This window comes from Euleptes europaea, chromosome 9 (assembly GCF_029931775.1).
Source record: "Euleptes europaea isolate rEulEur1 chromosome 9, rEulEur1.hap1, whole genome shotgun sequence".
Classification (NCBI taxonomy): Eukaryota; Metazoa; Chordata; class Lepidosauria; order Squamata; family Sphaerodactylidae; genus Euleptes; species Euleptes europaea.
In genome coordinates, this window is record NC_079320.1 from 22,006,973 (window position 1) to 22,078,656 (window position 71,684).

Below are 71,684 nucleotides of genomic sequence, written 5' to 3' on the forward strand. Positions count from 1 at the left end.
GAACAATCTAGTCCAGCTCCTGTATCTCACAGTGGCCCACATCTATAATAAGGATGTAGCACATACCCATCAGGGCTAGTAACCCGTAATGGACTTTTCCTCCAAAAATTAGTCCAATCCCCTCCTGTCAGGCAAACTTCAACCACCACACTACTATGTAGCATTAAAAAACAACAAGGCTGAAGAAGCCATCATTGGTGAAAGCATCTATTACCTGGAAGACGTTTCCATTCTACTATAAGTGCCAGCTTGGTCTCCTTTTGAAACTCCTGCAGCACATAGCCAGTGGATATAAAAGTCTTTAAGACTCAATGAGAAACATTAGACATAGATTTGTTGTATATATTGTTCTTTGACTTGTCTTTTGATATTTTTGTATAATGTTCTCTTGTTTGACTGTCGCTCACCTATAGATATTGCTTGCACTACGTTTTGTATTGACTATCTCCTTTTGAACATATGTATAGAACTGAGCCTTGTGTGGATTGTTTTTGCATAACCATCTGGAGGCTGGCAACCCTAATTCACAGCTTCTCTTTACTCAGTTTCTTATGCCGTAACTTCCATTTCCCCATGAGGTTGGAGCCATGACCACAGCACTAAGCAAAGGGTACAGTTTAGTTCTTCAGTTAGTTTAACAGTGCAGAAGTGAACATACCAAACACAAGACATTGTGGCTTTCATCTGACCACTTTGCTCAACAAAGCTTGCAACCTTCCACCCACCTAAGGAGACTTCCTCTGATAGAAGCCTCCTTAGGCCTTGCAGAAGGCTCCAAGCTTTGCTGAGCAGAGTGGTAGAATAACAGGCACTATAATTACGGTTGCCAGGTCTCTCTTTGCCACCAGCAAGAGGATTTTGGGGCGGAACCTGAGAAGGGCGGGGTTTGGGGAGAGGAGGGACTTCAGTGCCATACAGTCCAATTGCCAAAGCAGCCATTTTCTCCAGGTGAACTGATCTCTCTCGGCTGGAGATCAGTTACCGTATAATAGCAGGAGATCTCCAGCTAGTACCTGGAGGTTGGCAACCCTAATTAGAATCTTATGTGGACAGGAAAAAATTCTATTCTGCTGGTAGTAGACAACATTCAGTGTTCCTGTATGAGGAAGGACTGGTTCTGTTTGAAATAGCCAGATGGTAACATTGCTTTCAGGCTTTCCTACGCTTCCTTTTTCTCTTCTATCTAGAGTTGCCACTGGAAGAGCACCAAAATAACGAACATATTGTGAAACTGCAAGAAAACAATCAATGTGTCAGAATATTCCCAGTATTTTTTTAGAACATACCATACTTGTATTAATTTTCTTTTTTTACAATTACAGTAGATCTCTTTATCATGTATTTCTGAAATGACTAAATAAGGGATCATTCCTTGAAATAAAGGACAGCCCGTATCAACCAGCATTTTTCAAATTCAGATAAATCATCGGTTCTTGTAGGTTATCCAGGCTGTGTGACCGTGGTCTTGGTATTTTCTTTCCTGACTTTTCGCCAGCAGCTGTGGTAGGCATCTTCAGAGGAGTAACACTGAAGTAAGTTACTTACTTCACAGCCTGCCACAGCTGCTGGCGAAACGTCAGGAAAGAAAATACCAAGACCACGGTCACACAGTGACCTACAAGAACCTATGAACTCTGACCGTGAAAGCCTTCAACAATATTCAGATAAATCAATTTCAGAACTATAGCTAGACTTTCACACTAGGAGGATCTGCCAAATTTTCAACTGGGCTTCCAAAACAAACAAACAAACAAACAAACAAAAACCAGCAGATATTTTGACAATAATATCATCCAGCCCAAGGATCTGTGACAGCTTCCACACGAAGGTGGTTCTCTGTTGTTGGCTCATTGCCACATTGGAGCATTAGAGTCTCCATGCCTTGCAGTCCTCTATTCTTTCTCTCCATTCTCTTTGTACCTGCCACAGCTTCCAAGGACTTTAAAAAATCAGATATCTGAAGAAGTGAGCTGTGGTTCATGAAAGCTAATACCGTGCCAGAAATTGTGTTAGTCTTTAAGGAGAAATCTGCAGCAGTACCTTTCCACTTATAACTCATTTCCCCACACCCCAAATTCCTGCCAGTATCCTTCTGCTGGCTCTCAACCCTACTGGGAGCTCTCAGTTAAACTTACCATCTGCTATATTTTCACTTGCAGTCCCTGTTCATCTGCCTGTTTGCTTATGCTGAGGTTGTAGTTTTTAGATATACGAATTAGTTTTCATTGGGCAAAAACACATGGTCGCTTTAGCCTCCTTTATTCCCTGTTTCAGCCAGGATTCAGCCAGGATCAAACACATGCGTTTTGTCCGAACATGCGTTCGATCCTGGCTGAATCCTGGCTGAAACATGGAATAAAGGAGGCTAAAGTGACTGTGCGTTTTCGCCCAATTGCCAGGAGATGCTTTAATTGGGTTTGTTAACTACACTGTGGACTGCGCCATTCAAAAAGATATCCAGCGTGATAGCAAGCCACATGCAGGTTTATTGTTGTGCCTTCACTGAAGATGTAAGGTAGCTTTAAAGTGGAGTGAAGCATAATGGCTTTAAAAGAAAGCGGTTTGGAGTTATGTGAATAAATCCTCTCTTGCTAATGTGGATAAGTATATTGCTCTCTAGTGTTCACTGGTTGTCATGATGAACGCTTTTGCCAGCTTCACTTTTTTCTTTCCAGGGAATAATCCTCCAGATAAACTGTGGCTTTGGGATGGAGGTCAACAACTCTCCTGCTGCGTGTGAATACATTTTACATTTGGGCTGGCATCAGGTGTATGCATACTTTAAAGTGAGGGAACCTCAAGCCAGGCCTGTGAATGGTTTACTCTTAATCAAATTCAAAAGGTGGCACATTATTAAAATCTGGTGGTTACAGAATCTGGTTTTACGTTGTGTTCCCCCGAAATACTCCTCATATAATCAGATGTATCAGATCTTGGAACTCCATGCTGAGGAATCAGTTCTCAGGAGCGTGTGGTCTTGATTCCTAATCAGGAATGCAACACATGGGGAGGGGGTGCTTATGCGCCCGCCACCATTTATTTTCCTGACCTGATATGGCCCCAGAGAAGTGCTATTTGCCCCCATTGTAAGCCTTTGTATACTCCATCAACACCCATGGAGTCCCCAATGCGGAAAATGGCACCTCTGAGCAGTTTCAGGTTGAGAGAACAGTAGGGTTGCCAGGTCCCTCTTTGCCACAGGCGGGAGATTTTTGGGGCAGAGCCTGAGGAGGGTGGGGTTTGGGGAAAGGAGGGACTTCAATGCCATAGTCCAATTGCCAAGAGGCCATTTTTTCCAGGTGAACTGATCTCTATCGGCTGGAGATCAGTTGTAATAGCAGGATATCTCCAGCTAATACCTGGAGGCTGGTAACCCTAGAGAACAGCTTGGGGGTCAGGGATGCATAGGCTTGTCATTTGCCCAGACGTGCTATCTGCCTACCCATGGTGGGTAAACCCTCACCCTGCCCTTGAGAAATTGAGGAGTAGGACAAAAAAGTGGCTGGAAAAGGGTCTCCATAGTGACGCTGTAGGAATTTCGCCATGCCTCTATGGTCTTTACCATAGAAGTTAGGGGAAATTCCTAAGGCATCACTGAGAAGGGATGTCACATCCTACCCAATCTCCACCCTCCTGAGGCACTGCCCTCAAAATGTCCCAGCATTTGCCCAGGCAGCACTGGCAACCCTGCTGATCTCCCTTTCCCTTATGTGCTATTGTCCCAATCTGAAACAGGTTCCCAAGGGAAACTTGCAATCACATGTGGGGCATACATAACTGGAGAGGACCCAGAGAAAATATAATGTGTATTTAGGCCCCAAGATTGTCGCAAATTCAGATTGTTGTAATATGCTGTATTTGGGGTTGTTTTTGAAGGTCTCCAGAAAATATGTACTGATCCAAAGGGTGACAAGATACATCAGAGTTATAAGATCTGCATTGGGCACAATTTAAGTGCTAGTTTGGACCTATTTAAGTGCTGGTCAGGAGCCCCGTGGCGCAGAGTGGTAAGCTGCAGTACTGCAGTCCAAGCTCTGCTCACGACCTGAGTTCGATCCCAATGGAAGTTGGTTTCAGGTAGCCGGCTCAAGGTTGACTCAGCCTTCCATCCTTCCGAGGTCAGTAAAATGAGTACCCAGCTTGCTGGGGGTAAAGGGAAGATGACTGGGGAAGGCACTGGCAAACCACCCCGTAAAACAAAGTCTGCCTAGTAAACGTCGGGATGTGATGTCACCCCATGGGTCAGGCATGACCCGGTGCTTGCACAGGGGACTACCTTTACCTTGGACCTATAATGCCCTATAACAGGACCTCCCTCCCTCCCACCCTCCCTCTCTCAGAAGAGAACATAATAACACTCACACACATTGCAAAGACCATAGATAGAGAATCAGTGATGAAGCAGATCACAGAAGGATAATATGTAAGGTTAAAACCTGAAACAAAAGCCAAGGCAGGAGGCGAAGTAAGGAATCCCCAGATCAGGAGACAGGCTGTGCTCAGATGACACTGTCCAAACAGTGCCAGCCCAGGTCAGCCTTCTGACAGATAAGGAAAAGAATGCTAATGAGAACTGTGTGAGCACAGAGACACATGAAAGCCTTTTGGCTTGTTTTGTTCCCCATGGCTGGATAAGAAAACAAAACTGCTAACTGGAAGTGGAGGGGGAAGTTACTTCAAGGAAGAGGTACAAATCTGTGTGGAAGGTTTGTGTTGCAGTCATTCTTTGAGCCACACAGATTGCTGCTCAATAAGTCCTCTCCATGTAGCTTTTGGCTATCAGCCATGCTCAATCAATATGTTTCCTAGCATCCAGAAAGCTGCTTCACCTAAAAGCAACTGTGCTCGTCTTGTTGGCCCTACAAGAAAAACACAGATCCTCACAAAAACAGTTGCTTCATAATACATTTGCATCCCACCTTTTTCCTAAAGTGCTCAGGGTGTTATGCACTTAGAGTATCTCTTTTTCTTCTCACAACAATCCTGTGAGGTAGATTAGGCATGGAGATCGCAACTGTCCCAATGCTACCCCATGAGTATCATGGCTGTGCAGGGATTTAAACTATGGGTTTCCCATAGCATTAAAAAATCCATGACGTGGTTTATTCCTGGTCCTCCAACGACTGTCCAGTTCACACAACCTTAAAAAAAAGGCTGATGTGTGCATTGAAGGGACAATGGGAAAGCTCATGGGTACATGGTGATGCAGGCAGGCAATTACTTTAATGTATGTCCAAATCCTGGTGGTGGTTGTTTTTTAAAATATGGGTTGACACTTTTATCACGCTACCTCATAAGGTACCAGGAATTTTCAGGTTGCTTCTCTGTTGCAAAATTGTTGATATCTGGAAGAGCAAATGTATACGGCACAGATATAAATGTCCTCTTTCACACATTTAAACAGGAGTCCAGTAGCACCTTAAAGACCAACAACATTTATTTCAGCATGAGCGTTTATGAATTAGAGCTTGCTTCATTAGATGCATGAGCTGTTCATCCAGCATGCCTATTTATATTCACAACAGAAAAGTGGGGAGGGGAATGTAACATGGAGAGGCTGGTTAAAAACAATACCCATCCAAGGGGAAACCAATTAACTCAGCGAAGCTGTGAGACCCTTCCAACTGGTGTTCGATAGTCCAAATACAAAATCTAGTCCTGTCTTTCTTTGTAACATCCCCCCTTTCTGTTATGTAAATAGGTCCTGATGGATTTACACTCCTGTGCATCTGAAGAAGCAAGCTCTGACTCACAAAAGTTTTATACTGTAATAAACGTTGCTAGGCTTTAAGGTGGCATTGGACTCCTGTTTTGTTTTGCAGTAACACTGAGCATCTTTCATACGTGTAAGCCCACCAACAAACACAAGCACTGTAACAAACAATGCCCGTTCCTTGTGCTCACAACAGTGCATTGTAGCGCACGACAGCCAGAGAGGTGGAACAGCCCAGACTGCATTCTCCAGAGGGCCTCCCCTTTCTGTCCGCCTGAACTGGAGAGACAAGGCAGGGAGGGTAGTTCGGTGCAGGCAGGGAGGGACTCACTTTCACTTCCTCCTTCACTTTGAACGGCAGCAACTGGCAGCTTGCTGGTGTGGTGGAGTCTCCCCCCCCCCCTGCTGTGAACAGAAGAAGCCAAAGCAAAGGATTGTTAGTCTGTCTCCCAGCTCTTTCTTCCTGGAGCTAGTGGTACCCTGAAAAGGAGCAGCAGGTGTTGCGGATGGGCATAGCCGAGCTGGAAGGAAAAGGGAGGATGAGCTACCGGGAGGACCACCACTTGGGGCACGGTGATGTAGAAGAGGAGCTCCAGAGCCTCGGGTAAGAGAAGTAGCTGCAACTGCACGTAGACGGAGGGGTTCCTCTCCTGTCCCCCCCAGAGTTCTGGGAGGCTCGAAACGTCGCTTATGTGATCGAGCTGCGGACAGCAACAGCAGGGGCAACCCTGATTATGAACTTTTTTCCAGTCCCAAGATTTTATTTTCTTGGGGCTAGTTCAGACCCAGCACTAGATAATATTGTGGGATAAGCGGAGGGGGGAGGTAGATGTCTGCAACATTTGGATGAAACCTGTTTTCTGCTCCATCTGCTTTTAACCTATAGGACTGTGTATGACGGTGCTGGAAATGAGGACTCCCAAAGCCCGCAATAGAAAGAGGGTCAAATTTAGCGTGTTGAGAGGTTGTTGCAGGGGAGAGGCTAGACTTTCTGATGTTTGCTGAGGAGGGTGCAATTGAGGGTTGCCAACCTCCAGATTGGGCCTGGAGATCTCCTGGAATTACAACTGATCTCCAAACGACACAGATCAGTTCGCCTGGTTCCCTGCTTTGGAGGGTGGATACTATGGCACTATACCCCACTAAGGTCCCTCCCCAAACCCACCCTCCCCAGACTCCATCCTCAAACAACCAGGAATTTCCCAGCCAGGAGGCGTAAACCCTTGGTAAACCCCCTTCATAAAAAGCCATCATGAATTCTCCTGTGCTGGAGATACAGTGGACAGTGCTCAGTTTGTAAAGAAAATACATTTTAACACCTCCCTCCCTGGCCCAAGAATAATTTTTAAAAGTTTACAAAACAGAATGGACTTGGGAGAAGGGGGAGAGTATCTTGGCACCAGTAATTTGGTGATATTACTTATGCAGCCACAAAACTCCTGGCACCACCGATCACTTTTCCCGCCAGTGACAAAAAATGGCAATATATTGCTGGAAGAATGCCAGTCGCCTACAGTAGGTGCTTTAGATAGTGAACAAGATCATTTGATCCCCTGCAGTACTGATTGTTATTAAAGACTTAGTGTCATCTTGTCACTGGCTGTATTTAAGGCATCGCATTTCCCAGTCTCCTAACCATGGCATGTTCCCTATCACTAAACCAAGGCCTGGTAATTAAGCATGTGCCGTCATGGGCTCTCACCCTCCACTTCCCCCTTGACCATCCTCTTTAATGCTAAAGTGTGCTTACAGAAAACTACAGAAAGGAAGGGAGGATTTGAGCACAAGAGGAGATGAGGAGAGGAAGGGATGGAATATTCAAGGCAGCCTAGAACACATTCCTCATCCACAGGCCATGGTTTGGAGATCTGTGAAGTGACATTTGAATCAAGCCATTTTCTTGTAATTCTGTATTGATTCTCCAGAGTCCTTCTCTGTAGCCCTTTCTGTGATTTCCTGTGGCTCTTTAGACTTGCCTGGCTTCTATTGTGTCCAAAGATCCTTAGCACTAAGTTGCAATTGTAGGCACCAGTACTCCCAAAGATGCAGTTGGAGGAAGTAGGGTTGCCAGCACAAGCCTGGCAATCTGCAGGAACGAGGGACCTCACTGGCGATGTAGTGGTGTTGCTGTCATTGTGCTGACGTCACATCCTGTGCAACTGAGAATGACATCAATGTGCCACTGGTGATGCTGTAGCAATTCATTGCTAGAGCATCACCAGCAGAATGCTGACATCACTTCCAGTTGCCCAGGAAGGTCTGTGCACTGGGTCACTGGCAATGACCCCTCCACCATTACAACACCATTTCCCACCCCCCAATGCCCAGGTGAGCCATGGTGGGAAGGGCCTGCTGGGGACAAGAGATCCCTTGCCATCAGTGGGGAAACCCTAGGCGGAAAGGAGTTGGTCATCATCAGCATTATTTCTTTTATGTGAATTCTACCACATGTCCAGAACCTGGGATAACCCAGGTCTTCTGTATGGCCAGGTGGAAAATCTGTATGGATAGGTGCCCCATAGGCTATGGAATGGTGCCTTAAGGCCTACATTAAAAAGTGGCAAACCTGGCCTGGACTTCAGATGTCAAGTAGGAGTTCAGATGTTTTAATGTGCCTCCATTCAAAAAAGTGTTCTCTACACATCAAAAACTAGCATGAAACAGCATGGTATAATGGTTAGAGTGTCAGACTAAGATCTTCGACATCCAGGTTCGAACCCCCACTCTGACACGGAAGATTGCTGGGTGACCTTGGGCCCGTCACACACTTTCAGCCTAACCTACTTGATGAAGTTGTGACAATAAAACAGAGTAGGGGAGAACTATGTTGTAAGCCACTTTGGGTTCTCACTGAGGGGGGGGGGAAGAGGGCTATTAAATCAATCATATTGTTGAGGCAGCAGCGGTTAAATAGATCAGCTGGCCTCCCTTCTTTCCCTTCCCATCCCTTTTCTCCTGCCTTCCCCCTATTTTTCTTCCCTCCCTGTCTCCACTCTTTGGAGGTTTTTGTTGCCTGAGTGGTGGTTGGCCAACATTTACCATCCCTGCGAACCAACTCACCACTGAGATTATTATTATATAGTAGGTAAGAAAGTTGAATGCCATCCGCTGGAGTGAAATTTGGATTTGTGGTTTTAATTTATATATTATATATTTTATATTGTAATGTATGTTGTCGGAAGCCACCCTGAGCCCGGCATAGCTGGGGGAGGACAGGGTATAAATTGAATCAAATCAAATCAATCAAGGAACCGATAAATCATTCAATCAATCATGTGTCTTCGAGTGAAAATGCCTTCATGCCAAAGTCTGTGCCTACCATTCAGCAGTTCTGTTTTTAAATCACACTCTTGGTTTTGGTTGGCCAGAAAACTATTCAAAGCAAAATTATTTCTGCGTTTGACTTTTGTAGGGACTTTCCGCATAGAAATCTACTTCGTGGTCTTCCACTTTGTTTTCAGTTGTGTAAACTGAAGGGTGCAGCATTTGAAAATGTCGAACGATCTTGACTCTCAGCGTGACCATCTAGCGACAAGCTGACTTGATTATACATCGAGCGGTCTCTACCCCCCATATGTAGACCTTGTTCAATTTCCTGAGAAGAAAAACTAGCACAGAGATATTATGAAAGTGCTGTTATGAAAGAAGGTGGGGGGGGGAGAGAGAGAGAGACAAAGACAGAGGCTGCACTTTGTTAATAGGCATGTATTAAGAGTAAATAAAGAGTTCGCATATGATGTGAGTATGTGTGAGGAAGATCTGGATAGGAGCTGAGAAAGTATTTGCTGAAACAACTGGGCGTGATTCTGTGTGGAAAACTGAGGAGGTAAATGCAGGGACGCTTTCATTAAAAAAAAAAGGTAGTTCATGTACGCAACCAAATAACAGTGATGTAATTGTACAGCACTGATGTTTGGTTGTGTAAATATTCCAGTCATACATATTGTCTTGGTCTGCCAGAAAACATGGTGAGGTGGTTCTGACTTTCAACCTTGTCTCTCAAATGAAAGTTTAATTTAGACCCTCCTTGGAGAAATGGAAACCACGTCTGGCGTTGGTGCTCTCCAGTGTCACCCTGACTAGCCAATATTTTGTGAAACTTTAAACTTTTTTAAAAAAGTGCTAGTATATCCCCATAGACAATAAACCGCGGTGACTAACTTATGTTTTAAAACAACAGCTTCTATGGACAGTGGGCTAGCGTAGGAAATGAGGAAACTTTAAGAAACATATTAGAAACCTCAATGACATCATCATCTTTGACTCAACGACTTTCTTGCGAAGCTGTAAGAACCCTCCAATTACAAAACAGCGTGACTCCAAATTGATTCACACAACTGCTTTTGGTCTTAATTTTCCATCTGAAATACGTATTTGACCGTCAGACTGAAAATAGTACAGAGGAAATCTTTCAAATCGTCTTCGAAACCTCAACTTTTTATTGGCTGTAAGAAGTTGCTGCGAAATAGCAAATTCCTCCAACAATGACAAAATGGCATTAAGGAGGGCTTAATTTGCCTTCCCCCCAACTAGATGGAAAGTAACGTGGCAGAAAGGTCATTGACCACAGGCCAAGATTTTGGAGCACCACTGCGCTCATAATGGAAAACTCAGGTGATACCTTTCCCACCACAACATTCATGTTATTATTTATAAAATGTTTCGACTCTTCCATGATAAAATATGTTTCAAACTAGTTATCCAACTGAAATAAGCAAAAAGACATGCAAAACAACATTCAAGACAGCTAAAAGAGCCCAAACCTAAATCAGCAGCGTTAAAAAGAAGATAAAGCAACCGAACAAAGACACCACACACAATGTGTCAATACAGAGAACTTAAAAACTTGAGCAAAAAAAAAAAATTCCAACTAGCCATACAGAGAAACTGCTTGGTAGAATTCCCTGGGGACTGGAGTTCAAAGTTGTGGTGCCACTTTAGAAAAGGCCCTCATAATTGTAGATTTTACCTCACCAAAAACTGCTACACGAGCAAGGCATCATTAAGGCTTTCTTACGGTGTTATTCTGATGACGGAGTGCTCATACTGAACAAGATCTGGGCTATCCTCCCTCTTCCATACCTATGACCTTCTATTTTGTGGAACTTTTAACTTTTAACAAAGTTCTTGAGATGGTGTTCTCAGATTTCCCTGAAGACTGAAATATAGAAACGGTCATGACACACCTGTAGTGAACAGGGAGATTGTGAACCTGGAGAAAGGGAGATGCCATGATTATAGTAAGCCAATACTTGAGCCAATACTTACCCATCCCTTCAAGAGATTTGCATTGGACCGCTCTTTGTAGGAATTTTCCAGCCTGGAGCTGGCAACCCGACTTCAGACTGAATTACCAGAAGGAATTGCTTCTCTCATATTGTTTTTTCTGCCAACCGATGACAATTTACTGTCTGAAAACTTCAAATAGTGGTTTATAATGCTCCAGGGGGCTCTGATGCTGGAAGGAAAAAGGGGTCATCACTGTTTGACCAGCAGTAACAATGGCCAGGGTGGCTGATAGTCACTCAGAAATGTGGCTGACTGTACTCCTTGTTTCCCCCATTTGCACGTGGGGTTACACTGGCAAGGTATCAAGGTGATGTTCTGCTATAGTATCCCTTTCTACACTGGGTGCACTTACCCTGTGCCCCCGGTTTGGTAGACTCTGCTAGCAGCTGTTGAGGTGGGGCATATAGCCCTTGCACCCCTGACTGGTGTTTTTGTCCTGAAGCACCTGTTCTGACAGATGGATGTTAGTAGGTAAGCCAGGTCCCTCTTCGTAACCGGTGGGAGGTTTTTGGGGCGGAGCCTGAGGAGGGCGGGGTTTGGGGAGGGGAGGGACTTCAGTGCCATAGAGTCCAATTGCCAAAGTGGCCATTTTCTCCAGGGGAACTGATCTCTATCGGCTGGAGATCAGTTGTAATAGCAGGAGATCTTCAGCTTGTACCTGGTGGTTGGTAACCCCAGATGTTAGCCATATGCTGTAAACAATGCTTCTTCTCCTCCTTGGCTATTTGTGCAAAGTCTCTCTTTGAATCTTGGCCCGCACTTTAGCCTTTTATCTGCTGCACCCCTGATATCCCAGCTATGGCTGTTCCTTGGAAACCATGCCTTGGGCCACAGTGATCTTGGTTCGATAACTGTATGGCACTCTGGCATTGCTTTTGAAGAAAGTCCAGAAACTTCAACTGGTCCATAGTGCTGCAGCCAAGTTACTGTCGGAGGGATGGAACAGGGATCTTGTCATCCCTGTGCTGAAAGATTTCCACTGTCTCCCTATCTCTAACCATGCCTAAACTGTAAGGGTTGTCACCCTCCAAGTGAAGCCTGCAGATCCTCTGGTATTGCAACTGATCTCCATACTACAGGGATCACTTCCTCTGGAGAAAATGGCTTAGGAGGGTAGACTGTGTGGTGTTATACCTCACTGAGGTCCCTCCCCTCTCTTCCCAGGCTCTACCCCCAAATCTCTAGGAATTTTCCAGCCTGGAGCTGGCAACCCGACTTCAGACTGAATTACCAGAAGGAATTGCTTCTCTCATATTGTCCTTTCTGCCAACCGATGACAATTTACTGTCTGAAAACTTCAAATAGTGGCTTATAATGATTCTGCTCCTGCCCAGAGGAACGGCTTCCTAAAGCATTTTGTATGGTTCTGCGTGTTCTTTTCTTAGAAACTTGTGACTGCATAAATCTTTATTGTGCTGTCCTTATCAACATGTGTTAGGAACTGATATGCAGCCTTTTGAGAGAGAGAGAGAGAGAGAGAGAGAGAGAGAGAGAGAGAGAGAGAGAGAGAGAGAGAGAGAGAGAGAGAAGACTTCCCCTTTAATTGGGCTGTGATTGGCAGTGATCTTAGCTGGTCTCTGTCAGGCTGTGTGTAATTAAAAACTATGTTGTTGAACACATTTCATGGCTGATTTGTACTGGCTGGCCCTTGGAATGGGGCCTGGGAGAACTGGTCAGGTCTGGCCCTGTTTCCTTTTAGGATGTTGCATTTTATTTTGGATAACATGTTTGTTTAATATGTACATACATCGTTTCAGAGAAAGCTGTTGATATTTGTTGCCTGGATCGCTTGCCATTTGCACCCATCTCTGAATCAGTTGGATGTATTCAAATGAATAAACCAAACAGGGAAAAAATAGGCGATCCTATGCACGTTTACTTGGAAATAAGTTCCCTTGAATACAGTAGGGTTACTTCTTAAGCATACATAGGCTTGAGTACCCATTCATCCAATTGTTATGGATGTTCAGCATATTTTTTCATTCCTTATCTTTTGACCTACTGCATTTTCCTTATTGCTGGTCACCATGGTATCAGGTTATTGCTGCTTTGGCCTTTCATTTTGGCACTTACTTAACCAGCTCATTTGGAACAACAGGTAGGGTTGCCAGGTCCCTCTTTGCCACCAGCTGGAGGTTTTTGGGGCAGAGCCTGAGGAGGGTGGGGTTTGGGGAGGGGCTTCACTGCCATAGAGTCCAATTGCCATAGCGCCTGTTTTCTCCAGGTGAACTGATCTCTATCAGCTGGAGATCAGTTGTAATAGCAGGAGATCTCCAGCTAGTACCTGGAGGTTGGCAACCCTAACAACAGGTGTTTCAAAGGACAACACTGATCTTCTCCTGTGTGCTATGTAGATGATTCTTGGAGCAGTTCCTACTCTTACTATTATTAGGGTTGCCAGGTCCCTCTTTGCAACTGGTGGGAAGTTTTTGGAGTGGAGCTTAAGAAGGGTGGGGTTTGGGGAGGGGAGGGAATTCAATGCAATAGAGTCCAATTGCCAAAGCGGCCATTTTCTCTAGGTGAACTGATCTTTATCAGCTGGAGATCAGTTGTAATAGCAGGAGATCTCCATCTAGTACCTGGTGGTTGGCAACCCTATTATCCATATTAACAGCATTAGGTTCCACATATATCTTCTATTTAGGGCTCTGTGATGGTACCCTGGGCTCTGCAAAATGTCTGCTTCTGCACCAAGTAACTCACATTTCAGAAAAAGGGTACATTCTGATGAAACTGTGTGTGTGTGCAAAGTGCCATCAAGTCGTTTCCGTGGAATTGCAAAATACTCAGAGCCATGGATGAGACAGACCTCATTGTACTAAAGAAATGTACTATTCGTGTTCTTTATTGTTGATTGACTTACAAAAAGGCAACCTGAATTGGTAGCCCAAGTTTTACTACACTGCGATCTATATGCGCTCCAGCAGGAAAAATTCCTGTTACCATTACTTAAGGATAGTCCAGCCCAAACAGATGTGGGTCTAGCGTGCTACCTATTAAGAGACAGTAATGCGCACACAATATTGATGGTAGCAAGATTCTTGGAAACCTCCCTAGGAGCACTGCGCCAAGCTCCTCCACAGAGTTAAACTCTATCAAACTGATTATTTAGCACTTTAAGACTTCGAGGTTTTAACTAGTTTATTGATATCTTATCGTTCAAAAGTTGTATTTTAATCATTGAATATGTAGCACTTTTTTCAGGTGGCTGGCTCAAGGTTGACTCAGCCGTCTATCCTTCTGAGGTCGGTAAAATGAGTACCCAGCTTGCTGGGGTAAAGGGAAGATGACTGGGGAAGGCAATGGCAAACCACCCCGTAAACATAGTCTGCCTAGGAAACTTCGGGATGTGACGTCACCCCACGGCTCAGGAATGACCCAGTGCTTGCACAGGAGACCTTTACCTTTTATATAGCACTTTAAGACTTTGAGGTTTTAACTAGTTTATTGATATCTTATTGTTCAAAGATTGTATTTTAATCATTGAATGCAGTATTTAAAAGATCTATGCCAATAAAGGTTTGATTTGATTTGTAGATTGACTTATTCTACATCTATGGATTTTCCATAAGTGAAGAATTATTTTTGCGCTATAGTTTACTATGGCCAATATGGCACTTAACAGATCTTGAACTTTACTATTTTGTTAGGTGGTATCATGACAATCTTACTCGGCACGCAGCGGAGGCTCTTCTTCTTTCCAATGGCAGCGATGGGAGTTACCTCTTACGGAAGAGCCATGGCAAGGCCCATTTGTTTTCTCTTTCAGTAAGGTAAAGTGTGTTGAGGCAGAATCCAGGGGTCAGCTGTGTTAAGTCAAGGCAGCAAACAGACTTGTGGCATCTTGAAGACAGAGGCGTAAGAAAGCCAGTGTGGTATAGTGGTTAAGAGCAGTGAACTCTAATCTGGAGAACCGGGTTTGATTCCCCGTTCCTGCGCATGAAGCCTGCTGGGTGACCTTGGGCTAGTCAGTTTTCTTCAAGCTCTCTCAGTCTCACCTATCTCACCAGGTGTCTGTTGTGGGGAGAGGAAGGAGATTGTAAGCTGGTTTGATTCTCATTAAAAGGTAGAGAAAATCAGCATATAAAAACCAGCTCCTCCTCCTCCTCCTCCTCCTTTTGATCAGAGGAAGTATGCTCTAGTCCTCGAAAGATTATGTTGCAATTAATAGATGCCACAAACTTCTTTGTTGTTTTTATGTTAGGATATTCTTGGTGTCGTGTTCTCAGGATTGCAGAATTCTATTTTGTGTTAATTGCCTGAAACAGCCTGGTATTCGAATTCATAAACAGGGATTAGAATGTCCATACAATATACCAAAATGTGGGGAGAAATAGCCATTTAGCCTCTCATTTGCTATCCTGGTTATCAGTATAAACAAGTGAGGTTTTGCTCTGGTTTGACTTTTAAATAAATTGGAGCAGATTTTTTTGAGCACCCATATCTGCTGCTTTGCTCCAGTGTTTTACAAACCTGGCTTGGCATGATATTTTGAAGAAGATTGTAGTCAAAGATGAGATTGGGCTAACTTGCATCATGGCAAACCCTACTATAATCTAAATATACAAACTAAACACCATCTTTGTCAGTCGATACTTAACATGCTAATAAGAATATCTAAGATGATATATCTTATATGTGGATACCCCCACAAATTACAATCATATGATATGGCCAAAGCTAAGTACTTCTAAGTTCCATTGATTTCAATGCTTGGCAAAGTTAGGCGCATGCTTATATTAAAGCAGTGGAGCATAGAACCACTTAGAAGTTTCATTTCGGCTGAACTGTACTATTTTTAAAAAAACCTGTTCCTCGGTATCACTTAAGTTGAACAGGATCTTATTATTTAGTATCAGTTATGACATTCAGAAGGTTATGTAAATTTGCTGAGTTATTTCTGGCAAAAATATGCAAATCAACAGCACCCCTCTGGCCCATGATATATTTCTGATTTGGCCCACAGAGCCGAACAAAGCTATCCATTCAGCTGTTCCTCTGTGTACGAAACAACAGAAGGTGAAAGTGTGCTTGTTGGTAGTGAAGTCTCTTGATGATTAACAAACTGCTGTGAAGGGTTGGGTGGGGGTGACAGAGAGGGGTCTCATATGATGCAGGGAAATAGATGGTAAAGAGTTACATGGCCTCCATCCCAGAAGATCCCACCCAGTTCAGACCAGAACACCCAATGTCAGGATGGGGGCAGGCTTTACCCCCAACTTTCCTGCTATCCCTGAGGTACAATCTTTCTCCATAGATGTGAATGGCAGCCTTTTGTTTGTATAGGATGAAGTAAAAGATGTACAGACAGAATAGGAGCAAGCTACTCATAATGAAAAGGTAGTCAGTTCACCTGGGTACAGTTTTTAAGACCAGGGAATTAGTGAGTTGTCACAGAATCATTTGCCATGCTAACTGAGATGAAACACATCTATTATTTTATATTTCAGTACTTTCTTTATTTTTGTCCCAGAGCAAAAGATTCTGTCAAACATTTTCACGTGGAGTACAACGGATCGTCATTCAAATTTGGTTTTAATGAATTTTCAAGCTTGAAAGACTTGATTAACCATTTTGCCAATCAACCCTTAATTGGCAGTGAGACAGGTAAGTGACATTTGTTTTAATACTTGCACCAGATTATCTTCTTGCATATTCAGGTTATGAATAAGAGGGTGAGAGAAAAAGATGTCATGGGCTACATAGTATCATTAATTTGATTTTTTTAAATGGATCAAGTGTGTGAGCTTCAAAAAGTATTTCCTTCTACCAATACATTTAATAAAAGAGCAGTTCTTAATTTAGTAATAAGTCTGCTCAACTCTTAGGGGTGGATCCAGCTAGCTTTTTAATTCAGTCTCGCCCAGTGCCCCTCCTTATTACAGCCCCTGTCCTATATATCTCTGTCCATGATCCCCAGCACAGACCTTTGGCAATCAAAAGGGACCACTTCCTTTTTTTATCATTGGAAAAGTAAATAAATAGTTTGAGTCACACTGAATAACTGAAAAAGCAACCTGGGTGTGTGTGTTTGATTTTTATTGGGGAAATGGTGAAATAGTATCAGGAAAATGTAAAATTTATTTACCTAGGAAATATATTGGCTGCTTTTCCACTTCCTCAAAACAGTACACCAATAAAACAAAGATGTTCATAAATTTGAGTAAAAACAATTAAACTGATAAAGGTCGAAGAACGTACAAAAAAGTCAACATTAACAGCAGTTATGTGACAATTGAAAGCAAGCATAAAATCCCGTAAAAATCAAATACATCCAAATAAAGTAGAAGAGATCATAATCAGCCATTGAAACTCTTGGGGAATAAACAGGCCTTAATCTGCCATTGAAATGACAGCAATATAAGTACCATCTCAGTTTCATCTGGAAAAGGTGGTCCACAAGTGGAGAGCCATCACTGTAAGAGCTGTCTCTGCCACCCACCTAATTTCTGAAGATGGAGTCATCTAGAGACAGGCCTCTGTTGCAGAAGTCAGCTTTCAAGAATTTTCATATGGAAGAAAGCAGATTTTCAAGAACCTGAGTTCCAAGCGGTTTAGGGCTTTTAAAGATCGAAATCAGTGGCATGCCTTATGCCTCAAAATATAATGGCTGCAGGCATTTAAAGCATTTCTTTAAAAAGAATGTATCAGAAGATTCAAACATGGACTTCCCATATAAGTTCTTCATGGAGGACAAGGAATGGAGGATGAGGAAAAGACCCTTTGAAAACAGTGTGTCTCACCTCACTTGTTGAGAACTCTGGCTTCTTTAATAAACATTGACAAACTAAGAAAACTTCTCTGCTAGCTCTGTGCAGGTACTGTGGCTGCAACTGTATGAATACTTTCCTTTGAATAAAATGGGATTTACTTCTGAGTAGATCTGCTTATGATTGTTCCTTATGTTAAGGTACCCTCCATGCTCTGGTACCCTTGGTGTCTGAAAATTTAGAGTTCATTGATTATTCCATATGACCTTTTGGGAGAAAGGATTAATGGTTCCTTCTTTAATTTAAGTTTTTGAATATATCATCTCTGATTTTTAAAGGCTGAGAGCAAGGATTCTGATTTTTTTTAAAAAAATCTTACTGGTGTCCAGGTCAGAAATGCTTTAATCTCTTTGAGGTGTCATATCTATTTCCTGACATGAATGTCAAACCAGCAATGATGTGGCCCCAATTGACTTACCGCACTGAAACCCGAGCTCCGTTGTTAAACGGTACTTAAATAGGTTTGTTATTTAACACAAGAGGTGCCCCACATCTTTTTGATGGACAGCTACTGCCTAGGACAGGTCAGGAAAGGAAGAAGAAAGGATCCAATTATCAACCAATTACACAACAAATAAGCCAGATGGCTCTGATGTTTATGAGTGCTCAAATACCTGCTCATCTGAGAGGGGACAGACAGTCAAAAGCTCCTGATTCATACTTAGATTCATACTTTGATACTTCTGCCTCCATGGCACTGGATAAGAGGGCAACCAGATCCCTATATATCCACACTGTTTGATCGCAAGCTGCTTTAGCCCCCTGTCCTGTTTTCTAGTAATGGCTCTGGCATTGCGGGTAGGGTTGCCAGGTCCCTCTTCGCTACTGGTGGGAGGTTTTTGGGGTGAAGCCTGAGGAGGGTGGGATTTGGGGAGGGGAGGGACTTCAATGCCATAGAGTCCAACGGCCAAAGCGGCCACTTTCTCCAAGTGAACTGATCTTTGTCTGCTGGAGATCAGTTGTAATAGCAGGAGATCTCCAGCTAGTACCTGGAGCTTGGCAACCCTAATTGTGGGGGACCTCAGACAGGAACCATTTGAGTGCTCTCTTGCCTGGTGAGGGACTGGATGGGGCATACAAATCAATGGAGTACCTTAACATGCCGCAACTCCACCCAAGCAGTGCTATTCAATCCTGTCCCTGTTTCTACATCTCCATATTCAACAAGGCCCTGAGCAATCAGGATGTGATTTGCGAGAACCAGTTTTTCTGTAGTTAAACTATATTAGTTTTGATCTCTCTTCACTGAAGAGGAGGAACAATTATGTGCTGCAAGTTCTACCAATTCCCTCTCAAGGTTTCCCAACATTGATTCCTTTAAAAAAATAAAATCATGCCAACAAACATAGGCTTGGATCCAATGCAATGGTGTCCACAGATGGAAGGGTTTCTATCTGCGGAGTGTGATTTTCTCACCTCCTTCCTCCCATGGCAGCCCAAAATGCCACCTGAAATGTTGCGCTCGGAACAGCGCTAGGAGAGGGTGCATTTCGGGTTACAGAAGAACAGGGAGGCAAGAACGCCATGCTCCATGGACAGAAATCATGCAATCTGTGGAAATGCTCTGCTGGATCCATTCCAAAATGCCGAACAATTTCGGCTATTTGCATAATCCGCAGGAACTGCTGCTCAGGCTCCATGGAAAGTATATGGCCTTGCTGAATACCCATTCGTTTCACTGAGAAATGCATACAAGATGTTATTCATAGAATTCATCCTAAGGAGCTAGTTTGCACAGTTTACATAAAGTTTAATATTAGTGACGTTTTAATATTTTGAGAAACCTTGCATGCTATTGTGGGTTCCTGCCCTTATCCCCCACCATCTGTTACTGCCATTAACAGTTAAAGACCTGGTGCTATATGATATCAGTGAACAGGATCTCCTGTGTTGAATGATAGACTCGCTCAGTGGCTTACCAACTCCCTAATCAGATTCTGCCTGCTCCGTGAAACTCCTTTCATGTGCCTAAAATGGACAGCGCAGGGGGCTGCAAAATAGGTGTGAAACCTCACAATGCCGATGAACGTATGTCCTCCCATGCTGTTTCCTATGTGAAGCAATGCACAGGAAGAGAGAGTTGGCAGAGATAGTTGCTGATTTCATACACAAGGGGCCAGAACGGTGCAAAGCCTGAGGGATACAAACTGGTCTATTGAATGAAAGCCCAAGATCCTTCCATTAAAATCCCCAAAACAGTTTATTAACTTGTGGAAAGTAAAGCTGGTAACGCAACAGCTTCTTGTCAGAATCTTTGTTTTATGATAATTATAATAGCTACAATTTTGCTGATGCAATGAGGACATAAGTGAAGATATTGGTGAAGAAGAAGAGGAAGAGGGGGAGGAGTTGGTTTTTATATGCAGACTTTATCACTTAAGGAAGAATCAAACTGGCTTCCAATCATCTTCCATTCCCCTCCCCACAACAGACACCCTGTGAGGTAGGTGGGGCTTAGAGAGCTCTAACAGGGCTGTGACTAGCCCAAGGTCACCCCAGCTGGCTTCATGTGGAGGAGTGGGGAAACCAACCCAGTTCACCAGATTAGAGTCTACCGCTCCAAACCACCGCTTTTAACCACTACACCATGTTGGCTCACCATGCTGAAGCAGATCCCTCCCTATCTGTCTGTCTAAAGAAGTATATGCCAATGTCAGACTATTTTTTTTACTAAAACAATCCCTCTCCATTTGGTCAGTGAACATTTTTCTTTTAGAAGAAAGCAAGCAAGCTTCAATGTTCTCTTGCAGATGTCCCCAGGAGGGAGGTCATAACCAAGCAGCCACTGCTCAGAAAGTCTCACTGTACACCCTTCCTGTTTGAATCTGACACATAGATGATAATTTTAGTAAGGTGCCCTCCTCAGCCCGTCTTGGGGACCTCAAGGGTTCTTATGAGCCCTATAAACTCTTTACTATGGCCTGCAATAGGCCAGCACTGAGGTTATATTCAATGCAAAATTTGGCATTATGTTTAAGACATAATGTATTGGACCCAACCAGCTTTTCCACTGTTGAAAAATGGAAGGGGTGACTTTTTTGACCACCAAAAATACTATGTTGGGGATCATGAGCAAAAAGCGTGTGAGATAGAGGCTGTAATAAGGAGAGGAACTGGGAGAAATTGAGCAAAAAGGCTGGTTGGATCAAACCCATTTATTTTTCATGAAATGAAGTTTCTCTTTACACCACAGCACCCAACAACACCTTCCCTGATGCCTGCCAAGTGTTTTTAGAAAGTGGGCGGGGCCTGATGGGGCTATTGGCCATTGGCTGGTCAGACTTTTAAAAATGTTGCTTTGGCAGCAGCTGCCACCACAACACAAGGATCTTCATGGTATGACTGAAGGGAAGCTTTGGCAGCCATTTTGTGGCTGGCGTCTTACCTGTGGCAGCCATTTTGGGTCAGCCATTTTGTGTCTGTGCCCACCACACTTTGTCGGAATTCAAAGGTGTCCACAGGCTGGAAAAGGTTGGGGACCCCTGATGTAGTATTTTGCCTCTGCCTACCCCATGCTAAGTAGTATGGAATCTGAGAATATGTGTTAAGTGCCATCAAGTCACTTCCGACTCATGGCGACCGTATGTTCTCCAAAATTTCCTATCTTTAACACCCTTGCTCAGTCTTGCTGAGGGCCGTGGCTTCCTTTATAGAGTCAATCTATCTCATGTTGCATCTTCCTTTTTCCCTGCTGCCTTCAACTTTCCCTTTCATCATTGTCTTTTCCAGTGAGTCTTCTCTTCTCATAATGTGACCAAAGTACGATAGCCTCAGTTTAGTCAATAGTCCCACCATATCTTTAAAGGGTCTGGGAGAAATCTGAGCTGGGGATAAAAATGTGAAAGTTAGGATCTCTGTTTCTTTTTATTAGGTACTCTGATTGTACTGAAACATCCGTATCCTAAGAAAGTGGAAGAACCTTCTATTTATGAATCTGTGCGGGTTCACACAGCAATGCAGACAGGAAAAACAGAAATTGATCTTGTCCCCAATGCGCCATCGGTGAGTTACTATTCTGTTGTTGGACTGGATGGAACACCAGATGGACCAGTAACAGCTATTTATAACTTACTATGGGAAATGAGATGTACCACACAATCATTCTACTGGTGGAAGTGGATCTTTTCCCACCACCACCCTACTCCCAGCAGCCTCCTTTGACCCTCAACCCCTCAAAGGCATTCCTGGGGAGGTTCAAGGTACTAAAACCCATAGGTCAGGGGCTGGATATCAGCCTCAGTTGGCAACCCACCTACAATAATGGGACAATATAGGGTTGCCAACCTCCAGGTACTAGCTGGAGATCTTCTGCTATTACAACTGATCTCCAGCCAATAGAAATCAGTTCCTCTGGAGAAAATGGCCACTTTGGCAATTGGACTCCATGGTATTGAAGTCCCTCCCCTCCCCAAATCCCACCCTCCTCAGGATCTGCCCCAAAAACCACCCGCCAGTGGCAAAGAGGGTCCTGGCAACCCTAGGACAGTAACACTTTCCTACCTTCTAGTGTTCTTGTTAGCATTGTTCAGGAAATGTACATGAAATGCTCTGTACACTCACAGATTCTATGTGTGTACTAAGTATAGTCTTTCAAAGCTTGGCTAGGTTCATATTCTGTGTAGAGCAAGCACTGCCCTTGTTTGTGATTGGGACTTTAAAATAGCCCCTTTGTCCTTCCCCTGTGTTAGTAATGGCCAGTGGCTCTTTTGGCAATTGAAAAAGCATGGGGGAGAGTGGTGTGTGTGTGTGAAACAGGTACACCTTGTCCCACCTCACAGCAATTTGAAATGGGGGTGGCATCCTTGAGTCCAGCCCAGGGATGCCGCCGCATCTAGTATGGCCTTAAGATACGGAATCTGTTGGCCAAAAAGGCTTGTTTGCCATCTAGGACCAACTTAAAAAGGTAAAGGTAGTCCCCTGTGCAACACCAGGTCATTACTGACTTATGGGGTGATGTCACATCCCTACGTTTACCATGCAGACTATGTTTTACGGGGTGGTTTGCCATTGCCTTCCCCAGTCGTCTACACTTTACCGCTTGAAAAACCCTTGTTTCACTGCCGTGGGGGAATTAATTAAAATGTACTTCTTATATTCTTGGGAAGCTCTGAAGCAACCTCATAGGGTAACCAAGAGCCCCTAAACGAGGTAAAGTTAATGGGATGACTTTACATGTTTACCTCCTGTGTAGGCAAAGAGCTGATGCTCTTGACAGAGATACAATAACAGTTATAAAGATAAGGTGAGCAACATTGAGGTGGAAAGTGATCGCTGCACTTTGTTTTATGTCAGTAATGCGGCTTTGTAATGACTTGTTATTGATTTACTTGCCCTTGTCCTCTGCCGCCACCCCCATCTCCTGCCAACCTTTGTCTCTTTCATTGCAGCTCGGTACAAAAGAAGGCTATCTGACCAAACAAGGCAGAATAGTTAAGGTAAGAGACACCACAGGTGTCTTCTGCCCAGACTACAAAGCAAAATTGTCAGGGCACATGCATAGCCAGAGGCAACAAGATGGGAAATATACACGGAATTGGGAAAGGAGGTTCTGAAAGATCAAGTTCTGGTTTGTTATGATTCTGTCTTTCCTCTGAGGAGCACAGGGCAGCATACGTGGTTTCCTTCTCCTCCATGTTGTCCCCACAGTAACTCAGTGAGGTGGAGTAGTCTGACAGTAGAGTCGTCCAGTCACAGACACTCAGGAAGATTCATGGCTGAGTGGGGACTTAAGCCTTGAATCCCCCAAATTCAAGTCCAACACTCTAACCACTGCGCTACAGATAAAATGAATAATTTCTTCACACCACGTAGTTAAATTGTGGAACTCCCTGCCCCGGGATGTGGTGATGGCTGCCAACTTGGAAGGCTTTAAGAGGGGAGTGGACATGTTCATGGAGGACGGGGCTATCCATGGCTACTAGTCAAAATGGATACCAGTCATGATGCATACCTATTCTCTACAGTATCAGAGGAACGTGCCTATTATATTAGGTGCCATGGAACACAGGCAGGATGGTGCTGCTGCAGTCGTCTGGTTTGTGGGCTTCCTGGAGGCACCTGGTTGGCCACTGTGTCAACAGACTGCTGGACTTGATGGACCTTGGTCTGATCCAGCATGGCCTTTCTTATGTTCTTACTTTGGTTCTTCTATGCATGGGATGCTAAGGGAGGGGGGAGAACTACAGAAAGCAACTGCAGTTCCATCCATGACTGCTTTCTCACCAGTATTACCAATGGTGCTCTGTAATGCGTGCATAATTTTTCTGGGGGGTATTTGCTCTCTGCCAATGTTATATATGAGAGCCAGCATGGTGTAGTGGTTAAAGTGTTGGACTAGAACCTGGGAAACCCAGCATGAACTAACTTCCTGTTGTTTAAATATGAAACAATGCAATATGTCTTTCAACTGACTGGCCACTCACTTTGCAACTGGTTATTAAAAGGTGTGAGATATGTACGTTTGATTGATATGTTTTTCTCCTAAAGACTGATGACTGTCACATTTAAATTTAGGATTAAATTCAAGCCACGTTGTGGTCTTTGGGTATCAGTAGGACTTTGTTTTTGGCTTTTCTGCTTTTTTAAAGCTTCCAACTATTTTTTTTCCCAACTATTGTGTTGCCCTTTACATTTTATAAAAATAAAAAATCCAGAGTTTTCATCTTTACTTTCTTTTTGGGTTTTATTCTTTCAGAATTGGAAAACTAGGTGGTTTACACTGCACAGGAATGAGTTGAAATATTATAAAGACCAGACGGTGAGTAAGAATATTGCACTTGGAAGTATGTTCAGAATAATAATCTTGTGTTGCAGGTAAAGCTGGGTGTTAAGGAACTTCAAGGTCCAATCACGAAAGGATGGCAATTCTGTGGTTTAGCATTTTAACCTAGGGTTGCCAACAGGCCTGGAGAAAAATGTCCTGTCCCTTGCTTAATAGGATATTATTTACCAGGTAATTTTTTTTTACCTCTATGCCATGAAAAGTGTCAGCTTTCCATTTTTCCACATTAAGGCCCTATTAAAGAGATAGCACATTTTTCTACAGGCCTTTTGGCAACCCAGTTAAACCCCTTTCCTTTGATACTTCCAGAATGTTCCTAGCATCCATCTACCATGTGGTTCACATATAATCAGGGAAGTGCAGGGATTTCTATCCACTGCATGTCAGTTGACATGGGGAGTGGGTATATGGGGGTGGCACAAGAGTGGCTTGTTAATTAGCTAGCAGAATGTGCTTCCCTACATCTGAGTTCAGGGGAAACCACATTTGGTGACAATGTTGACATATCCATTCAATGTTGACAAGCTATATACTTCCAGTGGGATTCACCCAGAAAGTGATTTTCAATTGCACAAATTCAGATTTACTGGGATGGGATGGAGGTGGAATTTTAAAAACATAGTTAACATTTCTGGAAGGAGGAAGCATATATCTACCGGAAAGACAAAAAGATGAGAATCAAAGTATCGAACATAGAAAATTGGAATTTTTTATAAAATGGGGCAATCAAGTTACATCTTGGTGTTTTTATTTTGGGAATACGACGTTCTGATAGTTTCAAAGAAAAAGAATGATTATTTCAAAAACAAACTTATTTTCAAGTCCACAGAGCCAATCAGAGCACTAGACTTAACAGAATGTACAGCAGTGCAGTTTGACTATTCACAGGATAAAGTCAATTGTTTTTGGTAAGTTGTGGCCTAACAAATGAAACTTTGGAGGGTTTTTTCTCTCTGTGTGTCTGTCTGTCTTTATGATCATCCTCAGAAAGCTCATGAATTCTCATTAGGGATGCCAGCCTCCTGGTGGGACCTGGGGATCCCCTGGAATTACAGCTCATCTCCAGACTACAGAGATCAGTTTCCCTGAAGAAAATGGATAATTTGGAGGGCGGGCTCTATGGTATTGTACCCCACTGAGGTCCTTGTCCTCCCCATGCTCCACCCCCAAATCTCCAGGAGTTTTCCAGCCTGGATCTGGCAACCCTACGCCCCCTTCCCCCACTGGCGGCCAGGGGGGACCTGGCAACCCTAATTCTTATGCATAAAAACAGTTTATTAACAGAGGTCATTAAACACCTTGTGGAATGTCCTGCTTTCCTATAATCTGCAGTGTAGGGTTGCCAGGTCCCTCTTTGCCCCTGGCGGGAGGGTTTTTGGGGTGGAGCCTGAGAAGGGCGGGGTTTGGGGAAGGGAGGGACTTCAATGCCATAGAGTCCAATTGCCAAAGCGGCCATTTTCTCCAGGTGAACAGATCTCTATCGGCTGGAGATCAGTTGTAATAGCAGGAGATCTCCAGCCAGTACCTGGAGGTTGTCAGCCCTACTAATCATCATATACCCACCTCATTCTGAAAAGCAGATGAGGCTTTAGTCATAACTTCAGTTGAGTTGGCCCAGAAAATATCAACTCCTTTTTAATTCTGTTTAGCTTGATTGTTTCCTCCAGTTTGTCTACTGCTCTCACTTCCTTTCCTCTAGTTGGGCCATGTACACCATTGTGACTAAGGCTTCTTCCTTGCTGGAGAAGTTTAAGCAATTCTTTCTCTGTCTTTAGCTTCAGTTTCATTTGAAAAATGGGATACAAGGGCTGCCCATCTGTTTCCAGGCCCAATTGGAAGTGCTCCTTATTGCTTTTAAGGCACATAAAGGGCTTGGTGCTCGGGTACCTGAAGGACTGGCTCCTCCTGTATTGTCCAGCTTAACAGGTTAAGATCAGTCTCCGAAGTCTTGCTTTCTGGGCCCTCACCTGCACAGATAAGGTAGATGGCAACTATAGGCAGGGTTTTTTCAATGGTGGCACCTCACGTTTTGGCATGCCCTCCCTCTTGTGGCTCACCTGACACCTACCATACTGTCAGGTGCCAGGTTGAAACATTTAATTTGACCCAATCTTCTAACAAAGGGTTTTAAAAATATATTTTTATCTATTTATGGTCTGCTTCTGGTCTGAGGTCTGTTTTATTGATTTTTTTAGGGCATTCGATGGTCGTTTTATGCTGGTTTTATGTCAACGGCTTGTTTTTATTGGCTTGTTTCTTTTAATATTAGTAATTTATGGTGTTGTAATTATTTTATGGTCTTGGTTTTAATTTGTAAGCCCCCTGCAGCAGGACTATGGAGCATCGGCCTACAAAATTACTAAATAACTAAATGCGGCTATTGGTTGTTTATGATATGTCTTTATTATTATTTTTAAACAGTTTGGTATTCCCACTGAGGACGTATTATCTCTATGCAAAGACAGGAGTAGAAGCAGATGAGTGGATTAAGATATTGCAGTGGAAACTGGTAAGGAAATGGCTGTGTCACAAGATTCAGCTGGCATTACTTAACTCTTCAGTTGGTGTGTGAATGATGACAGACAGCATTTCCTGCTGACAACGGATCAGGCTAAATTTCCATTTTGGCCTCACTAATATTGAAAAGAGAAAAATGACCATATTTGCACATATATACTGGCATTTAAAAAGCCAGATGAGGGTTCTGTGTATTAATCAGAGCATCCACAATTTCTTTTTCCAATCGCAGCTCCTTGCGCTTCATCAATTATGGGTTTAAATTACAGGCAGAAAGGTACCAGATGAATATTAGGGAATTTTGTTTTACAGTAAGAGTTGTTCAGCATTGGATTCAGCTGCCTGAGGAAGTGGTGAGCTCCCCCTCACCTAGGGTTGCCAACCTCCAGGTACTAGCTGGTGATCTCCTGCTATTACAACTGATCTCCAGCCAATAGAGATAGTTCACCTGGAGAAAATGGCCGCTTTGGCAATTGGACTCTATGGCATTAAAGTCCCTCCCCTCCCCAAACCCCACCCTCCTCGGGCTCCACCCCAAAAACCTCCTGCCAGTGGCGAAGAGGGACTTGGCAACCCTACCCTCACTGGCAGTCTTCAATCAGCTGTTGAATGAACATATGTCAGGGATGCTTTAGGCCAGTGGTTCCCAAAGTGGGCAGTACCACCCCCTGGGGGGCGGTGGGATCACCAAGGGGGGTACAAAGAGGCAAGGGGCAGCAGGGGGGTGCTAGAGGTGGGCCCCTTCAACTGTGTTCATTAATTTACAATAGATCAAGCTATGGCACCATGCTGGCAAATTTGGTGGAAATAGGGTTTCAGGTCCCTCTTCGCCACTGGTGGGAGGTTTTTGGGGCGGAGCCTGAGGAGGGCAGGGTTTGGGGAGGGGAGGGACTTCAATGCCGTAGAGTCCAATTGCCAAAGCGGCCATTTTCTCCAGGTGAACTGATCTCTTATCGGCTGGAGATCAGTTGTAATAGCAGGAGATCTCCAGCTATTACCTGGAGGTTGGCAACCCTAGGTGGAAACTCAGAATTATTTTTCCAGACTATGAAGAGCTGGTACTACTGGATCAAGTTCATCAGTTTTGTTGAATAAATTTCAACTAAAAAGTTTTAATTTGATTTTGAATAGATGTGCAATTAATTGTTACTGTTTTGAAATTTTATTGTTGTCTTCTTTAGTGAGTCATGCAAACCCCTATTTTGAATAATGCTTTTTATAGGGTAGGGGGCGCTGGGGTTGAGTTTGTGGAACCTATGGGGCAGTGGCCCGAAACGTTTGGGGACCACTGCTTTAGGCTGATCCTGCACTGAGCAGGGGGTTGGACTAGAGGGCCTGTATGACCCCTCCCAACTCTGCTGTTGGCCCCTTGAATTCATCTATATTTACATGAAACAAGCAGTGAGCAGCTGGAAGTAGGGAGGGCTTGTGACTCAGTGGTAGACCACCTGTTGTGCATGTAGAAGGATCATGGTTCAATCCCTGCCACCTCCACTTAAGTAGAGGGGAAAATCCTTTCTCTCCTAAGACCCTGAAATGTTGCTACCAGTCAGAACAGAGAGAATACTGAGCTTTGTGGACCAGTGAAGGCTGAAACGGAAGAAACAGAAATCATCCACCTTGTTCAATCCATAAAATGCAAATTAGAGGCTTGTGCAGCCTTAGTTTGCCTTGGAGCTATGCCAAAGAGAGAGGGCTTTACTGTTCAACCTCCACTGGACCTTGCTTTTTTAAACCAGCTGCTCTGCAGTTAGCATTTCTTCTCTTGTCTCTGTCCCATGGAAAATTAAGTATGCAAAAGCCTGCAGTTTGCATTTTATGAACAGACTGAAAAGTAGGGTTGCCAACCTCCAGGTAGCAGCTGGAGGTCTCCTGCTATTACAACTGATCTTCAGCCAAAAGAGATCAGTTTCCCTGGAGAAAATGGCGGCATTGGCAATTGGACTCTATGGCATTGAAGTCCCTCCCCAAGCCCCACCCTCCTCAGACTCTGCCCCAAAACCTCCCACTGGTGGCGAAGAGGGACCTGGCAACCCTACAGAGATGCGAGTGATTGAGTAAGAGGGGAAGCAATAGCTGGGGGCAGCAGAAAAGAAACCACCGCAAAGGTGGGAAACACAGCCAGTGCCGGGACAAGGGACAGCCAGGGGCAGGGGTGGAGATTAGAACTCCTTCTCTCTACACACATCCACCTTTCCTTATAAGTATTAAGTGACTAAAATTATTAGGCACTGTTTAAAATTCTGTTACCTAAAAATGTTTACTGTTTTAATTTGTTTTGTTTAGTCACAGGTAAGGAAACAAGCCCGCCAGCGCGACAGCACACTCAGGCCTTAGGTACCACCATAGCAACTTTGCCTGCAGGAGGCCCACCATGCTAGTTCAAGCCAATGCTCCATCACACCTGCCATTATGAAGGACAGAAGAACTGAGATGCTGGGTTGGACCAGAGATCCATCAAGCCCGGCACCATCTCTGGCAAATGACCACCCAGATGCTCCTGGGACTCTCACACAATGATGGCAGGATGGAGCGAGCCAACCCTGATGTCTGTCCCCAGCATCCCCTAATCAGAAGAATCCTGCTTCCGAAGGTAGAAAGCCCCATGTTTATCTAGTGCAGCTAATAGCGACTGATGAAACTACCCTCCACGAATTTGTATAAACTGTTTTTTTTTTAAAAGCCATCTAAACTATTGAGCATTACCAATTCATGATATGATGGTCAATATCCTGTTTTCTGCATCGGACAGCATCATTAAGGTATTGTGCATTCCAGTCTTTGCTGCCATGCATTGCTTCTTTTTCTATGTGGATAATTCCAGTTGCACAGAATGAATGAAAGCACTTCAGGGGTGCACAGTTAACTCAAAGGGATATTTTCATAGTATGAGCCATTGAACGACCTGTGAAAACCTCTGTCCTGGAGTACTCTACATGTTTCCAGTAATTTCCTCCAAATTTTCAAGCACAAGCTGCATGTACACTACGAAGAAAGTTGTGTTAACCTGGTTCCGAAACCATGATGTAGGTGTTCAGGATAAAGAAGGAACAAAACTCAGCCTCCTTCTCCCCCTCTCCCTGCGAATACAAGTAAGAAATGCTTTGGTGCACACTTTGGAGAACCAATATTTCTTTCAGACAGCAGCAGGCTCATCCCTCACACCTCACAGGGTACTGCTTTGGAAGAACCATGATTATTGTGACTTTTGGTGGGTGGGGCAGAGGGGGCTGCTATGGCAAGGTTCTAAAAAGGGGGGGTTCTAAAAAGCTTCCATATATAAACAGGGCACCATGTGTGATGCTTTTGACCCAACACAATGCTTTCTCATAAAGTTTACCATTTAGGTTTTTAGATCTCATGGCCCTAACAACACCAACGTAATGTTCAGTTGATTTATGCCTGTTCAAATTGTTGCAGAAAAACAGGGGTGCGTGGAGGAGAGAGACCCGAGACCATTTGTCGAGAAAACAGTTTTATTGCAGCTGCTGCTCAGCCTGCATTTAACAAGCACAAAGACTGAGCCCCGATTGTATTGGGGAAACAACTTTTATTCTAGTTCCATGCTAAGACGGGGCACGTCAACATTCGGTGCCTGTACGGCTTATCTGGTAGCTTCACAGCGTCAGGAGCACAGGCTTCACCCGGTTCTTCTTATCAATTACCATGACTTCTCCCCTACTGTCTCTACACACAGTCTTGTACTGCAGCAGACTTTTCCCCCTGCTGTCTCAAAATCAAAATGGTTTTATAGATTCCTTTGTATTACAACCATTCAGAGGAAAGACGGCCCTCCACGGTAGGCCCCTCCCCAAAACAATTCCTGGGTATACTTTTTGTCCCTTTCTGTAAAGCATGAGGGTGGGCAGGTAAGAAAGTGGGTGGGCAGGTAAGCAGGGGAAGAACACTTCTCTGAACCCGAATTTCTGCTTTTTAAAAATAATCTTGCCTTGTCTAATGCAATTGTGTGCAACAGTGTGCATGCAGCCTAAGAGAGGGGCTGGAGGTGGGCAATTGCATAAGTGCAAATGGAAATAGGCACCCCTCCCTCAAGTCACAGTCTGCAGTGCAAATGATACTTGGGACACTTTATATCTGACTACACAATAGATCTGGGAAATGTTCCCATTCCAGCAATGGAATCCAGTACATGTGCAGTTTTTGATCCAGTTGGAGCAGAGCACATTTGGCAAAGTATGAAATGTTGTGGTACCAACAGCACCAAACCTATCTTACACACATTTTAAGGCCATTGTTAACAATCAGTCACATCTTCTGTATTTGGGGAAAGTATCATGGGTGGGCCCAACAGCAGCAGAAGCAATTGTAGGTATGCGTTTGTGAGAACTTGTGTGTGTTTGTGACTGCGTGTGTGTATTAATAGGTATAGTTACTCATCATGGTAAGAGAATTCATCTCTAGAAAGATGAGATAACTGGAGACCATTATAGTATATTGGTTAGATTTTCATTTTTCAAAAACCTTTTAGAAACAGTACTGTGTTATATTTAATATAGTCTTATGTTTAGTATCAGAAACATTTCAAAATAAACTGTGAATACAGCAAACTAGAGAATGGGACCAGAAGACTGTAGGGTTTTTAATAGTTTTAATAGTATCAGGGACAGCAAGAGTTCACACATTCCTGTATCCTCGTTATACATTTCTAATAAACGGATAATAAAAGAGAAAAAATAGCAACATTACCATGCGTGCTATTTTATAAGCATTGGGCTGGGTAATTGGCAGACTGAGTGAAAAAGCCGGCTGGATCCAATGCAAGGAGTTACATCCAGACTAAATATTTCGTTAATGGAAGGGGTAGGAAATTTCTAGCAATTTCCCCTTCCTGTTGCAGACCCCTTATCTGTTCCTTATGCTTTTCTCGAGGTTCCCTTGTCCTCCAAGAGAAGCATTATGGGGAGATCAGTGGGCTGCTGAGGGTGGGGGTTGGGGAGACACAAATGTTTCCACCCTTCACAGAAGTGCCTCGTGTGAATGGAAAATTTAGTCTGGATCCACTGCAAGATCTTGCAGCAAGTTACATTCTATGCAGCTTTGAAATGAACACAAGAAGCTGCCTTATCAGACCCTTGGTCCGTCAAAGTCAGTACTGTCTACTCAGACCGGCAACAGCTCTCCAGGGTCTCAGGCAGAGGTCTTTCACCTCACCTACTTGCCTAGTCCCTTTAACTGGAGATTAACAGGATTGAACCTGGGACCTTCTGCATGCCAAGCAGATGCTCTACAAACTGAGCCATGGCCCCTCCCCTTACCTCAGATACTCTAGTTCAAAAACGGCCCCTGCTTTTCTTAGGCAAGGTTACGTTTTCCTGTTGACAAGGCTAGGTTTTACCCTCTCATCACGAACTACTTTTAAATCTGTTTCTGAAACAGAGAGGCGTGGTCTGAAAGTACACACTGGTGAGGATCTTGAAACTGGAAGTATTTCAAACTAAGGACAGGTTTTCAATCTTAGGTTTTTGTAGAGATTTATACATACACATAACAGCCAAACTAACTTAATTTACTTCATGCGTACCCCGCCTTTCTCCCCAACAGGGATGCAAAGCAGCTTAAATCATTTTTCTCTCCTCCACTTTATCCTCACAACAATCTTGTGAGGTAGCTTAGGCGGAAAGTGTGTGACTGGCCCAAGGTCACCCAGCAAGCTTCCATGGCAAAAGTGGGTCTCCCAGACACTAGTCCAAAACTCTTAACCACTACACCTCACTGGCTTACAAAATTTGTAACTGACGCATGCAACCATAACCGGATACCCACACTGGTTTCCAGACAGATGCATCAGAATTAGATATGTACACTCACATTTGTATCTTTTTAATTTTATTTTTTGCACAAGTGTGAACCACATGGGAAAAAAATGCATCATGAAGGAAATCACACAATTGTCCTCAAAGTGAAATGCATCATCTAGATATCTCAGTTCTGTGTGCCAGTTAATGATATAATATCGGGTAGGATCCTCCAATTTTGTTCCACTGGTGTTCATGCATTCCTTCAGTGAAGGACCTTCTTGGTGGCACAAGATGCTCTTGTGCCAACAGAAAAGTCCTTGTGCCAGAGGAATGTATGGGTGCAGAGAGCCAGCGTGGTGTAGTGGCTAAGAGTGGTGGTTTGGAGCGGTGGACTCTGATCTGGATATCTGAGTTTGATTCCCCACTCCTCCACAAGAGCGGCGGAGGCTAATCTGGTGAACTGGATTTATTTCCCCACTCCTCCACACGAAGCCAGCTGGGTGATCTTGGGCTAGTCACAGCTCTCTTAGAGCTCTCTCAGCCCCACCTATCTCACAGGGTGTCTGTTGTGGGGATGGGCAGGGAAGATGACTGTAAGCTGGTTTGAGTAGAGAAAGTTGGCATATAAAAACCAACTCTACTTCTTCAGAGGGAACAAAAAAGGTATGGCCCAGTCCATTGAACTCTCAACCTACAGGGCACAACTACCCCTTTTCAGAGCACTGATTTGTAATCTAATATTCTTTTTGAGCTTGAGGAAGAATATGTAATTCAAAACAACTTCCCTTTTGCAAGCCTTGCATTCTTACCCACAAACTTGCCCAGTAAGGAAAACAAATATCATCATTACCTAAAAGGTAAAGGTCCCCTGTGCAAGCACCGGGTCATTCCTGACCCATGGGACGACGTCACATCCCGACGTTTTCTAGGCAGACTTTGTTTTGCGGGGTGGTTTGCCAGTGCCTTCCCCAGTCATCTTCCCTTTACCCCCAGCGAGCTGGGTACTCATTTTACCGACCTCGGAAGGATGGAAGGCTGAGTCAACCTTGAGCCGGCTACCTGAAACCAACTTCCGCTGGGATCGAACTCAGGTCGTGAGCAGAGCTTCGACTGCAGTACTGCAGCTTTACCACTCTGCGCCACGGGGCTCCATCATTACCTAGGTTGCATTTTTTGTTCCGCAAATTACAACTGCATTATGTTTCAAAGGATGCCAGTTACAATGCTATCTTTTAAGAAAGAGATCGTGGTACGTATCTTATAAATATGTTTATTTAAATTTGTTTAGGAACAAGCAAGGGTAAATGAGGCAGCAGAACAAGTCTAAGTGAGCCCACAAAATATCACAATTGCATGGATTCAGACATCAGCCACAACTGGGATGACACAGATTTTATCTTTATATTTTACAAAGAAATATGCAGAGAACACAAACAAACTGGGAATTTTGATTTCTGCACAAACCGGCTATAGAGATAGCAAGTGTCTGTGAAAAAGCAGTCAACTTTCTGACTACTAGGGCTTTTTAAAAACCCGAACAACAGTTGCCGACTGCCTGCTGGTGGAAGCAAAACTTCCCCTTGTTATCATGGCAAGATAATGCTAAAATAATGTTTTTTTTCTCCCAGTTTATATAATGACAGCGCAGAAGGCTGAGGGCCCCACATAGTTAAGGAAGCTGTGGGTAGCATATTCAATCAAACCCTATTTTTCCTGCTTTGGACACTTCATGAAATATGATCTGCACAGTGCATGTCTGAGGTTAACTCCATGGGAGCCGCTCAAAGATCCCCATAGTTTAACGAATGCAGCCACAGCCAACCTCTCCCAGTCTCGCTTTATAAATGTACCAGTATGTGATTTCAGATGTAGTGCTATGAAGAGTCTTCGTTTTTAAATTTAGAACAAAAGGAAGTTACTTTTGCATGGGTAGGTCACTGAGAAAGACTGACTTCGTTCTCTCTTGTTTGGTACTGAGGAGACGCTGCGTTTAGGAGATGGGTTCACGTTAAGACACTTCCACAACCTGCCACAGCTCTTCGAACAAGGGGGTGAGCTCTTTTTCCAAGCTTACAATCAACCCTACAAAAATTGAAAAAAGGGGAGAACAACAGAATCTTTATAGCATACAGAAAGGATGCATTTGTACACATAAACTGGCCACCCTATGTTTACAGGGGAAACTAAAAACAAGCATTTGGGGGGAAAAACCCTAAATTTCACTTCAACTTTTTGGTACAGAAGTGAGAAGCATATAAACGAAAGCCATTCCCATAGCAGCTTAGCAAATTACTGAAAGCCAGACCCACGCTTAACATAAAAAGGAATCTCCCTTGGGTTGGGAGCAACAATGTCTACTGATTTTGCTTTTGAGTCAGTCTTTTAAGAGAATTTCATCTTCCCCACTCCTCCACATGAAGCTTTCTGGGTGACCTTGGGCTAGTCACAGCTCTCTTAGAGCTCTCTCAGCCCCACCTACCTCACAGGGTGTCTTGTGGGGAGGGGAAGGGAAGGTGATTGTAAGCCGGTTTGATTCTTCCTTGTGGTAGAGAAAGTTGGCATATAAAAACCAACTCTTCTTAAGTTTAATGCTGTGCAACCTGCTTTTTCATCCTGACCTGGATGGCTCAGGCTAACCTGATCTCATCAGATCTCAGAAGCTAAGCAGGGTAAGCCCTAGTTAATACTTGGATAGGAGACAACCAAGGAAGTCAAGGGTTGCTACACAGAGACAGGCAATGGCAAACCACCTCTGAACTTTTCTTGCCTTGAAAACCGTACTGGGTTGCCATAAGTCAGTTGTGACTTGATGGCATTTCACACACAAAACCTGTTTTTTCAGGTCAAGATGTACTAAAGCTCAGAGGCTAGCTTAACATGGGTTCTGTCCTAGGTGGGTAAAAGCTGCAGAATCAGTTTCTGCAGAATTGTTCAGCTTGTCTGGGTTTTTTTGGGGTGGTGGTGGTGGTTTGCTGTCAAGTTGCTGCTGACTTATGTTGACCCAGTGGGGTTCTCAAGACAAGAGATTTTCAAAGGTGATTTGCTGATGCCTGCTACTGCATAACAACCCTAGACTTGCTTGGTGGTCTCCCACTCAAGTAATAATCAAGGCCAACCCTGCTTAGCTTCCGAGATTTGACAAGATTGGGTTAGCCTGGCCTATCCAGGTCAGGGCATAGCTGGGAGGATGGCAACTGACATGTTAATGGTGAGTAGCCAATGGAATTAAAGAGTTTTCTCCCCGTAAGGAGTCATGTTAATGATAGGTCCAGTAGAATCTTCAGGATCAAAGAGAATAGTCGTCCCCCCTTCAAGTGTAAAGAAAGGGGGTTAATTAGAAAGGAGTTAGGAACACAAGGAATTCGAGGAGAGAAAAGAGTTTCTGAGAAGAGATTCTGGCAGAGAGGAAAGATGGCTTCAAGAAAGTGACTTAGAGGGAACCATCACAAAAACATGGAAACTAAATCCGGGTAACTATAAGATCTTCTTCATGAATTCAGAGGTAAGAAGAGTAATCAGAGTGAGGTACCTTTTAGTTTGAAACCTAGGAGAACAGGACTACTTTTATTCCTTTCTTTTATTCTGTGGTTATTGCATAATTTTGCTCACTATACGGTTTTCCCTTGAGGTAATCAATGGCTTTAATTTCAAGTAAAGCTAAATGTTTCCTTTCGTGACTTAGGCGTTACTGTTGTCATTTTGCACCCATACAGAAGCCTAACTTGGCCCAAACTACCCCAAGGGACCAGGAAAGTAGCTGGAAAGGCTGGAAGTTCTTTATTTGAGGAAGGCGGCTTCAAAGAGACAAGAAGAGACAGTTTATTCCCCATGAGGACTCAACAAGCATCAGTCTATAAGCTTCTGTTAGAGTTTGAGTTAAAAGGATTTCCCTTTCCCATTCAGTGGCAAGTGGAATTGTCTAGTCTTCCTTTTGGCATAGGATGCCACCACACCTGTTTTGGTCTAAGCCTCTGTGCGTGGCATTGTAAACAGACGCAGCCTGAGAGAAGAACTTTTGCCATTCAAAACTGACTTCTCCACTCTCTTCCGTAAACATTGTGCCACTCACATCATGGCTCATGGAGAGCCACGTTTGCAATTACCATCAACCAAAAGAGCTATATGATTACTGAAAGCCCTGTGTGCCACCCCACCAGATACAATAAGCTATCAGTATTAATGTTGAATGTATAATTGTAACTTTTTAAATTTGCCAGAGTAGATCTGAGTATGTAGGCTTGTGTCTCTCCCTACCCCTGCTAAACCTTAGCCAGCCCTTGGTTATCTGGAGTGAGGGGAAAGGCTCGCAATGCAGACTTACGACACAAAGCTGTATGCAAGCATTCATGTTCTCCAGAACTCTTTATCAGGCTGGATGCTAAAAGAGAAATGCCTCCCTGTGTTAGAAGTACCCTTCAAGTTGAACTCTAGTAATCGCAAGAGACAGGGGGGTTGGAATCTCTCTCTGCTAAGTAGGAACCACCAGTCAGCCACATGCCCCATTTGGTAACAGCCTTGCCCACTTCCTGAAAAATGGGGCAGGTGCCACATCAGGCAACAGTGCTTAGAAGAGCCACAGGTGGCTCTCAAGCCACTGAGTATCACTGCCTTAACACATAATGTATCGTACAATGTACTTTAAGCCTAGCAATCTGGATGCTGAAGTCAGCAACGTTTCTTGATATTGAGCACATACCTGTATTGGCGTTGCTGCTAGCGATGAAACTGACTACCAGTGGTAACCTATTGAACTGAACCACCTGCAAGAAAGGAGACAGTGATTTCAAAAACTATTATACAGTTCAGAATCCTTTTCCTTACAGTTCACAAGTTATACTTTAAAAAAAAACATGGTAATACAACCAGGTATTTTAAGCGGTGTGTGTGAGTGAGCGTGTGAGAGAGAAAGATGGCTTTGAACAGTGTTAATATGATATTCAAACCCCAATGTGCTGCTGTACTGCAGCTTAGCAGTCCCAGCTTCACCACCTTCTATAGGGTACACTTTTGAAGCTGCTTTATACCATTGGGCTATCAAAGAAAGTCTTCTCTGACTGGCAGCCTTCCAGGGTCTCAGACAGAGAGGTCTTTCATATTGCCTAGTACCTGATCCTTTTAACTGGAAATGCCAGGGATTGAACCCAGGACCTGGTGTGCAAAGCAGATGCTCGACCACTCAGCCATTGGCAAACCCTGCAAGGTATGGAATCCTGCTCACATAGCAGGATATTACTATTGTTTGCTTGCTGCAGGGATTATATATATTTCTACTTTTTTGTTTAAAACATATTTCAGCCGCCTTTCTACCTTTTGGAATTCAAGGTGGCTTACAGTGTCAATAGAACATAAAAATACATAAAACACAGGGCTGCTAACAATGAAGTATACAACCCCCCCATAAATACAGTAAAATCATAATATAAAATAGAAGCAATTAGCAGCCCCATAAAATAATCAATTTAAATAATCAACCCACAAACAAACACCAAGCAACAGATGGCGCTCCTCATTAAGTATAGAGACCACAATAAGACCTAAAAAGAATAATCCGGGCCCCCACATATTTAGTTGGTACAAATATACAAAAGCGGTAGGAAGACCAGCACTGATGGATAACTGTAGCTGCCCTCAACTATAGGCCTGGTGGAATAGCTCCATTTTACAGGCCCTGCAGAACTCCTTAAGACCACAGGGCCCTGATCTCATTAGTAAGCGAGTTCCACCAGGCCAGGCCAGGGCCAAAAAAGCAAAATGACTGCTGGTATAAGGATATAGTGCAGCCATATCTTGGTTGCAATGGAAACCGGTGCCCAATATAAAGCTGCACTGTATCATTTCTAAAACTAATCCATTCACCCACAACAAGCAAACAAATATGGAACCTCTTACCTGATATGTATTGTAGTAGCAGATAATACTCTTGTTTTTGGAGAGGCCTAGTTTGCTGCCCTGGTCCGTCGCAAGCGCAAAGGTCGACAAGAAACCAGGTCGAAGAGCATGCTCTGGAGCATTATCATTGGCAACTAAAACAAAAAAGGGCACTTGATATCTGGCATCTAAATACGCTCCTGCAGAAGAGCTAGCATTGTATGGTCCTTTTGAAAAGTAAAATGAGTGGTGACAGTCTCAAGTGTAGTCCTTATTATCAGGAGAAAGAATACTGACCTTTGAAAAAAAACAGCGTATGGAGCATTCCAAAGACTTCTTCCACTAAGAAAAGTCTAGCCTTTCCAGTGAACACACGAAGCTGCCTTACACTGAATCAGACCCTTGGTCCATTAGTCAGTATTGTCTACTCAGACAGGCAGCGGCTCTCCAGGGTCTCAGGTAGAGGTCTTTTCACATCACATCACCTACTTGCCTAGTCCCTTTAACTGGAGATGCCTGGGATTGAACCTGGGACCTTCTGAATGCCAACAGAGGCTCTACCACTGAGCCATGGTCCCTCCGCTAATAGCGAATGAAGTGCAAGTAGCACCTGGTGAAGCTCTCAAGTTGTGTTGAGCTAGCCTTCCAATGATGGAGAGCAAGGTTAGAGTGACCCACACAATCACCCAGCCATCTCCCCGAGTCCTGCTGGCTACCAGGGTCCAAATTCCATACCCGTCCTTTTCTCTGCTCTCTGTGAGAAGCCAAATTACACAAGCCAAGCAACTGCAGTAAAAGCGTCTTATCCATCACTCTGGGCTAATCAAATGAGCCGGATACTCAAGCTTATTGCACTACCTTGCCTCTACCCAGAGGAATCCACAATAAGAAAACCCCACCCCACTGAAAACACCAGGGCAACACCTGATGGGACCCTTTCCCTGCAGCCACGCAGCAGGCAGACAAGCCGGCCAATTGCTTAGGAGCCCTCTAACCACACTGACTCCCAACAGTTCACTGCAGGCTTCTGGGGGAAGGAGACACCTGAGGATGATGTCAGCTGGCAGCTCGGGCTATTAGAAGCCAAGCAATGGCCACAGGCATCAAACTAGCTCAGTGGTGACACAAGAGCAGGGTGGGTGAGGGGGAGGAGCTTGCTGTCTGGGCAATACTGGTTAAATGAGCATTCTGGATAACCAAGCGCCAGATCACAAAGCTTTTACCGTGTTTGAATTGGGCAGGGTAACCTTGCATTTTCATGATATCTGAGCTCATGTCCATGAAGCCCTGAAAACAGCTTTGTCTTCATTACATCATGGAGAGCCTAGAAGTGGTTTTTTTTTGGGGGGGGGGAGGGTCTTCACTGGTGCAATACATGGGAAAAACAGCTCACACTATTACCCAACACTGAAGCACCGGGGAAGTGGTTTACGCACAACTTCCTCAAACATAGTGTTTTTTTTCCACTGATCCAAGTGAGGAAAGGGCACACTCCTCTTCCTGCCGACACATACCTACATTGGGTTGTTTCTGCTCACAAAGAACAATGAATATGTAGGGGTGCTTTGTGCTATGATGGGGAGGGGCTGTGTGTCAGTGGCAGAGCATCTGCTTGGCATGCAGAAGGTCCCAGGTTCAATCCTCAGCATCTCCAGTTAAAGGGACTAGACAGGTAGGTGATGTGAAAGACCTCTGCCTGAGACCCTGGAGAGCCACTGCCGGTCTGACAATACTGACTTTGATTGACCAAGGGTCTGATTCAGTATAAGGCAGCTTCATGTGTTATTGGTTTTCTTTTTAACAAAATTTCCCGTTTGAAATGAGGAAGTAGAGGGATTTGACAGACACTATACCACTGAAGGGTGACAGATCCTCACATTTCCATCCATTATTAATTTGAGTGGAAATAGCTCGCCTTTCATCAAAACTGTACTTAGGGCTGGATCACAGGAGTTGGCAGAGCAGGAATTGCCATTTGCTTGCTCTGGTGCCAACAGACAGCTTGCTTCACTTACCCTGTCAATGGAAACGTGAACTTGGGTGATTTGGTCCCGTTCCCACCCGCATACCCAATAGCAGTCCCCTACCTGCCCAATGACCTTTTTTGTCCACGAGGTCCCATGATCCCTGGCAATGCCTTCCTGGGCAGAGGGTCACAGAGGGATGCTGTGAAGCCGATCATTGCTGTTTGCAATCATATATATTTTTTAATCTTGTATATTGTTAAGACCACAACAGCAGAGCAAAGGGAAGCCCCTTCATTTGTGGAACCAGGGCATCCAGCCCTGAACGTATGGTCATCATTCTCCTGTTGGATATTTGCATTCACTTATCTAAAAATGCATCATTAGCCCTTACCTTTGATAACAGGCACGCCATCTCTGTCTGACACGACAATAGCATGAAGTCCTTCAACACTGGAAAAAAGAACACACACACATAAATGGAGTATGCTTTTACATGGCTTTGTTATTTGCTGCTGCTGTTTTGCTTTTGAGTAATAGTCAGGTCATCCATGTAACAACTGGCGTCTTCAAGAGCAGATGACATTTTAAGGCTAATTCATGGATTTCAAGACTGAAAGGCATTCTTAAAAATAATAATCTTAGAACACAATCAAGATGCAAGGGCACTGCTGCCACTGCTCAACACTAAGCGCTCCCTTCATGGGGTGTAAAGTTCAGAGCATTTCTTTCGGTTCTTGAGCCTTCCAAAAAGACTCAAAGGTTCTGGACATAGGTCCATCTCTGAAGATAAGCCACACTAGATCTACTGCCTGAGAATGCATGGATTCTACCAGGTATCCTATGGAAAAAAGGGATACCAAACATTAAAGAACCAGATTTGTGTCCAATAGTACCTTAGAGACCAACAAGATTTTCAGGGTATAAGCTTTCGAGAGTCAAAACTCCCTTTGTCAGATACCTGAGGATGATGTCAGCATTTTTAGTCTACAATTCATGAATAAATCAGTTGTCTGTCTAGAGTTTGTACAACTCAAACACTGAAGCCTAGGTTACTGATCCAACAGGGCCTTGATCTAAACAGGGATCCATGTGTGAGCAGAAAGTTTCCAGTTCTAGTGTGGGTGATTCCCCCCCTGCAGCTGCAACTCTCCCACCGTTGTCTTGCATGCTGCCCTTCCTATCCTGCTCTTCCTATCCAAACACTTGCCAGGGTCGACCCTGTTTAGCTTCTGAGATCTGATGAGATCAGGCTATCCTGGGCTATCCAGGTCAAGGTAAGATATCCATAGAGCCCATTAAATCACGAGAAATTTCCATCAAAAGCACTATTTCTTTAGGAATAGTTAAGAACATATTAACCTTGCTGGATCAGATTAGTGGTCCATCTAGCAGACCAACCCATTTTACACAATGGCCAACCAGAAAGCCAACAAACAGAGCATAGATACAAAGGCCTTTCCCTGATGTAGCCTACCAGCACCAATATTTAGAGGCTTACTCCCTATGAACATCGAGGTTCCCTTTAGTTACCATGGCTAGAAGCCATTGAGGGACCTCTCCTCCATGAATATGCCCAATGCCCTTTTAAAGCCATCAATGCCAGCTGCCGTCACTATGTTCACTGGCAATGAATTCCATGGAAATAAATGGAACTAATTTTCAAGTTTCATTTTGCAGAAAAAAAGTCAGGATACTTGACACATACAATAGCAGAACATTAAACTGTGTAGGCACTTTACCTTGGAAGCTTTTTGTACAGGAATCTTTTCAAATCCTAGAAGATGAAAACACAAACAGTCTAGTTTCCGGAGTCATTCAAGTCATGTACAAGAAGAGGTCATACAGTTCCATTCTGGTTTTATTAAACAGAAATGAACTAGGATTTCCTTACATACTCATATAATAGGATACATTAGAAAAGAGCAAGAGTCCAGTAGGACCTTAAAGACAAACAAAATTCTGGCAGGGTAGGAGCTTTCGTGACTCACGGCTCACTTCTTCAGAGGATACATGTTTACTAACCCCATGATGTCCAACAGAACTGAATCCCTAATAAGTGTGCCCAGGACTGCAGTCATAATTGTTAACAACAACTGGAATCTCCAAACCACTCAATAAGCATGCATGGAAACAAAATGGTACAAAATGTTTGCCTTTTAAACACAGTCCCTTACAATCCTTTGCTGTCTTAAGTCTACGGAAATCATACGATGCCGGCACCATCAGCATCAAAAATGATTTCCTGTCAAAGCACTGTCAAGCAAGCCATTCCAAGCATGCATCGCAACAATATTTATACTTACGTCAGCCATGTTATTAAACAGTTACAGTCAAATGAATTGTCCAGACTCCTGGAAAAGATAAAGTTACATGTTTTGTGATCAAATCGGCTGCTTCCATATACTCTTGACTGGGCACTGTGCTCTAGGAAGCAAAAAAACCCAGCACAAGGGTACTTAGGCAGAAAAGTCAACCCATGACAATTTCAGCCTGTGCTAAGCCAATTATAGGAAGCCTGATATATATGCATTGATTATGGCTTTATACATGCTGCTACAAACCTCCCTACACATGGGCTACACAAAGCCGAAAGCAACTGGCTTCATCTGAAGGTGGCTAAGGCAGCTTCCCCCCTAACAGTCACTGCATGCCAAGTGGTCATGACAATGAGTCCCAAAAACTAACAAGAAGGCACAGAACCAAAGGATTACAAAATGCTCATGATTGTGGGACAGTGACAAGAGAAAAAAATGAAGACGGGCACGTTGGTCCATTAGAAAAGAAAAATCCAGAGAGCAGTACCTTTATTGGGACCACTTTAAAAGTCTCAAAATAGTGCTTGTGCTGGAAGTTAAAAGAACAAAGTGATTGGGAGAAGGAGCAATGTTATTGCATGAGGAAAAGCCCAACTCTGTAGCTCATAACAATCTAAAGATGAGGCACTGGGCAGACTAAACCCTGCTTGGTGCAAAGAGATCTCAGGGTGCAGCGAGGCATAAAGCAACAATGGACATTCTCTTGCAAATATATATATCTATTTTTTTAAAGCTGTCATTTGGATCCAGGATCAACAGGCAGCCTCTCAATACTAGTAACAGAAAATAAGACAGTATGCAACATCTCTCAACTAACAGGTTAAATACATAGCCATGGTATTTCATATTACATTTGGAGATGCCCGTATTATATTTGCAAGGCTTACAACCTCAGGACAGCAGCACAATCTAACTGACAAGAGAACCAGATTTTAAGGTCAGGCATTTCCTTTTAACCTCTTAGTGCCTCTCTTTGCCTCCCATTCTTTGGATATCTTGTTTCTTTTGAGTCTCTTTTCTTACTTGCTCGACAAGACTCGGATGTCAGTTTGGGTCACCTATACACAACTGCATGACTTCTGTACTTCATGGTACACCTGTCAGGCAGACAGCAAATTATAATTACTGTACTACATAGAAAAGAGTTATATGCCAGACCTAATGAAATAGCACCATCCATACAATCAAATATCACTAAGTGCCTGCAGTGGTAGACTATGGATGGTAACTTACAGTAAAATTCTAAGCATCCTTCTAAGTCCTTTGAAATCAATAGATATAGAAGGGTGCAAATCTGCTTAGAATTGCACTGCTAATGGCTGATTATCAGATGGAACTCAAACTCTCCTAGTCTATTATTTTGGAACCAAATACCCAATTTAAAAAAGAAAAAAAAAGCACTGTTTACTTTCTAACGGTAGGAATTCACAAGAGGAAATCAGTAGCACTTCAACCTAGCTCCGCAACTGTTCCTGAAGTGATTAGGTTGTCAGCCTTTCCTTTCTGTTGCTGGAATACACTGAGCACAGAGCAGTAACACTTAGAAATTAAAACTAGCAATAAAAGCAAGGGATGCATAATTTGTAAACTGCTCTGGTTTGGCTTTAGGTTTGTTTTACATTTTATATACACATTACACTTCGCCTTTCTTCCCAAGGGGGACCCAAACTGGCCTGCATCATTCTCCTTTCCTCCATTTTATCTTCACAACAACCCCGCAAGGTAGGCTAGACTGAGTCTGTGTGACTAGCCCAAGGCCACCCAGCACGCTTCTATGGCACAAGTGGAGATCTGAACCTGTGTCTCCCTGATACAACACTCTTAACAACTACACCACTCTGGTTCTTAGCGCAAGGAGCCTTCCATTATGAGGTACACTGAAAATCACATGGTTAATGTTCTGCTAGTAGGCTAACAGAAGCCCAACCCCATTTAAGCTGCAATTCTGAGAATAATCGTTTGGGACTAAACCCCACTGACACTGGTAGAATTGGTTTCTAAATAAGCTCACGAAACTTATTTTTTTCCCTGCGCGTGAATGCACACAAAAAGGGACAGGGATGTTTCATCAGAATTAGCTTGCAAGAGTGTTCCTTGGACATTTTGGTCTCTCTTTTTTTTTTTTAGTGTAATTTTTTTAAATTTTTATAATATAAAAAAAACATATACAATAATAACAAAAAAACATAAGAAAATACAAAAGAGTATCAATTATAATTATACAAAGTTATAAAGTTCAACAAAGCAAAAATACCCTTTTGACCCTCCACCCACCTTAAAAAAGTGACCCATCACCTGACTTCCGCAGAAGTGTCTAAACAGTTTTGAAAGTTATTAATAGTAATAATAATAAAAAATGACTAAACTTGTTTCTATAACTCACTAACTAAAATAGTAAAATCCATTTTTGCCAGCTTGTCCCAATATGTGATGGCCCTTGTCCAAGTTTTTTCGAATGCTTCCATATCATTTCCACGTAGGAATTCTGTCAATTTGGCCATCCTCATAGACATCCATAATTTCTCTCTCCAGTCACGAATTTGGACCTTTTGGTCTCTGACCCAACCCGCACCAGCCATTTCACCACGCTCCCAAGCAACCCCCGCTTCAATACAAAGGACCTCCTCTCTGGACACTCTCACCACGCTCCACGGGAGAAGAAAAGGCCGAGACGAATACTCTTTGCAACAGCGGGCTCAGCACCATTGAACCATTAAAAGAAAGCCCTCCTGCTGCGGCCAAGCTCTCCAGAGGGGTTTCTGCAGCAAAACATAAAAGGGTGGGGAAAGCGACTCGCCTTTCCCCGCCTTCACCACAGCTCTGAGCACTAGACTGGGCCAAACCACCTCGTACGGCAAAAGCAATGAACTTTTGCTACAAGGCATTGCACTCCATAAAGGAAGCCACAGCCTTCAATTTGCAAGACTGCAAGGCTGTCAAAGACAGGAGGGCTTTGGAGGGCTTTCATTCATAGGGTCGCCATGAGTCGGAAGCGACTTGACAGCACTTAACACACACATTGCACCCCCCTCCCCCAAATACACACCCGCCTTAAACCGAGGCCGCGTCCCCTTTAAGCCGCCGTCATGTGAGTGTCAAACAGCAACAAGGCGACTTCCTGGTCTTCGTCTTCCGCTTTGTCGTCATAAAAAAAGCCTGACCACGTGGGCGGAAGTGCCTGTTAAAACGGAACTCCCGCTGCGGCTTGGCTGGTCTTCGGGCGCCTAATCGTGCCTTTCTAGGACGTGGCGTCTCCATGGTGAGCAGTGTCCGTTGCGAAACGGCAGAAGCGGATTCAGTTCGAAACTGGAGTTGTATAAGGAATGAGAGGGGTGTGTGACGTCTGTTTCCTCCCCATCAGCACAATGGGAGATACAATCTACACACGATAAGGTATTGGTTTTTCAGGTAGAAAACTAGCACTATAAGCCCTGATGTGCTAGTTTTTTTATTTGCAGAGATATATTTTTTTTATTTTTTTAAATTGTTTTCTTCATTTAATAGATCAACATATAAATCAACCTGTTACTAAAAATTGATAAAGGTAATAAAAAACTAATCGTAAATTAAACTTAGAAGGACTCCCCCCTCACTCTCTTCTATCTAAAAATAAATTGTATATACTTTGGCTAACAGAATTAATCCCCATATTGTTTAATTAACGTATACGTCTCCTATCTTGGTTCTAATTTGTTAATTTAGTACCTTAATAGAACCATAGTACAAAAATATATATAAGGGATTAAATCAAAGAATATCCTTTAAAGGGTCCCATTAAAAATTGATTTTCACAGTAAATTCTCCACGCCTCTCATTCCCCCATAAATTGTTCATTATCATTCTGATTTATTAAAGCTGTAAGTTACGCCATCTCTGTCAATTCCAGCATCTTATTTAACCAGTCGTTTTTGGTCGGTATCTCGCCAGTCTTCCATTTAGTTGCATATGCCACTCGTGCAGCAGTGGTGGCATATATCAAAACAGTTCGGTGAGTAAAAATAGTATCTGGTATCATACTTAATAGCATCATTTCAGGTGTTTTAGAAATATTTTGTTGTAAAATCCTCCTTATTTCATTGTGTATCATCTCCCAAAATTTCTTAGCTTTTTCACAAGTCCACCAAATATGAGGAAAAGATCCAACTTCTTTGTTGCATTTCCAACAGTTAGATGACATTGAGGGAAATGATTTTGCTAATTTCTTCGGTATTAAATACCATTTATTATTTGCAGAGTTTTTTTTCCTTCATAGGCAGCCTTTATCTGCTAAAAGAGTGCATGATCGACATCTACCATGAAGCAATGGTGGCCCCTGACCTTCATATTGGAATGTACGTAGCAAAGAAACTCCACAAAACTTCACAAACGTGGAGGTGGAGTTGTACGTTGTACTCGGTGTGCTCCCCCTGTGTAGTTCTGTCTTGATGGGAACCTGAAATAAAGGCTCATCTTTATTTTGCCTTCTTATTACTATCATTAGTTCCTCTGCAGATATTAACAGAGAGAATAAAAGGGGGAAAAATTAGAAGAACATTGGAGGTGGCAGGGAGTCCAAAAGCTACACCACTTTTTACTAAGGTCATAATAAAATTAAGTGAGCTTTGCATTCACCAGAACACTTCAGCTGGTTCTTAAATATGAAAAAGGAGAGAAAGGAAAAATAAATGCTGAGCTGATACAAAATCCAGTCTGCAGCCTGTTTATTTGTTTACTCCTGTTTTTCCATGGACTGCCAAGCCCCAGCTATTTAGTGGATCTCTACAAGAAAGGTAATTTACTGCCTATTTATTTGTGTTAAGCTACACTTCCAGGAGGGAAAATCGTTATCATGCAGGGACCATATAAGGTAGGGGTGGGGAACCTTTTTTCCTCCAGGGGCATTTGGGTATTTATAACATCATTCGCTGGCCATACAAAATTATCAACTTAAAAATTAGCCAGCCAAGCCCCAGGCAGGCAGCTGCCCCAGATGACACCCCCCCCCCCAATGTGGACAAGCAGGCAGGCATCCAACCGGGAATATGTTTCTCCATGGCCTGGGTGGGAAAGGGTTGACATAGTTTCTTGGGCGGTCCTAGCAGCTCCATAGCTAACAACTCTTCTGCAAGGGGGAAAAAAGGTTCCTTTTCTCAGCAAAACAAACTCACATCTGTATTGAATAGAGGGTATTCCTGTCACCACTTAGATCCTTCTGAGCTAGGGTTCTGCCAGGACCCACGAAGGGCCAGACCAAATGATTTCGCGGGCCTTAAACAGCCCCCAGGCCTGACGTTCCCCACCCCTGATATAAGGGCTCAACACCACCCCCGATCACGTACATTCTTTATGTATGTGGATACATCTTTAAGAAACAGCCAACACACGTTCACCTTTCAACAGAAACTAGGGACCAGTACCTGATAAATGTGGGGTTTCTATTACAAATTCAACTTAACATGCATTGAATGTAACACGAGAACTCCTCAACATACACATAACAAGTGTACACAACACGGATTGTTAGAAGGCACCAGCAAGTGAGAGGTGGAGATGAGAGTGGAGGACTAACGTGTGAGATGTTTCTCCCATTGTCATCTGGTCCTGCTCCAGCCCAACAGTAAAATGCAAAATGAATTTTTCTCCTCCAATCATGGAATTTGTTGCTGTGGTCTTTTAAAAAAAGGTAAAGGTCCCCTGTGCAAGCACCGGGTCATTCCTGACCCATGGGGTGATGCCACATCCCAACGTTTACTAGGCAGACTTTGTTTACAGAGTGGTTTGCCAGTGCCTTCCCCAGTCGTTTACACTTTACCCCCAGCAAGCTGGGTACTCATTTTACCGACCCTGGAAGGATGGAAGGCTGAGTCAACCTTGAGTCGGCTACCTAAAACCATCTTCAGTTGTCTTTTAGGCCTCCCCAGTTCAGGCATAAACACACATGCAAACCACAAAACAGACTTGAAGCCCCACCTCGCTGTTGCCGTAAGCTTGCCTGACCAATTCATTACAGGAATTAGCTGGCTGAGTTAACGTGTGCCAACACAAATGTAAGTATCTGCATCTTGTGCAGTTACAGTGGATTGTGAGGAGCACCAGTCAGGTCTCACACTGCAGCATCAGCAACTCTAAAACGATTGCTGTGCCCTTCTATTGGTCTGGCAGGCTTCTACAAGGATCTGGAGTCACTAACTTTTATGAGGCAGTGCAACAATACTTTGAAGGTTATTTTTTCCAGTGTTTTTCAGTGTTCCCACTCATTTTAAATCTACCTTAAAAAAACCCCAAAACTACCCTTTTTGGCTTGAGATATAAATTAATAAATGTGTTCAAAATGTCCAAACAGGTTTTTAAATGGGAGAAGAGTAGAAATGGGGATACATTTTTTTCCTGGAGCTTGTGCAGCAAAAGTTCCTGTGTTTTACATAAGGTGTAAGTAGTGGAAATCTGCTAACCCAACATTTTCTTAGAAGGAATCATTACAAGTTACCTTTTTGATAACAAACAGGTGAATTGCTATTAGAACTGAACAATTAATGAACATGAATTTGTCCATTATCATGGCTCAATTCATGTTCTTAATGCTAAAACCACTAACAGAACTTTGTTCATGTTCCTGGTTCTTCTCTAAGTATCACCCTCTGACCTGGGAAACGTACCATTACTCCCTCCCCCCAGATATCCTTCATTTTAAGGGATGACACTTTAAAAAATGAATGTATTTAAAATGCCTATATACCACTTTTTCTGACAACAGGAACCACTGAAAAGTAGCTTCAATGCATACGCTGATACCAAGAGATAGTAAAACCTTCGCATCAATAAATACGTAGCACAAAAGAAACCACTATTATCAGGGCCAACAAAGAACAGGAACAATAGCGAACTATGCAAAGGCCCTTGCAGCATTTCCTGAACTCTGGCAGAGATGGCTCTGCTTGCATTTCTTTTGGTTGCCCATTTTCAACAGACTGGGGCTGCCACTGAAAAAAGCCCCATTTCAGGTAGAAACAATCCTCACCTCCCTTGGCATAGGGTCTACCAGCAGCCCTTGCCGTGATGAGTGCAGTGCTCTTGAGGGCTCATACTGGGCAGGGCGGTCCAATCAGATGTTGCATATTCAAGATCATACCAATGTGTGCCAGTTTGTTTTGTCATTTTACGAGAACACCAGGAGACCCACCATTTCTTGTTATAACTTATTTCGAAAACCACTGTTGGTATCCTGGTACAGAATTCACAAGGCATCGTGGGCAGCTTGGTGACTCATGTGCAATACAGGCTGCATTTGATTCTCTGTTTGTAAAGGAAGGATGTATTCTTGCCTTATTCCCAGGGCACTGTCATTTTAAATGAGGTAAGACCAGCTTGAATTCACACAGAAAATAAGTTTATTTTGATATAAGTCTGATATTACATTAGGTACATTACAAATTAGATTTCCTTTTTTTTAAACCTAACCATTAAATCTGTAGTTAAATAAAATAAGATCTTCTCTGTTAAGATGCCACCTTAAATTTCACTGCAATTTCCTTTGCAAGGCTTCCACTATAGGCTTCATAAGCATGATTTGCACAGTAGAACTCTAATCCTACCAGCCCTTCAAAAACTAACACTGAAGCCCCTTCCGACTTTTAAAGCTGGCAAGGGGACACAAGTCTGGCAGCTCATCTGAGACACACACTGTGCATTTAAAAATAAACTCTGACTGACGTCCATAGAACTGGCTTCCAAGTTAAGATAGTAGACTTTTAACATGTTTATAAAACCCCAACGTCAAATCAGAGATTCATATCAGAAAAACAACCCAGGGCAGCAACCAATTTAGGAGTGTCAGTCGGTTTGTAAAACATTTCCAAACATATTTCACAGGGGAGGAATGCTCTTGGCAAAATCAGATGTGCTTGGGATTGTTTTGGAAGATTTGACCCTATTAAAAAACTGAACATCCTCCTACATAGGCTCTCTGATATTATGTTTAACAATAGTGTTTTCCATCAGCCATGGTTAAGTATTATGTCTGAACAAAACCATGGTTAAGGGTTGGCTTCAATCAAACCAGAATGCAAAATTTTACTTGGACATTGGTTTATAAACCACCCAATCAAACCATTGTCATAGCAGTTTCCTTCCTTTCTAATCTCTCCATTTGCAAGGTGACCTACAGATGTTGTTGGCCTTAGACAAATACCCTCTGTAGAAAGAGCTAAGCACGGTAAGTTGTATCATGGTTTTATTTGCCTGTGATCTTCACTAGTGTCGACAACAAACAGTAGTTGGTGCTAACCATGGTTAAGAATTTGACAGTACTGGGCCATAGTGGGAGAATGGACTGGGGGAATGCAGCCCAAAATGCTCCTTCCAGCATAACATGAAAAACCCCATTGTTAATGGTATTCTGTGCAAACATACAGTGGTAATATATTACACAATCACAAGTTTTGAGGTATGGAGCTGTAAAAGAAATATATACATCTATGCATACAAACGTGCATGCAATCAATTTACAAGTTTATCAATCCTCAGACTAACAGATGGGTGCAAAGTGAGAATGAACAAGGGACAAAACACACATTAACAAGCTTTACAAAATAAATCAACTCTGCCGTTTCAAAGTAATCCTTAATATAAGGTATATGGTTCTGTTTAACATGCTTAAAAGGAAGAGTTTTAAAAAACGCAAGCCTGCATCCAATCCAGAGGTCCTGAAATACTTAATTGTCCTGCAAACTGGGAAAAAAGCATTCTTAGGTTAAACAAATGAGCCACATATTGCCTAAACACAAGGGCCTTAATTCACTAGTGATTTTCATGGAACAATCTGTTCATTTCAGTGAGGCTTGCATGGAAACCCTATTAAACGAGCAGAGGGCCTGTGTATCCTTCCAAAACTTTATAAAAAGACTACAGCATTTAAACTTCCTCTGCCTGTTGACGAATGAAAGCTTAAATAATGCTTATGCCAAGGAAGGTAGCACATTTTTCCTTCTGATGGCTCAGTGAATCCACAGTGCGCTTAGGATAATGTAGCATATCCTAGAGCTTTGCCATCATATGTCCTTACAACTGATAAATGGGAAAGTTCCAAAAAAAGATGCCTTGAGAAACATCATACTGGTGCTTCTAAGACTACTTACAGTTCAGCTTATTCGTGAATGCTGACACTGCTTGGGTTTTTGAAATGGAGATGGAGGCAAGGAAGTGTAGCATGGTGTAATGGTTAAGAGTGGCGGACTCTAATCTGGAGAACCGGGTTTGTTTACCCGCTCTTCCACATAAAAAGCCAGCAGGGTGACCTTGGGCTAGTCATAGTTCTCTCCAAACTCTCTCAGCCCCACCTACCTCACAAAGTGTTTGTTGTGGGGAGGGGAAGGGAAGGCGATTGTAATCCGCTTTGAGACTCCTTAAAGGTAGAGAAAAGCAGGATATAAAAACCAACTCTATTTCTTCTTTGGAAGCAAGCGCATCCTCACCCTCAAAATGAGCCTCACTTCATAAATAAGGCCTGCTTCACATAGATTAAGTGTTTTTGAAAACCAAGAAGTGACACAGCTGAGACGCTAGAAGACAGTTATTGTACAAATCAGAAAAGAAACTATCACAATAAGGCTATCCCGAGACATTGTTTTTCTTTTCCATGTTGCTATTTTCTAACTACCTCAAATTCCCTGAGACCAAGCCTGGGATGCACAGATTACAGGAAAAAATGAAATGCACATGCAAAAGATTAAAAGGATTTTGAACTAGCAAAGCATAAGAATGCATTGTTAGGCTCCCATGTGTGGATTACGTTTGTACTACAGCTGCTGGTGTGAGGACAGTATCAGAATGTATACCTTGATTACTGCTAAGGGACATATAAATGAATAATCTGAAGGGATGGCAAAAGTATTTCAATAGCCATTAATGAAAGGAAACGTCTACTTGAGCTTGGATTCTCTTTTTCAAAGGTGGAGAACTAAGGAAATTGCAGGGCGTGAAGATTTAGGGCAAATGACAGTCCAATCTGTGAGCTCCTTAAGGCAAAGTATAAACTCTTTTAAGTCTTTGGTTCTTGGTATTTTCTTTCCTGACGTTTCGCCAGCAGCTGTGGCAGGCATCTTCAGGCATCTCTGAAGATGCCTGCCACAGCTGCTGGCGAAACGTCAGGAAAGAAAATACCAAGACCACGGTCACACAGCTCGGATAACCTATAAGAACCAATGAACTCTGACCGTGAAAGCCTTCGACAATATTCTTTTAAGTCTAATTGTCGATTTTAAAAAAAGAGCTTCACCAAGTGAAGAAATATACCTGGCTAGGCTAATAAGGATCATGTCAAAGTGCACGTTAAGTGGGAGATCTGCAACAGGCTTTCCCCGATGCCTTTATTTAAATGCAACTGCCTGGGGATCTAAACTGGACTTTAACCAGTAGCTCTGGAGAGTGATTAACCCTTCCACCCCACTATGTAGTTTTCCTGATCTAACCAGGAAAACAGCACTGGAGGATGGAGGGTGTTCTGATCCTGTGGCTGCATTTGCAACCTGCAGTTTTGGAGGAGGACAAAATAGAGCAGGGGAAAAAAAAGAATTAAACACCCCTACCATGGTGCTTATCTACTGGTAAAATTCAGAGCCCCATGTGGTTACTATTAAGGAAAAGTGAGACTACGAGAATTGAACACTGATCTCCTGTATAATGTCTAATTCAGCTTATGTGTGAAAGGCTACTACAACTAACACGTTTTAATGGGAAAGATAGGCTATTTGATATGACTGTTTGGGCTGCCAATTTTAGAAGAAGCGTATGCTAAAAAATGACAAGAATCTTCACGTTTTCAGTTATATTGCTTTACAACATGCTTTTCATCTCTCAAATCTCTTTTAATCTCTCAAATCCTAGCTCATGTAGAGGGATGCACCCACTTTTAAAAATTGCTAATTTTAAGTCCTATTTAAACAGTATGAACAGTAGCTTGCCTACACAAAAATGTATTTTTTCATAGGTAACAATTGCCTATATAATTCACATACTTATGCTACCCTTAACCAGGGGACCCCAACATGGTGCCTGTGGGTGTGGTGGCATTCGCTGACACCTTTTTTGGTGCCCACCAAGTCTTTTAGGAAGTGGGTGGGGCCAGGTAGGGCTTTTGCCCAGAAAGGCTTGACTATTGGAGATTTGATTGTCTGTGCCGATTTTTTAAAAAGTTGCTGACATTAGCTGCCACCACAGCACAAGGAGCTACTCTGTGTTACTGAAGTTAAGCTGTGGCAATCATTTTGTGGCTGGCTCCGCTTCCTGTAGCCGCCATTTTATTGCTGTACCCACCATGCTGTGTCAGAATTCTAAATGTGCCCACAGGTTGGGGACCCCTGCCCTAAACATATTCTGTAAAAGCAGGCCCCAATTTCAGGGGAACGCGCTGCAATATAGTGCCAGTTTAAGGCACTGGAAGAAGCAGGTATTTCTTGCGTTCCCTCGTGAGCACCGAAAAGACAGCACTCTGTTGGCGTAAGAAGAGAAACACCATTTTCTTGCTTCCCCTTCCTCACCTCAGCCACCCATGTTATGTGGCTGACCACACAGTTCTCTCTTCCCCAGTGTTGCCATTTTGGGGGTTCACAGAGGCTGCTGGGAAAGATCCACCTCCACCAGCACCTTCCTCTGATGGTGCATAGGATCCAACCCAATTGATCTACAGTGGCAGCATTAACTGCTTAAGAAGATAATTGTTAAGTGAAATAAGTTGAGAGTATTTGCTCACGCCCACAGAAGCACCTTTTAAACTGTTTTCATTAAGCATGGGTGAAATCACAGAATTCAAAAGAGCCCTTCCTTCTGAATGCTGGAGTGAGGGTCCAGGGTGGACTTTTAATGCACGCAAGGGATGTTGTTTTCAGCTACTGCTCTGGGCAAGTTGAGAGCATGTCTAAAACTGCCGTTTCAGTATAGCTGTAGATGGTAAGGGGACATCAGAATCAGTGGGAAGGTTCATTCTTCACTACTGATCTCCCTGACAAGATCTCCACAGAACCATAACCAAGGATTATACAGGTTGTTTCTAAACTGAATTACCCCGGATTTCTCAAAATTTACTTAATGATGATTGAAACAGAGTTTTTGTTCACTCAGAAAAAGTCATCTAAGCTCTTTCACCTTCAAAAAATAAAGGCTGCATGTATGTAGCTTCATTGGAGAAAACGAAAGAGTCCCAGATTCAAGGAAACATCAGATCCTATCGAGAAAACCTGGTAACAAGGCAATGTCGATGAGGCTTACTGTGATAATGTATTTAAAACTGCAATCCTAAGCATACTTACTAGGGAGTGTGAAACTCAATTGCAAGAGCGCATATTCATGATCATCTATCAAGTGTTAAGCTACCCAATTTAGCATATTTCAGATACAGTCAGGCTTATGAAATACCAGATCCATAATTTCAGTATTGGCAGAGGAAATCAAGAAGCATCACATTTTCTTATTTGCTTTGTCTGCTGTTAAAATTTGTCTAAACTGTTTTGTTCCTATAGGAAAGGGAGGAAGATTAAGGGGAAATTTAAAGCCGTGATAACTGCATGTAATTTCATTGTATTGGAATGCACATAACATTAACTCCCCAATTCCAGCCGACTGGATGGCCTTCAAGATAACCTATACTCATAGGGTTTAAGTATTCACTGGTTATTATACTGCAAACAGAACTTGCATAAGTTACCACTTCTGTTCTGTATTGTTGCTATGGCTTTTTTTTTTTTTTTGCTAATGCAATAAAGACTTGATGATGAGTTACCACTTTAGAAAAAAACCCACTGAAACAGCATGTTAGGAAGGACCCCACACGTACAGATGCTCAAGAGCGGCCGACTGGCCACTCTTTCTCGACCAACTGGCCACTCTTTCCCGACCGTAAATTATTGGGATGGGGAAGAACAAGCAAAGAAACCTCTTCCAACTGGTGTCACTTGCATGACTCACAAGCCAGTCTGATTCATGATTCCTTTTCACATGCAACACATGTCGCCCAAGTGCAGGTTACACAAAAATGAAATGAAAGGTTGCACACAGAACAGCCATAACCCAGGAAAAACCAGACCTTCAAGCACAGGGTGGGCTTTCCTATGGTCAGCTATGGAAAGGGAAAGACTCTTTAAGCAATTGCAGGGCTTTGTGTTCTAGAGTCATCTATCAAGGCTCTGCGTTGTGGTCTTCTGAATCAAGGATAATGGATCTTAAAGTCACTCCAGAAACATTTACAATGCAGTCCTATGCAGAGTTACTCCAGTCTAAACCCACTGATTTTGATGGGCTTAGGTACAGTAACTCTGCATAGGATTACACTTAAATATTTGTAAAACCAAATTCTGTACCTTTCTTTTACCAGAGTTAAGTTGCTTTGCTGAAAAAAATCAGGTGGGGTACAGTGTTATACCTGAAAGTGGTATTCAATGGTATAACTTAATTTACCCCCTTAGAGACAGATATAATTGAACTGCGAAGCATATCAAAGATTTGCTGAAGACAAACCAAACACTTACTTTTCAGGAACCAAGTATTATGTATACAACTTCTCAAAACTCTCCTATTATCAAAATTGGCTATTATATATGGTCCTCTAAATTAGATTGCTTCCAATGTCCTCCTTTACAAAATCTATCCTGTATGCATCTGGGCTGAAACAGCAGATCTCCAGCCAAAACTGCATTATTCCAATCACAGTTCACAGCTGCAATTGATTGACCAACTAAAAATATTGTCAGCAAAAGAGTTGAAAGGCACAAGGCTTAACCTTCAGGAGTGATTTTCCTGAACAACTTTTTATACCTGCACAGGAAGCAGCACTGAAAGTTAACAAAATTGCTGGTCCCTCAAAACAGTAAAACAAAAGTAGCCTCTGAGAATTCAGAGCACAATTCTGCAAACTTCACACCCGTCCTCCAGTTTTTAAAGGATGTGTGTGAGACCCTAAACCACACTAGATGAACCCAGGACTGTGCAACAGTATCACTTGCTTAATTGCATCATGAATTCTTCTGAAATACCAAAACAACAGAATGTCATTAAGTCTTCCAAGTATTAAATGCATTATGCCTACAACGTTTTTCATTTAGAGCCAATGTTTAATTTGGTAGACTGGTACAGGTGTCTGTTTTTTCACCGTTTTGATATAATGTATTAAAAGCCGTAACAGGAACGCTGATCCTCTGGCACCAGACTTCTTTATCCAAATATACCTTATCAAGAATCTACATAGTCAAGTCGTTTAAAAAAAACACCCAAGTTCCCTCAAGCTAGAGGCTTTTACGCGGAAGAGATGAGACGGTTACTTTTTTCCTTTCCGTTCCACACATTTGACATCTGAGTAAGGAATGATGTAGTCATAGTATTTATTCCATCCATGAAATTAAAAAGATTTAATGCGTCTCAGTGCCTCTGAGATTTCTTTTAAACATTTTTTATATACACAAAAAGGTTCTTTCCCCACACATATTTACATGGCAAGTATTTCAGAAGGAGAATGGCTACGTCTACGTCTCCACAAGGGTAGCAGCCCATCGGAGTGGCCTCTTCCTTGCAGAAAAAATTCACAGAAGCTGGGGGGAGTAAAACTTAAATGACAATTCAGTGATGTAAACAAACCTTGTCCTATATTTTAGACTATAGTAAAGAGACTATTGAATGATACCAGTATTTCAGCATAAGGTTTTTTGGAAACAGCTACACAGTAGTTTTACATCCCTCCCTCTCTTTTTCAGCTTTTATGGCTGAATAGTATTTCTCTCAGTGTACAGATTTGTTTGTTTTTATACATAGAGCAAAGTGTGTACTTCAAGCAGTACAGGCCCCAAAACTGAGCTCATCCTCCTCGATAGAGGCTGGTCAACCGTTCCAGCTCTTTGCAGTTGTCCATGGAAATGGCTTCTGCTTTCCTCCGAAGACGTTCATCACGGTACACTTTTGCTGCATATAATAAATCTGTTTCTTTAAGAACAAAAACTAAGTGTTAGAGGCTAATGGTAACTAGCAGGTAACCTAATGCTTCCAGGGGTTGCCAGCACTTAAAACTACAATGCTCCTGCTTGATTTTCCCCCACTGGATCGCCACCTACAACAGTGAGTGGTGACAATTCACAACTGTGATGGTGCGCTATATAAACTTTGCCACCCCATGTCCCTTTTTACCAAGGGAGCCTGGCCACTTACCCATACTGACACACATATACACATTTAGATACACATACATCTTCACCATCCCAGAGATGACACATGGCTTTCACTGCTTCTTTTGTAAACAAGCAACATTTCTAGTGTTTCAAGCATTCAAAGCACTTTGCAAAACGCCGCCCTTAGTAAGCCTTCCACAGCTCTGTAAGGTAGGTCACAACGATCTTCCTTACATTGCAGATGACAGAGGGAGGTGCAAGGCTGAGAGAATAACGGCTTCCCTGAGGTCGCTCATTCCCTGAGGCTGAAATGATGGGCTGGATCTACCAGGAGAGTTCATGTAAGGTCTTGGTGCAGCAGGTCTTTCTCATCTGCCCCAAACAGCCTGCCATTTGTCCCAAAATTCCACTCTGAGGATTGGCGGAGACTTGCAAGAAAAATGTCCCACAGGATGGGGAGAGGAGGACTGCAACAACTTTTGTTTTTTGCCATCAAGTCACACCTGACTTATGTTTAGGGTTGCCAATCTCCAGGTGGTGGCTGGAGATCTCCCGCTATTACAACTGACATCCGGGTGACAGAGATCAGTTCCCCTGGAGAAAATGGCCGCTTTGGCCATTGGACTCTATGGCATTGAAGTCCCTCCCCTCTTCGAGCCCTGCCCTCCTCAGGCTCCACCCCAAAAATCTCCATGTATTTCCCAACCTGGGTCTGGCAACCCTGCTTATGGTGATCCCATAGGGTTTTCAAGGCAAGAGACATTCAGAGGTGGTTTGCCGTTGCCTGCCTCTGCATCATGATTCTGGTATTCTTTGGAGGTCTCCCATTCAAGTACTAGCCAGGGTCGAGGCTGAGAGTGTGTGATTGGCCCAGGGTCACTCAGCAAGTTTCCATGGTACAGTGGGGATTCGAACCTGGGTTTCCCAGATCCTAGTCCATCACCTTAACCACTACACTACGCTGGCTCTCTTGCACCCTGGGGGACATCAAATAAAAGCACCTCTTTTGTTTGTGCACTGTATCAGTGAAAGAGCGAAAAAGAGACGTTTTCTTGATTCCCCTCCCTCATTGCTATAGCCCCCTGCTCTGTAGCTTGTGAGGCTGTCTCCCTCATAGGGCAGCTTCAGGAGAAATGGCAGGCTGTCTGGCTAAGGCAGGGAAACAGCCTTTCTACCAGCATATTTCATGAACTCTTCCAGGGGAGCCAACCCAATATGCAAAAAAATTACATTCAATAATAAAACAAAACCCAGAACCTTTTAACTTATATCTGCAAAAGCTCTTAACACCATTCATCAATTTAACTTACTTTGTTGCCTCTCTTTCCAACAGTTATTTCGAATATTGGATATGTAGTCCTCTTCCACGCCCTTTTCCACCTTTTGTAGTGATGCTCCTTTGTATTCGTTTTTAAAGTCCTTGTTGACATAATAAGCGACACCCAAGTTTTCTGTCTGCATCTGAATGGTCTGACCCGAACTCCTGCAAAGAGACACAGGTGCTTTGTCAGCCCTTGGGAATAATCCAGGGCTGCAGTCAGTCAAGAAAAACAAGCCTGCTGCAATGTAGTTCTCATTAGGAGCTTTATCTATGCATGTACAAGAAGAAGAATCAACATTTCTCTCTTTTACAACCAAAAAGTCAGAGAAGGAAAAGTAACACAATACCCACAGAGCCAGATTCATTTGGCAAAAACCCGTTTACTTAGAAAGGAGAAGTAGGGATAAACAAGGTGACGGGTTAACAGAATCATAAATTGTACTTAGAGGACGCCAATCCACTTAAAAAATACAACAACTAGCAGCTGTCTGTTTTCGGCTTCTGTGATTTGGCTCCACTTAAAAAATTATTTCCTATGACTGGCTTGCCACATGACTTAGTTTCCCTTACCTCAATGAAATGGGTATCCGATTAGTCTGAATTGCTACTGCTAATTATACCTTCAATATGAGGGAGTTCCAAAGGAAAAACAGTACTCTAACTCTGTTCTTGAAAATAACAGATAGTTGGAGGTAGATGGCAGTCAATACTTTATTTGCTCTATTAATTTCCCCCCAAAAGCCCATCTATCACTTCTGCATAGCTTTGAAGGCAGTCTGAAGTTATTTCCTGCCTGAAGACCATTCAGGAGTCAAGAAGCCAGAACACTGCTCCAACATGCATCTAGAACCTAGCAATCACTACAGTACAGCACAAATAACCACTGGCTAGAAATCCATTTATGATGCAAACAAATAGGACTGTTGGTTCTTGTAGGTTATCCGGGCTGTGTAACCGTGGTCTTGGAATTTTCTTTCCTGACGTTTCGCCAGCAACTGTGGCAGGCATCTTCAGAGTAGTAACACTGAAGGACAGTGTCTCTCAGTGTCAAGGGTGTAGGAAGAGTAATATATAGTCAGAAAGGGGTTGGGTTTGAGCTGAGTATTGTCCTGCAAAAGTATTGTCCTGTAAGTATCAAGATAATGTGCTAATGAGGGTATGGTATGTTAATATGGAACCATTGTATCCTGAAGTGATCTGTTAATGTGTGTAATCCAAAGCTAATCTGTATGGCTATTGTTGAATGTTGTCTTTGTCTGGAGGTTTTTCAGGGCAGGAAGCCAAGCCTTATTCATTCTTAAACTCTCCTCTTTTCTGTTAAAGTTGTGCTGATGTTTATGAATTTCAATGGCTTCTCTGTGCAATCTGACAAAATAGTTGGTAGAATTGTCCAGTCTTTCAGTGTCTTGGAATAAGACCCTGTGTCCTGTTTGTGTCAGTCCATGTTCAGCCACTGCTGATTTCTCAGGTTGGCCAAGTCTGCAGTATCTTTCATGTTCTTTTATCCTTGTTTGTATGCTGCGTTTTGTGGTCCCGATGTAAACTTCTCCACAGCTGCAAGGTATACGATATACTCCTGCAGAGGTGAGGGGGTCTCTTTTGTCTTTTGCTGATCGTAGCATTTGTTGTATTTTCTTGGTGGGTTTAAACACTGTTTGTAGGTTATGTTTTTTCAAAAGTTTCTCCATCCTATCAGTGACTCCTTTAATAAATGGCAAGAATACCTTTCCTATGGGAGACTGTTTTTCTTGAGTTTTCTGATTTTTGTTTGGTTTAATGGCCCTTCTGATTTCATTCTTGGAGTAGCCGTTTGCTAGCAGTGCGTGATTTAGATGATTAGTTTCTTCCTTGAGAAACTGTGGTTCACAGATCCGTCTTGCACGGTCCATTAATGTTTTGATTATTCCTCTTTTCTGTCGGGGGTGGTGGTTGGAGTTTTTGTGTAAGTAGCGATCTGTGTGAGTTGGTTTCCGGTAGACCTTGTGACCTAACTGAAGGTTTGATTTACGGATGACAAGGGTATCAAGAAATGGGAGTTTACCCTCAATTTCCTTTTCCATGGTAAACTGAATGTTTGGATGGATATTATTAAGATGGTTTAGAAAGTCCATTAATTTTTCTTCACCATGGCTCCAAATGGTAAATGTATCATCTACGAACCTGAACCAGACTGTAGGTTTGTAAGGTGCTGATTCTAATGCTGTCTTTTCAAAATATTCCATGTAAAAGTTTGCTATTACTGGACTGAGTGGACTTCCCATAGCTACTCCATCAATCTGTTCATAAAATTCTTGATCCCATAGGAAATAACTTGTTGTCAAACAATGGTGAAATAAGGCTGTTATATCTTCTGGAAAAATCTGGTTAATCAATGAGATTGTGTCTTTTGATGTTGTATCCCTCTTTACCAAGGTTCCAGTAAAAGACACAATCTCATTGATTAACCAGATTTTTCCAGAAGATATAACAGCCTTATTTCACCATTGTTTGACAACAAGTTATTTCCTATGGGATCAAGAATTTTATGAACAGATTGATGGAGTAGCTATGGGAAGTCCACTCAGTCCAGTAATAGCAAACTTTTACATGGAATATTTTGAAAAGACAGCATTAGAATCAGCACCTTACAAACCTACAGTCTGGTTCAGGTTCGTAGATGATACATTTACCATTTGGAGCCATGGTGAAGAAAAATTAATGGACTTTCTAAACCATCTTAATAATATCCATCCAAACATTCAGTTTACCATGGAAAAGGAAATTGAGGGTAAACTCCCATTTCTTGATACCCTTGTCATCCGTAAATCAAACCTTCAGTTAGGTCACAAGGTCTACCGGAAACCAACTCACACAGATCGCTACTTACACAAAAACTCCAACCACCACCCCCGACAGAAAAGAGGAATAATCAAAACATTAATGGACCGTGCAAGACGGATCTGTGAACCACAGTTTCTCAAGGAAGAAACTAATCATCTAAATCACGCACTGCTAGCAAACGGCTACTCCAAGAATGAAATCAGAAGGGCCATTAAACCAAACAAAAATCAGAAAACTCAAGAAAAACAGTCTCCCATAGGAAAGGTATTCTTGCCATTTATTAAAGGAGTCACTGATAGGATGGAGAAACTTTTGAAAAAACATAACCTACAAACAGTGTTTAAACCCACCAAGAAAATACAACAAATGCTACGATCAGCAAAAGACAAAAGAGACCCCCTCACCTCTGCAGGAGTATATCGTATACCTTGCAGCTGTGGAGAAGTTTACATCGGGACCACAAAACGCAGCATACAAACAAGGATAAAAGAACATGAAAGATACTGCAGACTTGGCCAACCTGAGAAATCAGCAGTGGCTGAACATGGACTGACACAAACAGGACACAGGGTCTTATTCCAAGACACTGAAAGACTGGACAATTCTACCAACTATTTTGTCAGATTGCACAGAGAAGCCATTGAAATTCATAAACATCAGCACAACTTTAACAGAAAAGAGGAGAGTTTAAGAATGAATAAGGCTTGGCTTCCTGCCCTGAAAAACCTCCAGACAAAGACAACATTCAACAATAGCCATACAGATTAGCTTTGGATTACACACATTAACAGATCACTTCAGGATACAATGGTTCCATATTAACATACCATACCCTCATTAGCACATTATCTTGATACTTACAGGACAATACTTTTGCAGGACAATACTCAGCTCAAACCCAACCCCTTTCTGACTATATATTACTCTTCCTATACCCTTGACACTGAGAGACACTGTCCTTCAGTGTTACTACTCTGAAGATGCCTGCCACAGTTGCTGGCGAAACGTCAGGAAAGAAAATTCCAAGACCACGGTTACACAGCCCGGATAACCTACAAGAACCAATGAACTCTGACCGTGAAAGCCTTCGACAAAATAGGACTGTATTTCGAACAAAAAAGCTTACCGTATTTTTCGCTCCATAAGACACACTTTTATCCTCCTCAAAAGTGAGAGGAAATGTCTGTGCGTCTCATGGAGCGAATGTGTGTGAATCCAGCCCCGGGGAGAAGGGCAAAGTTGCCTAGGCAGCGTAGAGCAGTTTAACCTCCCCCCTCCCCCAGCGCTTCCCGGTCCCGAGGCCTCGGGACCGGGAAGCGGGGGTGGTGGTGCGGAGGTTAAACTGCTCTGCGCTGCCAGTTTAAAGACCAACTGCCCCCTTCCCAGGAGTCCTGGGAAGAGGGGCGGTGGGTCTTTAAACCGCTCTGCGCTGCCTGCCCAGGCAGCGCAGAGCAGTTTAACTTCCCCCCGCGCTTCCCGGTCCCGAGGCTCAACAGCTGAGCCTCGGACCGGGAAGCGCGGGGGGAGGTTAAACTGCTCTGCGCTGCCTAGGCAGGCAGCGCAGACAGTTTAAATACCCAACCGCCTGGCTTCCAGGGAGTCCCTGGAAGTCCCTGGGGGGTGGGGGGTCTTGAAAGTTCTCTGTGCTGCCTGGGATGGAAGCGCGGAGGAGTTTAAAGACCCCCCCCCCCGCCCGGCTTCCAGGGAGTCCCTAGAAGCTGGGCGGGGTTGGGAGTCTTCAAAGTGCTCTGCGCTGCCTGGGATGGCAGCGTGGAGAACTTTCAAGACCCCCCGCCCGGCTTCCAGGGACTCTGCTTTAAAGCCTCCACTAAAAACTTGTTTTCCTCCTCTAAAAACTAGGTGCGTCTTATGGTCAGGTGCGTCTTATGGAGCGAAAAATACGGTAAGTACTTTTGATTTCTCCCCACATCTCCATTTCCAGAAATTAAATTTAGAATCTCATTTAAATAAGACTCTGTAATCTTTGGGGGATTAAAAGAAATATTTTGCTGGTTTCACTTCCTTGTTTAAAGTGTTCAGGTCTCATCACTGCTAAATCAAAATTACATACTTTTATCTGCTTATGTTTACATGCTACTACATTGAACCATTTATATGGGTTTTTATTATTTTAATGTTAGTGACAGTTACTTGTGTTATTGTTTTTATGTTTATTCTTTCTGTCTGTACACTGCCTCAAGACACTTATCTCTATAGATAAAAAATGCAGATCAGGCCAAAATAAACAAAAATATACTAGAACCAAATGGTTACAATTTAATTGTCAGCTTTTTAAACTCTTCCTGCATCTGCATTCTTACAGGCATTCTAGGAGTCATAGTAATTAAGAACTCTTTTACAGAGAAAGGAAGGTAGGCCTAAAGGACAGAAATGAGGGAACAGAAACTCCTGCCAGCACTGAAATTAAGGGCTGTAATTCAACAGAAATGAACTTCAAAAGCAACCCAGTCCTTAAGGATAATAGACACTGTACACAATACAGGAGTATGTCTTCCTTTTGGATTTTTTCATGCTGAGAATATGGATATGTGAAATTATTCAAGGTCTGACTGGATGCAAGCAATACACCCAACTGAAAATGCAGAAACTACAGAGGTATTTTTTTAAAATCTCAGAGTTTATTATACATATATAACTAAGACCAATGTACTTACGATCTTGGGTATAAGGAATAAGGAGGGTTAGACACCATCAGCTGGCTCAGTAAAGAGACGAGAATCAACACAATAATTGGCATCAGCTGGATGAACATAGAGAAGCCACCCTGGAGAATGAAACATTAACAGGACATGAAACCATAGAGTTCTTTTGGTTGGAAGTGATCTAGCTAGCCTCTGCTGTCCTCAGGAGAGAAAGGCTGGAACCTAAACAACCTCTAACAGAATCCCACGCAGTCTCTTTGGAGAGCCAGCATGGTGTAGTGGTTAAGAGCAGTGGACTTGAATTTGGAGAACCAGGTTCGATTCTCCACTCCTACACATGAAGCCTGCTGGGTGACTTTGGGCCAGTCACAGCTCTCTCTGAACTCTCTTAGCCCCACCTATATCTCAAGGTGACTGTTGTGGGGAGAGGAAGGGATTGTCATTGTGAGCTGCTTTGAGACTCCTTAAGGTAGACAAAAGTGAGGTATGAAAACCAACCACTCTTCTTCTTGGAAGCTTCAAAGAAAAAGAGACTGAAACCTCCTGAGGCAATTTGTTCCATTTATGTTCTGCTCTTCAATAGTAGGAGCCCCATGGCACAGAGTGGTAAGCTGCAGTACTGTAGTCAAAAGCTCTGCTCACAACCTGAATTCAATCCCGACAGAAGTCGGTTTCAGGTAGCCGGCGCAAGGTTGACTCAGCCTTCCATCCTTCCGAGGTCGGTAAAATGAGTACCCAGTTTGCTGGGGGTAAAGTGTAGACAACTGGGGAAAGCAATGCCAAACCACCCCGTAAACACAGTCTGCCTAGTAAAGGTTGGGCTGTGACATCACCCCATGGGTCAGTAATGACTCGGTGTTTGCACAGGGCACTACCTTTACCTTTTTACCTTTCATAGTGCTTACAGTTTAAACCCATTCTATCTATCTAGTTACATGTTTATCTGGCCCTTCCTCCAAGAAGCTCAGGGCAGCACATACATCTTTCATAGAATCACAGAGTTGGAAGGTACCACCAGGGTCATCTAGTCCAACCCTCTGCATAATGCAGGAAATTCCAAACTACCTCTCCCCCACATCCCCCAGCGACCCATACTCCATGCCCAGAAGATGGCCAAGGTGCCCTTCCCTCTCATGATCTGCCTAAGGTCATCTTTCTCCTTTCCCCATTTCATCCTAGCAAGAACCCTGTGAAACAGGTTAGGCTGAGCGTGTGTGTGTGTGGTTCAGATTCACCCAGAGTTTCATGGTGAGGCAGGGATTTGAACCCAGGTCTCTTGGATCCTAATTCAGCACTCTCACCAGTATACCACCTTTGGTTCTCTCATTATCATATTTTTTAAAAATATCGCTGTTATTTTTGAACATAGCCGTGGGTATTTAACTAGTTCAATTCTACCAAGACTATTCTGGCAGGCCAAGAAACCCCAACATCACAACATTTATTACTAAAATATAGTCATCTGAATCTGACTAGGGGAATAAACACAATCAGCAGCCTCCAACTTTACAGTAATGATTCGAAATCATGAAGCAGCCTTATACTGAATCAGACCTTTGGTCCATCAAAGTCAGTATTGTCTACTCAGACCAGAAGCGGCTCTCCAGGGTCTCAGGCAAAGGTCCTTCACATCACTTATTTGCCTAGTCCCTTTAACTGGAGATGCCACGGATTGAACCTGGGACCTTCTGCATGCAAAGCAGATGCTCTACCACTGAGCCACAGCCCCTCCCCCAAATAAAGAATCTGTGTAATAAAGAATGTAATTAATCTTAATTTTTGCCTAACAAAACACTTAAAGCTTAAACCTGTAGAAAGGCTAAATTGGTTTTTCAGAACCAGTTTAATCCAATGTTTAATGTCAAACCTTGGAATTGAATACAAATGCCAATCTTATAAACTCTGTGTCCCAAGAGTTCCACGTGTGGCCCAGAACCTAGGGTTGGATCCACCTGCTTTTCCACTGGCAAAAGAGATACTATGACGGCAATAGTGGGATTCACATGGACAAAAGCCAAGAGGGACGAGAGTTGTAGTGAGGAGTGAAATTGGGTAAGGAAGAGTGGAAAAACTGACAGGATCCAGCCACTAATTTAAAGTGAAACATGCCAAGAGTCTGCAATATTAACAAACAAAACTGGCAGTTTATCAGTGGCTACTGTCTTTTGGCCTCATTTTAGTAAAAGAGCACTGACTGGAGCTACCCAGCTGCAAAACATGTTGACTGTTTAGTTTTACTCCAAGGAACACTACTCCCTACCAGAAAACACATGCCTAAATAAAGTTTTGCTGAGGACAAACATACATCACCCCTCTCCTCCTCTCTCTCATGTCCGCTATGACGATGCTGATTCTGGTGACTGTAGCCAGACCGCCCATTAGAAAATGAATGCACGCTACCTAAAGAAAACGGGGAGGAGAAGGGAAGAGTATTCCAAAGGCATATAAAAAATACACACAGAATCATAGAATCATAGAGTTGGAAGGGATCACCAGGGTCATCAAGTCCAACCCCTTGCACAATGCAGGAAATTCACAACTACCTCCCCCCCTTACCTAGTGACCAGAAGATGGCCAAGATGCCCTCCCTCTCATCATCTGCCTAAGGTCACAGAATCAGCATTGCTGACAGATGGCCATCAAACCTCTTCTTAAAAACCTCCAGGGAAGGAGAGCTTACCACCTCCCGAGGAAGCCTGTTCCACTGAGGAACCGCTCTAACTGTTTAAAATTCTTCCTAATGTCTAGATGGAAACTCTTTTAATTTCAACCCGTTGGTTCTGGTCCGACCTTCTTGGGCAACAGAAAACAACTCGGCACCATCCTCAATATGACAGCCCCTCAAGTACTTGAACATGGTTATCATATCCCCTCTCAGTCTTCTCCTCTTCAGGCTAAACATACCCAGCTCCTTCAGCCTTTCCTCATAGGACTTGGTCTCCAAGACCCCTCACCATCTTTGTTGCCCTCCTCTGGACACGTTCCAGCTTGTCTACAACTTTTTTAAATTGTAGTGCCCGAAACTGAACACCGTACTCTAGTTGAGGTCTAACCAGAGCAGAGTAAAGCGATACCATCACTTCGCGTGATCTGGACACTATACTTCTGTTGATGCAGCCCAAGACTGCATTTGCCTTTTTAGCTACCGCATCACACTGCTGATTTATGTTCAGTGTTTGGTCTACCAAGACCCCAAGATCCTTTTCACACACACTACTGCTCAGACAAGTCTCCCCCATCCTATAATTATGCATTTGATTTTTCCTACCTAAATGCAGAACTTTACATTTGTCTTTGTTGAAGTGCATTTTATTAGTTCTAGCCCACTTCTCCAGCCTATCAAGATCATCCTGCATCTTGGCTCTGTCTTCTACCGTATTTGCTACCCCTCCCAATTTAGTATCATCTGCAAATTTAATAAGCATCCCCTCTATTCCTTCATCCAAATCATTTATAAAGATGTTGAACAACACAGGGCCCAGCACAGATCCCTGAGGAACTCCACTAGTCACTTCTCTCCAAGTGGATGAGGAACCATTAACTAGCACTCTTTGGGTACGATCTGTCAACCAGTTGCAGATCCACCTAACAATAATAGGATCTAAACCACATTTTCCCAATTTGTCAACTAGAATACTATGTGGAACCTTATCAAATTGAAAAGATGGAAGAGGAACCCTAATGCTCAGGTTGAGACCATAAAATATACAATACATCCTGCAAAGTGGTGCAATCATTATCTTGTCCTTTAAAAAACAAAATCAAAACCCACACACAACAAATACTTGGCTTTTTTCACATGTTAGCTATATGCCAATCATTCAGGCAAAATCTTTTACTGGACTATTGGCTGGGGATGGAGATAAACTTTCCAGTTTCACAAGCCTGTTCTTCAGATCTGGCACAGGAAAACTAAATTCCACATATAGTTGCCAACAGACCTGGAGAAAAATGTCTTGCCTCTTTAACAGAGGCTTAATGGGATGTTACTAGGTGATGTTATTTACCTCCATGCCATGAACCATTTCAACTGCATATTTCCATACTTTAAAACTCAATTAAAGAGACAGGACATTTTCTTCAGGTCAGTTGGCAACCTATTTCTAAACAATATATACAGCATAATTAAATGATTCACTGGAGTTCTGCTGGCAACTGATGAACACCTTGAAGGTAAAATAGCAAAAATAGTTCACAGAATTACAAAATTTATATGGTGTTTTGCACTAGAATACAAATGTAGTATGGATTCCAAAAGCAGCTCTTCAATCAATATTAGATAATGATGGGGAGCCGTGTTAGTCTGTCTGTAGCAGTAGAAAAGAGCAAAAATCCAGTGGCACCTTAAAGACTAACAAAATTTCTGCTAGGGTGTGAGCTTTCGTGAGCCACAGCTCATTGAAGTATCTGAAGAAGTGAGCTGTGTCTCACGAAAGCTCATACCCTGCCAGAAATGTTAGTCTTTCAGGTGCTACTGGACTCTTGCTCTTTCCTACAATCAATATTAGAACAGGGATGGAAGAAGAAAACTGAGAAGTGAATGGTGGGATGATAAAAAAGGGAATACGGGGACACTAGCACAAAAGATAATAAGGGTTAGTTGCTTCATAGGGTGAATACCTGTTGGAAATGCCCCTCCAAAGAACATGTTGAATAGGTCCTCTGGAGTAATGTCTGCTTCACAACCCCTGTGGAAATTAAATCTACCATTGCTGGGATGACTGCACGGCTCTTCACTTCCTGTGAGGTCATACTGTTTTCGTTTTTCTGGATTGCTTAACACAGCATATGCGTTTCCAATCTCTAAAATGCAGGGGGGAAGAGAAAAAAAAAAGAAAAAAATAAACACTTGAGATACTTATATGGTAGCAGCAAATATAAAGTGAACAATCAATACACAGTAGCATTAATCCACAGACATGCAACCTGCACTAAGCCAAGCATCTAAGATGACATCAGCCATTGTATCAAAAATGTAAGTGTGGGCCTGCATGCTATATTTGCTTGAAAGGAATCACTGGTTACCCTCCATCTCTTCCTTTTTACAGACCTAGAAATGAATGTATAACACATTCACCACCTTGGTAACAAGGCAAGCAGGTATCACAACACAATGATACTTGAGTTATTTTTTTTTCTAACCAGTGTGCCTATGATATCAGATCTGCCACACTTTAACTTGCTTTTGAAATTCTCCTCAAGGATTTCCCCTCAGGAAGGAAATGACATGTACGGGGCAGCCGGGGATGTTACTATTCCAAACACACAATTTCAAACCTTCCCTGTTGGAACTATTCTGAATGGTGTTTTGGATTGCCATCCACAGTCCTAACAGGGATGGGAATTATTAATCCCCCTGTTAGAGAGCACTAGTAAGGCCTTGTTAAGATTGCAGGTATGGTTTCTTTCATTCAGGCACTTCAAGTTCCTTTAAGATTAATATTTACAGTTGGATCTCAAAATATACACAGGAGTAGTTCTGGATCCAAACCGCTGTTAAAGAGATGAGTATCAACGCAATGAGTTGGGCAGTAAACATTTTCTCCCCTACATGAAAATTATAAAATATTACTTTTAAAAGCTTCTGTTGCTCCCGGGGCACGGTTTTTGTCAGGATGAAACTTCAGAGCAAGCTTTCTATAGGCTTTCTTCAAGTCTTCTTCACAAGCATCTTTGGACACTCCAAGGACTTCATAGTAATTTTTACATTTCTTTATACTGCAAGGGAGAGTAAAGGGACTTAGGTTAATTACATTAATGAAAGTTCATTTATAATTTTTCAAACGTAAAAAAGGGACTCTTACACTCTGAATAACAGAGTTAGTACCATTACTTAAGTCTTCAGCCATATTTTGCCAGTTGTATCAAACATCTCTCCATTCAGCAGAACTCTTAACAAATCCTTCATTATTAATATGCAAACAGAGTGACAGTTTAAAAAACCCATTTATTTAAAGAGCAAAGTGGAACTGAATAGCAATGATAAGGGAAGGAACTACTCTTATCTTCTGCAATAAAAGTTTCAAACACATGTATAATTGTGTATGTATGCTGATCAAAGTATTTTCATTAAAAATTCATTAAAATTAAAATACTTCAAAACTAATAGATTAAAGGTAATGCCAGGTCAATGATGTAACACTCAAGAAAGAGATGGCTTTAGACACTAGAGACTTCCAAGGAAAAGCTCCAGGCACAGAAAGCACAATTGTACTTCTCAAGCATGGAACTCAAAAATCCTGGGAGATCACAAACAAAGCTCTCAAATCTTCCTCTAAATCATCCTTCCCTTTCAATTCATGGACAACTCTGCAATTTCAGACTGCATTCTTTATCTCACGGTCACATAATTTGGCGAACGCTTTGTTGATTAATAAAACAAGAGATCATTGAGGTGTACCATTCGGAGATATGTTACCTGCTACAGTGGAAAAACCATCAGAGTTTTCCCATAGAACAAGGAAACTGCAAGAGATCAGTAACTAACAGAAGCAGACCACTTAGGTAAATAGCTTTTTGAATGAAAAACATAAATGAAAAATAAAGCTCATTATGCTGAATTACTAACTGGGGGAAAAAACTAGTTAATTTGTCAGGCTAGTGAGAATAATCCATTTGGATCCACAGATTTGTGATCTCTCATGGAATCAGTCTGAATATTTTGTAGTAAAAAAACAAGCAAGCAGCCTTAAGGCATCTTTTCTTCTGCAAAGGAGTAGGTGCATTTCTACCCCAGGCTTGCTTTATTCTCTCAAAAAGTGTGTGTTAAGAGTAAACAT

General features: G+C 42.9%; 3 protein-coding genes across 3 annotated transcripts in view; 1 reads left to right on the top strand and 2 right to left on the bottom strand.

The window, feature by feature from the left end:
- Positions 1 to 6,198: 6,198 nt before the first annotated feature.
- On the top strand, positions 6,199 to 29,479 carry DAPP1 (dual adaptor of phosphotyrosine and 3-phosphoinositides 1). Its single transcript, XM_056855809.1, has 9 exons — positions 6,199 to 6,317; positions 14,653 to 14,775; positions 16,476 to 16,609; positions 21,644 to 21,774; positions 23,160 to 23,207; positions 24,467 to 24,529; positions 25,376 to 25,461; positions 26,975 to 27,062; positions 29,357 to 29,479. Exons 1-9 carry the CDS (start codon positions 6,220 to 6,222, stop codon positions 29,405 to 29,407), a joined length of 822 nt encoding a protein of 273 aa, XP_056711787.1. The 5' UTR covers positions 6,199 to 6,219; the 3' UTR covers positions 29,408 to 29,479.
- Positions 29,480 to 34,837: 5,358 nt separating this feature from the next.
- LAMTOR3 (late endosomal/lysosomal adaptor, MAPK and MTOR activator 3) lies at positions 34,838 to 43,015 on the bottom strand. Its single transcript, XM_056855700.1, has 6 exons — positions 42,968 to 43,015; positions 42,404 to 42,438; positions 41,056 to 41,114; positions 38,719 to 38,852; positions 37,526 to 37,589; positions 34,838 to 34,911 (listed from the first exon to the last, which is right to left on the bottom strand). Exons 1-6 carry the CDS (start codon positions 42,974 to 42,976, stop codon positions 34,838 to 34,840), a joined length of 375 nt encoding a protein of 124 aa, XP_056711678.1. The 5' UTR covers positions 42,977 to 43,015.
- A 14,779-nt stretch (positions 43,016 to 57,794) lies between these two features.
- The window catches only part of DNAJB14 (DnaJ heat shock protein family (Hsp40) member B14), a 27,172-nt gene continuing 13,282 nt past the window's right edge, over positions 57,795 to 71,684 (bottom strand). Inside the window, exons 3-8 of the mRNA XM_056855391.1 lie at positions 70,478 to 70,623; positions 69,526 to 69,708; positions 67,211 to 67,305; positions 64,918 to 65,027; positions 59,412 to 59,584; positions 57,795 to 57,919 (exon numbers count right to left, since the gene is read on the bottom strand). Of these exons, the coding sequence (XP_056711369.1) occupies positions 57,795 to 57,919; positions 59,412 to 59,584; positions 64,918 to 65,027; positions 67,211 to 67,305; positions 69,526 to 69,708; positions 70,478 to 70,623 (832 nt within the window). The remainder of the gene's footprint in view (positions 57,920 to 59,411; positions 59,585 to 64,917; positions 65,028 to 67,210; positions 67,306 to 69,525; positions 69,709 to 70,477; positions 70,624 to 71,684) is intronic.

Excerpts from the sequence above, each read along its gene's own strand:
- DAPP1 (XM_056855809.1), top strand. The coding sequence starts at position 6,220 with ATGGGCATAGCCGAGCTGGAAGGAAAAGGGAGGATGAGCTACCGGGAG. Across the intron at positions 16,610-21,643 it reads CTTAATTGGCAGTGAGACAG|GTACTCTGATTGTACTGAAA; the intron begins GTAAGTGACATT and ends TCTTTTTATTAG. Across the intron at positions 21,775-23,159 it reads TTGTCCCCAATGCGCCATCG|CTCGGTACAAAAGAAGGCTA; the intron begins GTGAGTTACTAT and ends CTTTCATTGCAG.
- LAMTOR3 (XM_056855700.1), bottom strand. Across the intron at positions 41,115-42,403 it reads CTGTACAAAAAGCTTCCAAG|TGTTGAAGGACTTCATGCTA; the intron begins GTAAAGTGCCTA and ends TCTTTTTTCCAG. Across the intron at positions 34,912-37,525 it reads TAGCAGCAACGCCAATACAG|GGTTGATTGTAAGCTTGGAA; the intron begins GTATGTGCTCAA and ends CAATTTTTGTAG.